General features: G+C 37.4%; 5 protein-coding genes and 1 pseudogene across 5 annotated transcripts in view; 2 read left to right on the forward strand and 4 right to left on the reverse strand.

Moving 5' to 3' along the window:
* Positions 1 to 16,460: 16,460 nt before the first annotated feature.
* On the reverse strand, positions 16,461 to 17,254 carry LOC143577390 (E3 ubiquitin-protein ligase ATL31-like). Its single transcript, XM_077061235.1, has one exon. It carries the CDS (start codon positions 17,247 to 17,249, stop codon positions 16,461 to 16,463), a length of 789 nt encoding a protein of 262 aa, XP_076917350.1. The 5' UTR covers positions 17,250 to 17,254.
* Positions 17,255 to 19,188: 1,934 nt separating this feature from the next.
* LOC143578000 (DEAD-box ATP-dependent RNA helicase 38-like) lies at positions 19,189 to 22,489 on the reverse strand. Its single transcript, XM_077061689.1, has 7 exons — positions 22,251 to 22,489; positions 21,558 to 21,851; positions 21,251 to 21,478; positions 21,095 to 21,160; positions 20,234 to 20,762; positions 20,067 to 20,152; positions 19,189 to 19,330 (listed from the first exon to the last, which is right to left on the reverse strand). Exons 1-7 carry the CDS (start codon positions 22,449 to 22,451, stop codon positions 19,268 to 19,270), a joined length of 1,467 nt encoding a protein of 488 aa, XP_076917804.1. The 5' UTR covers positions 22,452 to 22,489; the 3' UTR covers positions 19,189 to 19,267.
* A 6,479-nt stretch (positions 22,490 to 28,968) lies between these two features.
* Positions 28,969 to 40,100, forward strand: LOC143577399 (threonine dehydratase 1 biosynthetic, chloroplastic-like; annotated as a pseudogene).
* Positions 40,101 to 40,764: 664 nt separating this feature from the next.
* LOC143577410 (uncharacterized protein ycf20-like) lies at positions 40,765 to 41,319 on the reverse strand. The gene has a single exon (XM_077061249.1). It carries the CDS (start codon positions 41,286 to 41,288, stop codon positions 40,824 to 40,826), a length of 465 nt encoding a protein of 154 aa, XP_076917364.1. The 5' UTR covers positions 41,289 to 41,319; the 3' UTR covers positions 40,765 to 40,823.
* Positions 41,320 to 51,874: 10,555 nt separating this feature from the next.
* LOC143578007 (putative glycosyltransferase At5g03795) lies at positions 51,875 to 54,885 on the forward strand. The gene is made up of 4 exons (XM_077061697.1): positions 51,875 to 52,242; positions 53,169 to 53,416; positions 53,518 to 53,869; positions 53,945 to 54,885. The coding sequence occupies exons 1-4, from the start codon at positions 51,913 to 51,915 to the stop codon at positions 54,617 to 54,619; spliced, it is 1,605 nt and encodes a 534-aa protein (XP_076917812.1). The 5' UTR covers positions 51,875 to 51,912; the 3' UTR covers positions 54,620 to 54,885.
* Positions 54,886 to 70,056: 15,171 nt separating this feature from the next.
* Positions 70,057 to 72,089, reverse strand: part of LOC143578017 (coatomer subunit delta-1-like) — a 5,328-nt gene continuing 3,295 nt past the window's right edge. The window contains exons 6-11 of the mRNA XM_077061702.1: positions 72,019 to 72,089; positions 71,325 to 71,517; positions 71,082 to 71,235; positions 70,907 to 70,969; positions 70,410 to 70,506; positions 70,057 to 70,334 (exon numbers count right to left, since the gene is read on the reverse strand). The exon at positions 72,019 to 72,089 is cut by the window's right edge and continues 234 nt beyond it. Of these exons, the coding sequence (XP_076917817.1) occupies positions 70,245 to 70,334; positions 70,410 to 70,506; positions 70,907 to 70,969; positions 71,082 to 71,235; positions 71,325 to 71,517; positions 72,019 to 72,089 (668 nt within the window). The 3' untranslated portion in view covers positions 70,057 to 70,244. The remainder of the gene's footprint in view (positions 70,335 to 70,409; positions 70,507 to 70,906; positions 70,970 to 71,081; positions 71,236 to 71,324; positions 71,518 to 72,018) is intronic.

A 72,089-nucleotide genomic window follows, 5' to 3' on the forward strand; every position in this document is an offset into this window, starting at 1 on the left:
TTGTTCAATGTCTAATACTTAAAACCGAACTTGGCTCAGATTCTCATTTTCCCAGCTGGGCCAAGTTGTTCGTTTACGCGTTCAGAAAACAGTTATGGGAAAATAAGCTTGGGTAAATGTATTGGTTAATAAAATGATTAAGTTATAAAGAAGGATCACATACTGGGGTCCCGGATTAGCCACGGGGCCCGTTTCCGTTTATTCAGTTTGATTTAAGAAGAAACGCGCACAATCCATCCGGATTGTCCAGGTTTTTCATAGAAAAGTTCGTTTTCACTTAATTAGTCCAAAAATATGATTTTTGATCATTCTTGGTGTTTTGATATTCCCGCAGATTCGTTAGTTGCGAACTTGCCGGATTTTATAAAAACTGAATTTATTTAATATTCAAATTAGCATAATTAATTAACCGTTAATCATTAAATTATGAAAATTTAGTCACTTATCAATTAAAATATGTAGATTTTTATAAAAATATTTCTGGAATTTATTTACTTATTTATTAATTTATAAAAATTCATTTTATCAGCTATATTTCGCCTGAAAATCGTCCGTTTACTCCAAACAATTTCCAAAAATTCCACAAAAATTTCTGAATGCTCAAATCATGTCCCAAATCAACCTGTATCAATTTCAGAATGTAAAAAGCTCGCGCGATATTCTTTTCGGCCCAAATTCGGCTATAAAAATTCACACGAACGCAAATAAACAAAACACCTTTAAACTTCTCCAAATGATCCCAAAATACATCAAATCTGAGTTCCCAGAAAAATTTCATAATTTTTAAAGTATTTTAGCAATTTTTCCCAAATAAACGTCCCAATTTGGTAATAAATTCGCCAAATATTCTCGGATGGTCGAAAAATTACCAAATTTGAACAGGGACTCATTGACATGATCCCTGATGTCCCTGCAAAATTTCAAGGCCTAACAATATGCACATCACAACCTTAACCTAGATATAGCCCGTAAGCGAGTGTTTCGGCATTATCTTAGCGGGTTTGGCTCGTTTTCGACTTTTTAATCAAGTTTTCAGGTTCTTGTGCTTCTAAGCAAGCTAGGTACAAGTCCTATATCACAAACCAAGCAATATTTCATCAACATAACATCTCTTAACTTAGGGTTTCGGCTAGTGCACAAAAACGAACTTTTGAACCGTAAAAACGCCGTTTCAACCCTTTAATCCGTGTTTATGGTCAAAAAAACTATCAAAACAGGTTCGTTACCTTGTGTATGATCAAAACATGTTTATGGACCATTTTTAAGATTTTTACACGGTTAGGAATGATTTTTAGTAACCAAGACTTGTTTTTATGGTATTAAACAAGTTTAAACAAGTTCAAAAGCAACTTATTTTAAGTTCTTTACCTTAGGGTTTGAAGGTTTTCTGGAATCTCAGCTTGCAGCTGCTTGGACCTCAGTTTTTATAAACCAAAATGAATAAACAAGCCTGTGAAATAAGTTTTATAAAAAAATGGGGGGTGGGATGTAGCTGGCCGATCGGAAGAAAGATTGGGCTCCATTGGGCCTAATTTGGCCCATTAATCTGATTTTAAAGGCCCAAATGCGAAAGCCCAGATCCAAATTTAGTTCAGGTTTGGTTTTTGGCGCGAAAAACTTATCGGGTGCGTTAAACAACGCGAAAACGAGTGTTTTTCGGCTAGTTTTGTGTAAAATTATAAAAACATACTATATGTTTGTAAAAATCAAAATATTTTCACGGATTGCTTAAAACATTTCAAATAAGTGTTTGGTATGTCTTTTTCGGCTTAACGGATGATACAATGCTTGGTTTGTAACTATCTTTCGCGTTTAAATCTATAGCGGGTAGTTAAACGAGCATATTTTCGTTTAACTTGTTTGCTATCAAACTAAGGCCATATTTCTAATATTTTAGCTTGTATTAAACGTATATAACTTATAGATGGCCCCCCGAGATATCTGGGTCATAACCCGACCCGTTCGGTTAATCGTTCGTTTGTTACGCAAAAGGCGTTTATTTGCTTAATCGGTAAATACGTACTGAGATGTACCTTGTTTTGGCTCAAATGTCACAAAAAGTATAAATAAAAATAAAAATAAAATTAAAAAATAAAAATAAAACTTAAAATATTTAAATGTACAAGTACTTAAAAATTTTAGAAAACATAATCAAAAATAAAATAAACAAAAACTTTTAGATGAAGATAATATTAAATTAATTTACATAGTTCTTTTCTTTATTTAATTTACAAAGAACGATCTTGACATGGAATCATATTGATTTGCAAAGCCCTAGATCACGTCTCCATTTTGAAGCTATTGTGACACAAATTCATCATTGACTGTAGATATTGTCCACCTTTTTTTAACTTGACAAGTGTTTTGATGTCAAAGTGATACATTTGAAGTTCAATTTGGCACGGTGCTTATGTGGTCCCCACTTAATCAGACATGTTACTGATTCCATCATATCTCGGGTTTACTTTGTATTAACATATCACCTCAACTTGACTTAAACCTTTCTTAGTTGATCACAGTACTCTTATTAACATACTAGACTTATTGTACACTGTACACATGACACTTTGTGCTTTGCACACTTGACTCGATTTAGAAAGATTAAAATAAAGCAGAAGTTCAGGCTTAACAATCAGGTAATATAATACCATATTATCGTGCAGAGAAAGTCCAAGTCTTGAACAAAAGAAAGAAAATAAAACAAAGCAGAAGACTCAGGGCCTTAACAATCAGATCTTGTATGTCTACAAACGTAGAAAGTCCAAGGCTTGAGTCGAAAATAAATGAAAAGGCAGAAGTTAAAATTCCTAAGACTGACTTCTTTTCTCACTCTTTTTCTTTTGTTTTTCTTGCTTTTCTTGACATTCTACCTGACTCTTTTCTTGACTCAATTAAAATTAAAATTAACAATAACTTTCATAAGACCACTGTGATCAGGTAAAGAGAGGCTTGGGTATGACATGTGTAATTACATTTTATCCTTCATTGATATGATTTAAATGGAATCATGCAACCGCTTCTTAAACATGTAGCCACTAGCAACGGCAGTAGTTTAAGTTTATATCGCCCTACACTTACTTGTTTGTCAAGCCTATCTACACATCAATAAATGACTTTGTAGCCTTTTGTTCTATTCTTTTGACTTGCTAGGATCAATACATACCAATGTACTATCACTTTCCACATGGTCGGATCAAATTAATAAATTTTTTAAAATAGCCGACTCCCTCTACGAAGGAGCTCCCTCTAAACAGGACAACACTTTTAGAGTTTTCTTAAGATTTTCTTAAATAGGAGTAAAGATAAAATAAATATTATATATAAAAATTAAAATCTTTTTGTCAAGTGACTTGATTTTTGTTTTTCTAAACGCAGATTTAAAATCTTTTTGGTGAGTTAAAGTTAACACATTTTCTCCCTCTAAAATTGTGACATATTTGAATAATATTTACTATTTAAAAAAAAACTAAAAGATAAAATTTACTCAAAGGAAATCATGCCCAATGACTCAACGAGAAACAAAAATCGGGCACGACTAAAAGCTTTAGTAAAGAGATCTGCAAAGTTATAGTTAGTATGGACCCTTTTTATGTTGACAAGCTTACGATCATAACAATCAAGAATAAAGTGTATTCGGATGTCAATGTGCTTAGTCTTTGAGTGTTGGACCGGGTTTTTAACAATTGCAACGGCCGCCTCATTATCACATTTGATCGTGGATCCACAGAAATTCAACCGTAGTCCAGTAGCTGATGCTGGATCCATATCACTTGAGAGCAGCAGCTGGATGCGGCGATGTAATCGGCTTCTGCTCTGGAGGTGGACACGGTGACTTGTTTCTTGCACTGCCACGAGATCAACCGGTCTCCCAGGAATTAACATCCACCCGATGTAGATTTTCTGTCTAAGTTGCATCCCCCATAATCACTGTCAGTATAAGCATGAAGTTCCAAGGAAGAATCCTTTGGATACCAAAGACCCAAACGTGGTCTACCCTTCAAGTATCTGAAAATACGCTTGACAGCCGTCATGTGGGATTCTTTCGTGTCAGACTGATATCTGGCACACTGACAAACAGGGAACATGATGTCCGGTCTGCTGGCAGTGAAATACACCAGGGAACCAATCATTGACCTGTAAAGGTGTTGATCGACTGGTTTCCTGATGGATCAGGAGCGAGAACGGGTCGCGTAGCGATTGGTGTCATGAAAGATGCTGAGTCCTTGAATCCAAATTTCTGAACAATGTCGTGAACGTACTTCTCATGGTGTATTAAAGTCCCGTCCTTCTTTTGCTCAACTTGTAAGCCCAGGAAGAAAGTCATCTCTCATAAGGAACTCATTTCAAATCATTGTTGCATAAACTCAGAGAACTCCTTGCACAGATCCTCATTCGTGGACCCGAAGATGATGTCATCAACATAAACTTGTACCTGAATCAGATCACCCTTGACCTTCTTGACAAAGAGAGTTTGATCGACGATTCCTCTCGTGTATCCATTCTTCACTAAATGATCGGCCAGTGTGGCATACCATGCACGAGGTGCTTGGTGAAGACCAAAAGTGCTTTGTCGACGATTCCTCTCTTGTATCCATTCTTCACTAAATGATCGGCCAGTGTGGCATACCATGCACGAGGTGCTTGGTGAAGACCATAAAGTGCTTTGTCAAGGCAGTAAACGTGATTAGGATGACTTGGATCTTCAAAACCTGGAGGTTGACTGACGTAGATCTCTTCTTTTACTTTCCCGTAAAAGAAAGCAGTCTTCACATCCATTTGATACACTTTGAAGTTCATGTACGAGGCGTATGCCAGAAAGATGCAAATTGCTTCTCAGTCGGATGTCGACGATGAATATGTAATTGAGGAATTTGCTCGATATGTTCGACTGGTGTTGCTTCAAGCTGAATGGTCAAGCTCTCTATGGGATGAAAGATAGCATTCACATTGACATGAGCATTTGGTTGAGAACTAAAGGGATCTTCATCTTGATCAACCATATGTTCCTGTGCAATGGGAACCTCCCATAGGTTGTCAAAGAAAGAGACAACTACTGCTGGAACAGAGGTTGTGTTGGTGTTATCAGAAGCTTCATTCTGACCGTGAACAACTTGCACCGTTGATGCATCGACCTCCACTGCAAGATCTTGAGTATCTTCATCTGAGGGAGGTGTGGGGACAGATTCCACCACACTTGGTTCTGCGGGAGGTGGCTCTGCCTGTTTAATTTGAACATTTTCATTGTTGTCGACTCACACATATGAATCAGAATCTGAATCAGTCATGTCATCAACAACCGGCATCTGAATCAGTCATGTCATCAACAACCGGCATCTGAATCAGTCATGTCATCAACAACCGGCATTTCAGTGGTGTCAGCAGAAGGCAGCTCATCATTAACCGGGGCTGGTGGATTAGCCACGGGTTGTATATTAAGTACGGGTGCAGGAGTATTTATATTGACATCACCAAGATTTCTCAATACAGCATGCATCAAAACAGATTGATCATCAGCAGGTTGAACCGGTTGAGCAATAATAGGGGAAACCGTTGGTATAGCGGGTGTCATATACATTCCACGAAATTGCTTGAACAAACTTTCATAATCAAACATCCATTCCGGACCATTGTGTGCATCGGTAGGGTTCAATTCTTGTCAATCTATGTTGAAAGACTCCAAGATCACTCTAGTTTTCTTGTTGTAGACCCGATAAGCACATTTGTCGGCAGCATAACCAACAAAATAGCACTCATCTGCCTTTTCAGCAAACTTGGAGGTTGTTCCAACATTTGTTTGGAGTATGGTACAGGGACATCCAAACTTTCTGAAGAAATTTACCCTTGGCTTTGTTCCATATAAGACTTCATACGGAGTGTTGTTCAATCTTTTGTTCAGAAGCACACGATTCTGAGTAAAGCAAACAGCATTGATGGCTTCACCCCAGAAAATCAATGGTAGTTTGGAATATGAGAGCATTGTTCTAGCGGCTTCAACCAACGTACGGTTCCTTCTTTCAGCCACCCCATTTTGTTCGGGAGTGTAAGGTGCGCTGAGTTGATGAACAATACCCTTGTTGTGACAGAATTCATTCACCACCTTGTTGCAGAACTCTGTGCCGTTGTCACTTCTGATACATTTCACCTTCTTGTCAGTTTGATTCTCAACCAACACGATAAACCTGAGCAGAAACTGTGATGTCTCGTCCTAGTGCCCTAACAGAAATGTCCAACTGAAACGCGAAAAGTCATCAGTAATAACCAGACAATAGGCTTTTCGACCTATTTCCATTGGTTGAATTGGACCGAACAGATCCATGTGCAACAACTGAAGAGTGGTATTTACAGAATTGACGGTTTTGGGTCTGTGTGGGTGTGCTGTTTGCATTTAGAGCAAGATAAACATTTTTCAGCACAGTGAAAAGATTTTACAGGTAAACCCCTCACATGGTCACCTTTAACTAACTTATTCAAGTTCTTAAAGTTGACGTGACCCAAACGTCGATGCCATAAAGATGAATCATTTTTCGAGGCCTTGGACATCAAGCAAGAAGCAGATCACATGGAATAATTGCTTCTCATGTCCAGAATGTATGCATCGTTGTGCCCCGGAGTACGCAACATAAGCCACTCTTCAGGGACTTTAAAACCTGGTTTCAATATAAGACATTCATTTTTTTTAAATAGGGTTGAGAATTTCTTATCGTAGATTTGAGAAACGCTGAAATGGTTGTGGTTGAGCTGTTCCACCAGATTGACCTCATCGAATGTCAAAGTACCATTTGAGACCTTCCCTTGTTTGGTTATTTCTCCTCCAATGTCACCGGCAAAGGAAACATGTCCACCGTCGAATGGTTTGATGTTGAACAACAGGGACTCGTCTCCTGTCATGTGTCGGGTGCAGCCACTGTCCAAGTACCAAATACTGTTGACAGACGTACTTGTCTCGGGAAAATTAAACACAAGATCACCAAGTTTAATTTTATGATTTCTGAAAATGTAATCTTTTGGTGAGTCATAATCTGAAGAGCAATCCCTCGAGGAACTTGAATTATGATTTCATCGGTTTTGAAGTGGTTTTCTTGATTGCCTTCGTTTTGGTTTAGGCTTAACCACAAAATCTTCTTGATAAGCCTTCAAGAAAACCTCTGAAGAGTTCTTGGGCTTTTTAGCTTCAGATCCCTTAGCTAACCTTTTCCGTTCCCTTTGAGTTAGCCAGAAAGGTTTCTTGGGTTTGTCGGTTCTTTTAGGTCAGAAATCCATCTCACTGGTTGAAGTGTAGGTTTGGTGAAGCATTTTCTTATTCTGAGCAGGAAACTTAGAAAATGTCTGACCAAACTTACTGTTTAGATCTCTTTGTTGCTTATGCCAATTTTTGCAATGTCTTGCAAGATGAGACCGATTGCCACAAACAAAACAACATTTTCGTTGGTTGCATTTATAGATATCTTGGTCACTGAGATATGTGTGATAGAGTGATGTTGGGTTAACATTTCTATAACTTGTATGTGTCTTATAACGATGAACATTTGAAAATTTTGAAGCAAAATAGTTTGAATGTATAGGTTTCTGTTGAGAATAATAATAGTCACTATCAATCTGATCATAATATTGAGCATTATTGTTTAAATTTGTATATTGGGAATATGAGGTTTTCTTCGGTGGCACGTATTTACAGGAAGTGCTTGGTTTTTCATTTCCAAATCTGGATTTCTCTTTTACTAAGTTCTCAACATTATGATGAGTTGATGAGCAACTCTGACTAGTCTGTTCATTAACCTTGACTTCAATGATTTCATCAAAAACAGTTTCACATTCTGAATCAGAATAAGAACATTCATTTTCATTACAAATATTTGTACAACAGTCATCACTAGATGTTTCACAAAACACAGCTTTTGATCCTGACATTAAGCTTCCTAACATTGATTCACACACTTTATTACAGATAGAATTGTTAATCGTTTTTGTTAGACCCACACAAGATTCAAAACAAGGTTCTAACTCTCCTTTAGGTTTACAACCCTGGTTAACCTTTCCACAATCACCACTTACATCACCTGCTACACAAGACACGTTGACGTTAGACTTATCAGATAATGGAATTTGAGCTTTTGATGGAGAGGCAGCAGGGTTTTGGTACCTTACCAATCCCATAAGCCATCTCTTCATCAGGAGAAGTATTATAGCTAAAGTGGGGTAGGCATGTATAATTATCATTCATTGGTGGAGGCACCACTGAATAATTATATCCTAGCCCGATTTAACTTTAGTACTTCTCTAGGCTCCAATAAGATCATCTAATTGCTCATATGATGCTTCAAATCTTTCAACTTGTTTTTCTTTTTCCCTTTTATTAGTAACTTCAAGTTTTAACTTTTCAATTTCATCTTTTAAATCATTAATTATTTTCTTATAATAAATAACATTATGTTCTTTTTGAAAAATTTTAAGTTTAAGATTTGCAACATCATCGTGATGAGTTTTATTCTTTTCAACATAGATCTTGTCAGCCTTAACATATTCAACATTCAATTGACGAAGTTTTGCATTTTATTTCAAAACTTCGTCTTGAAGATATCTATAATATGTAACCTTATTTACGCAAGTTTCAGTGAAAAGATTTTGGTTTACCTTGTCGAGGGGTGATGCATCAGAACTAGCAGCTGAAGATGAAGAAGCTTCATTTGTGAAAACCATGCATGCTTGATTGAGTGGGTTGTTCAGCTCCTGGAATTGATCATCCCAATCCACAGTCTGGACCTCCGATTGGGAGACAAGGGCTCTTGAGGTTGAACTTTGATTGCCCTTGTGTGGATGACCTCCTATTCTTGCAGCAGAGCTGTTTGGCTTGTGCACTTCATGCTTCTTTCCTGCTGACTTGCTGTTTTCCTCATCGGTCACCTCATTTACTCGAATATCGTTTGCTTGTTTAGGAGGATTTGTGCACTCCCTAGCAAAGTGACCCATTTCAGCACAGTTGTAGCATCGAAGCTTGTCCTTGTCAAAACCAATTCTCTTCCGATCAGAATCTTTGAAGCTGTCTTTCCCATACGTCTTCATGAAGTTGGTGGCTCTTTGCATAGCCATGGCCATCTAGTACTTGATGTCCATCTTCTCAAGATCCTTTTGATTAATGTCTTTTAAATCACCTATCTCAAACTGTGCCGGCAACAGATTTCCTTGCATCAACTCTTCATGACATGATAAGAAAGCTTGAACCAATGTGACGTTTGAGTCATTTAACATTGGAATAGCTTCACAGTAGCTTGAGCTTTTGCTTGGTTCAGGCTTTGATGAAGAGATTCCATGAGCCTTCAAAGCTTGTGCAACCACACTGTCGACTTCCTTTTGAAATGAACTTGTACCGGATGGAACTGATTGGTTGCTAATTGAGATGAATGCTGTTGATTGTGGAGGCACACTCGGGGAGTACTTAGGAGTGGTCACAGGATACACATTCTGTTGAGTTTTGCTTATGAAGGCAGTTGGCATTGACGATGCAGTACTCACCCCAGCTTGATTCAGAGAACTCGGATGATTATTCATTCTCATTTGTTCATCCATTTCAAATGATTTGATAGTAGAAATCAAATCACTGTTTGTCATGGCATTAAGATTGGTTGTTCTCTTGATTGTGATGGTGTTTGTACTCCAACTGTAGGGCAACGAATTCATCAACTTGTGATTGACCTCAGAGTTGGTTATGTTGACACTGGCAGCTCTGACTCTAGCCATCAGCTTCTCAAATCTCTTTACCAAATCCAACACAGCTTCACCTTAACGATGGTTGAACATATTGAACTCTTCCTTCAATAGGGCCTTCTTGTTTTCCCTAATTTTAGCATTGCCCTCAATCTTCTCAACAAGTGCTTCCCACAAACCCTTGGCACTTGTGTGTTCACGAAGAGTCTTAGTGATCTCATTTGAAAGACAGACGGTTAAAATGAGATAGGCTTTCTTGTCTTGTGCTAATAAGTCTCTGTCTGCTTGATCATAGTTGTCAACAGTCTTAACTTGTTCCCCAGCATCAATGCGAGTCACAGGAATATGAGGACCTTGTTTAAAACATCTCATTAGGTCAGTTTCAGTCAATGAGATGTAGTTCATGAACCTCCATTTGAAGTCGGCAAAGTTGTCATCTAAGGTCATGAACTTAGGAGGCTTCTGAGGGGTTCCCACTTGGTTTTCTAACAACAAATATCCCTTTAACAGCTCAGAATTAGTGATCTTCATGATTTCAGTAGTCTCAAACACTTAATAAACCTTAAAAAAAACTTAAATTTTAAGACAGTCAACTTTTTCGAGAGAAACAGCTTTCAAGCGAAGCGAAAAAGATGTTTCAAGCGAAGCGAAAAAGTTAAGCAAGCGAAGCGAAAAAGTTAGGCAAGCGAAGCGAAAAAGTGAATAGTAACGCGAAGCGAAAAAGTTCCAAGCGAAGGGAAAAATGAAGCGAAGCGAAACTCCACGCAAAGCGAAAAAGTAGGCGATGCGAAAAAGTAGCCGAAGCGAAACCCCAAGCGATGCAAAGAACTATGCGAAGCGAAAAACTTTCTTGAGCGAAAAAGTTCAGTTTTCTAGAAGAAATCTTTCTTGGGATCTGTTCCACCAAACTTATCAGTACAAGGTCAAAGGTTGTGTAACATCCCGAAATTTCTAAAGTAATATATAATACATTATTTTGTCAGGTGAAATAAACGAGTTAGTGGAACGATAATAATAATAGCAAAATATGAAGACTTAGTAGGATAATTAGATGGGATTAGATAGGGACCAAAAAGGAAATATGGGCCTTCGGTCCATGGGCTTAAGGGAGTATAAATACCCCCTTAAACCCCAATCCTTTCCATTCCATCCATTTATCCATCCTAATTAGAGATGGTCAAAAAAACCGGTCCGGGAACCGGTTTGCCGGTTTAAACCGGAAACCGGTTTTTACGAAAACCGGTTTTTTAAAAACCGGTTTGACCGGTTTACAAACCGCCGGTTCGTATTTCGGTTACAAGTTTTAGAGCCAAAACCGGTTAACAAACCGGTTAATGGAAAAACCGGTTTTTTTAAAACCGGTTATTATGAAAAAAACCGGTTATTAACCGGTTATTTTAAAAAAAAACCGGTTAACCGGTTATTAACCGGTTCTAACCGGTTAGACCGGTTAGGGTTTTGACATACAAAAACCGGTTATTAACCGGTCCGCTTATTAACCGAACCGGTTTTTTTTCGGGCCAAAAAAACCGGTCTGGTTAATAACCGAACCGGTTTTTTTAAAAAAACCGATTTGTGCACCTCTAATCCTAATCTCTACACACCCCAAAACACACACAACCCGAACCAAGATCCAAAGGCGAGGACCCGAGCTCGTTGGTGCTAGATCGTCGTGACGAACCAAAGCAACAAGACCAGCTCGTGTTCGTAGTTCGACTCATTTACGGTACGTTTATATCGAGAACTTGTTCGTTTAGGTTTGGATTAGTATAGAAATGATAGATCTGTGTTTGTATGGTAAAAACGAATCCAACAAAGCTAAACTTACTGAAAATGGTTATGATTTGATGGGTTAATCGATTGATAAAAGAACCCGTAACCTATATGCCTAAATCGCACCCTTTAAACATCGATGTTAGGTCGATTTGATGGTTGGGGTTTGTAGGCGCTGGTCAGACGATTCCGTGGATACCTAAATCGAGTTATTTGGTTAAGAAACGAAGATGATTAAGGGATTTAAGCACGAACAGTAGCTGCAGCCGACAACTTCGCCTGCAAGCTAAGTTCGCCTGATGAACTTCGCCTGCAAAGCTAAGTTCGCCTGATAACAACTTCGTCTGCAAAGCTAAGTTCGCTTGATGACAACTTCGCCTAAAGCTAAGTTCGCCTAAGGTTCAACTTCGCCTAAAGCTAAGTTCGCCTAAGGTTTAACTTCGTCTAAAGCTAAGTTCGCCTAAGGTTTAACTTCGCCTAAAGCTAAGTTCGCCTAAGGTTTAACTTCGCCTAAAGCTAAGTTCGCCTAAGGTTTAACTTCGCCTAAAGCTAAGTTCGCCTAAGGTTTAACTTCGCCTAAAGTCAAGTTCGATTAGAAAATAAATTAAAAACCTAATGAAAAATGTGTTAAGACAGTTAATGGAAATAAAATTTTTCCAAGCTGACCTGGCAGCTCGACCCCAGCCAGGGGCTCTGCCCCTTGGACCCTGCTAGGGGCTGCCGCCCCTAGACCCTGCTGCTAGGGGCGCTGCCCTCGGACCCCGTTCGTTGTGGGTCATATAAAGATAGAATTACAACATGAGTAGTAGTAGTTTATTGATACGTGTAACTTATACAGTCAGCCGAGCTCAGTTAAAGAAGGGATTTACAACTATCGGAGGAAGAAGCAGAGTTCAGGTGAGTTTCTAGCCCCATTTCCTTGTTATGTTTTCGGGGCTGTGTGCATACTCGATGTGAAGTGTGAATACACTTACCTTAAGTGGTAAGTGTATGCTATAGATGTTATACGAGGTAGCTATTATATAATACTTGTTGGTGCGTGAACGATCTTCGGATATTGCACGCATCGCCAAGGATAGTGATTGCCAAGTGGTTATTAGTGTGTATGAATGCTATGATGTGACTTGCTTATTATGTAAATGATATGAAGCATGTTGTAGACAAGTAGAGGTAGAGCGTGTTAGAAGTGGCAGGAGTGTAGTAAGAGTGTTAGTGGCATGACGATAGTACGTGGTAGGGTAAGCCTATACGTGACTACGTCATTAAAGTGGTAAATGGCAAAGTGGCATAACATTATACGTTATTAAAGCGGCAAAGTGGCAAAGTGGCATAACGTTATACGTTATTAAAGTGGCAAAGTGGCAAGGTGGTAGGTGTAAATAAGAGGCTAAGTGGTAAGGTAAGCAGGTTAGGTAGTGGACTACGTGTCTTCGGATACGTATATGATGCATGTAGTGGTTGTATGATAAGTTGCTTGATTAACTAGAACTCACTCAGCGTAGCTGACTTTTAGTATGCACGCAAGTGATCAGACCAAAGAACTAGCATGAGGATGGCACATGGCATGGATTGAACGGCTGGCATCTTAAGATGGAAGAAAAGATGTTTTAAATATAATGATTTGTTTTATAATATCAAAGAAGAGATTGAATGTTTTGTAACGAATGCTTCAAGTAAACGTTTCCGCTAAAGTTTTAATGAACTCTGATTTGTAAGAACTGTGTTTATGAGTAAATCCGACGCTAAAGTAAGGCTACCGGGTTCGGGGCCTTACAGGTTGGTACACTGATTTTCATGCCATGAGAAGCGAAATTTTTGACTTGTTAAATTCAACACTTTTCAAACCCGTAAACACCAACTTTAACACTTTTAAACCCAAAACCTTGGATCTAAGGCTAGTACTCTTGTTGTTCTTCACCAAGAACACATTCTGAGACATTTTATGAAGCTTTTGACCAAATCTTTTTGTATTTTTGTGAATTTTCTTTACAAGAACACTTGTTTTCTTCTTCTCAAGATCAAAACCTAAGGTTGTGATCCAAAACCCTCAACTAGTGAGCCGAAGCTCTGATACAAATTATAGGTCCCAACACGGGTGGATCTAACAATAATCTTGGATCAACCGAGCTTAGTGCTAGCGGAAATCACACTAAGCCACCTAAGCGGTCTAGGATCTTGAGAGGTTATTTTCGGGTGGTTTGAGAGAAAGCCAAAAAAGAATGAGAGTTTGGCATAAAGGTTTCTTTTTATTAAAAAATGAACAACCCATCTCTCATGGCATGCTTCCTATATATAGGGAAGCATGCATGAGAAGTAAGTCACATCAAATGCCCAATGGGTTTTTCAACATTATTTTCCTTAGGTTCATACATTCAAAACTAACAACTAAAGCCCAAAACATATAATTACAATACAAAAGACTAAAACAAAATGGGACTAACACCTTTAATTTGATATGGTTCGATTACAAGTAAGAATAGAAGGCTCAATTACGAGCAAGGACGTACGGGACTAGTTATTGACGAGTGTTACGTCGCGTATAAATAAAGAATGTGATTTAATTATAATTCATAATTTAATTAAAAGAAAGAAATGTTATAACTCACTCAGCGTGTAACTGACTTTTAGTATGCATGCAGGTATTATTGGTGACATGGCAAGCTTGAGGCGCATACGAAGCTATCCATATTGAAGAATAGTTAGGGAATAAGATTGTTATTATAAAAAGTTTAAATTTCCGCTGCGATTTGTATAGACTTCCGCCGTAACAAACTAAGTTTATGAGTAAATCCAACACCGAATGTAAGGCTACCGGGACCGGGGCCTTACAAGGGATTATTAAAATCCAATAAATCTATTTTATATCTAAATCCACTTAACCTGTCTAGTATGGCTTTAGAAGACTATTATTTGTATTTGAGTTTATGATATGAATTTCAATAGTTATTTGAATTTTAGTTTCAAGATTGAGTATACAGGGTTGTATTGTCCTATATACTTCATAAACAAATAATGAAATAAATATATTCTACAGTATTATAGTAAGTTACATCAAAACTCACTATCTATAATTTAAATTGTGAAAAAGAAGAAAGCCAAATATGCATATACACATTAAACATTTTATTGACAATTGTGTAACGAAATGGAGAATGATGTCGAATTAGATTTGCATTTTGGTTGGAAATCGTATGTTGTAATTAGGTGGAAAAAGCTTAACCAAAATTGTATTTTTATTTTCAGTTTAAGGTATTTTTATGATTACATAAAAAAAAGTCGTTTGTTTAACTTTATTACGTATATGCAATTTGGAATTTTAAGATCAATATTAAAACTCGGAGAATCATCTTAGGCTAAAAAATATGATAAAAGGATTTAGAGTTTATAGGCTGGCAAATAATATAGTGCATGGCTATGCAATGATACTCGAGTTAGTCGTGTTACTTCCAGTCAAAAATTGAGGATGTGCGTTTAATTAATATATAGGAAATGATTGAGAGTACTAAAACATTCACGTGACTTATTAGTTTCTGGAACTTATTTGAATAGCATGATATGAATTTGTGAGGTTGCTCACCATATGTGTGTTATTTCTAGTGGAAAAGCCATATACTCGTGTGAATGACTAATTCTCAAAGGATTTGTTGACCGGAAATGTTATTTATATGCAATTTAAGTTTGAAGATACAATGATGGTCTAAGTTTTAGGTTTTAGTGGTTTAAATGTCGTTGATAAACTTTTTTTAATGAGGATTAATGGCATGTGTGAAATGTATTGTATTTGACTATTCGTGTAGCAAATCTTACCGTGTGTGATGTGATTGTAGATTATCTTACCATGTAAACAAATATGTTCTTTATCAAAATGTTTTGTGGAATTATCAAGTTCTTTCTATTGTTAGGTTGTTAAGATCACCGTGTGTATGTTAATACATATATTAGAAAAAGATTGGGTGTTAAATGGAATTTGTTAATGGAACTAAATGTAAATAGTGATAAATAAATGAATTGCCATTCAGGAGTTTACGATGGTATGTCAATAAAATAAAACAGAAACAAAAGTTTAGGGGGGAATATGACAAGCAAGGAAAGGGCATGTTTAGTCTAACCCTTATTAACCTTTTTAGGCTACTCCATCGAATTCTTGCACATCAATAACTACATGTTTAAATATATATGTATCGGATTCAAAACATTTGTATTTAACATTAATGCATTTCAACTTTAACAATAAGCATCTAAAAAGGAATCACAATGCAACATTAAATAACAACTATTTGGCATGAATAAACACCTTAGTAGATACCGTACTATACAAAAGAAAAGAGAATTGAAGGGAGGGGTGGTTTGTGATTTGTCATGGCAATTAAGGTAAAGATGGGGTTTCATCATGAAGCATAAATGGATCATTGGTCCTGTCGATCATATCATTTGTTGATCCGATCCAACTCTTAACTTGTTTAGGCCGATCATGATCCACTTTATTACGTCAAGAGCTAGGTCAAATCATCAATATATCATGATCCAAGTTTGACCTCCTGTAGATCAAAACAATCAGACACTACTAAACAAGTAAGTATCTGAATCACCGACAACTTCCAATGAAGCTGTTAAATTCTTTATAAAATGTTTGGCCACAGTTCAAATTTTGTCGGTTTTGATTGGAACTTACCGTCAACAGAATATACGCCCCCAATTGAGCATAAGAGTCCTGATAAGACTACCATCTGGGATGCGCATATTTCTAATAAGAATACCAAGTTACCTTCAACCATATCTTTGATGAAAACCTAGTTAGTGATACTCGTTTGTTTAGCCATCGCAGCCTTGATAATGTATAATCCAAGTCTATATCGTCACGCATGGATGCAAACCAAAGATCTTTATAGGTCAATGAAAAGAACAATCTCCCTTGAAAGATTTCTTTAACCCTAATCAATAACTACCTAGATTAGATCGTCTAGATCCCCCCCAAAAAAAACATCTTAATATGGAAGAATCCCACTTTCTTGTCCTTGTCCTACACACATCCGAGAAAACGACTGCTTAACCTTTGACGACACACGTTGAATCTGCCTAACAGACTCATCCTTAAACGACATATAATAAACACAATCTTTATCAACAATATTGTCCGTAATATTAATATCCACAACAACACAATTACTTTGTCCCATTGACAAAGACCTCTTCAACTCCATACCCGTAAACCTTTTCTTTTTCTCTCCCGGCAAAACCAACGAATGACAATGCCGAAGCACCCTTCGCCGCCCGTCGTCCACCTCCACCAAACCACCATGTCGGTCGCCCGAACACGAGCCAACATCATCCGTGGCAGCTCCCACGGGAACCCGACACACGGGACAACTTGTGTGACCAACAAACCACTCATCAATACATTTCACGTGAAACAAATGCTTGCAATTCGGTAACAACCGAACCGTGTCTCCGTCCTCCATGTCCGCTAAACAAACCGTGCATTCGGACTGATCCGTTTGTTCAGACTCGGGTTTTTTGTAGGTGATTATGGGGATGGTTTTTAAGGTTTTCTCATCGACTCCTATCGCGATATCTTCTCCTGCGAACGTTCGTAAGGCTGCCATTCTTTCGGCATGTCTTCTAATGCAATATCTAACAAGTAACATATGGTAAAAAAGAATGGCTAGAGCAGTGACACCAATGCCCATAATGGATACAAGTAATGGAGTGAGGAATGAAGAGGTTGATAGAGTTTGTGAATTGGATGATGATTCAATAGGGTCCTCCATTGCCATATTCATTTGAAGTTTTGAGCAAATTGTTGCATGCAGTTTTAGTAGTTTTGTTAGGTTTGTTTAAGGTGTATATATATATATTGGTGCTGTTTTTAAGGTTAAAAGGTGTAGGTGGTTGGGACAATATCAAAGTAGGTGAACACGTGTAGGAAGAGTCACTAAGGTTGGTGGAATGTGGTGACAAATTGGCCAGGTGGATTAATGGTGATTAAATATGGATAGAGACTGCTGGTTTGTAGTTTGACATGTATGTATAATGTATCCACGTTTACTTGTGTATTGGATTAAAATAATTGAAAGTTAGTTATATCTAGAACCTACTTTATATACATACTATCTGTTGAAGAATGATTATATGTTTGATATTTGCATTGATATAAAAATGGTAAAATTGACTTTCAAATTCACAAAAAGGCAAACACTTAAAAAAGCAAACCATTTGGGCACCATCACTTGTATGCGTTAGAGGGTGTTTGAGATTTGCTTATTTTAAACAACTTATAACTTATTAACTTTAAAAAAAAAGTTAAAAATTGTTTGCTATTGTGTGTCATTATAAAGGGATAAGTTAATAATTAAGTTACAAAGTTGTAACTTATTATTAACTTATGGGAAAAATTATAAGGAGGTAAAATAAGAAATCTCAAACAGTACTTCCTAAGTGGCTAAGCCACATAACGTTCTTGGGCTTTACTAGGCATCAAGTGAGACCTTCGGGTCTTGTGATCAATAGACATGATACATAAGGTGAATAATAAGGCTAAAAGGATACATTGTCTGCTATGGCTCCAAATGTGCTCAAGAGGCTCCGTTGGGCACCGACGAAGCCCTGGAAAGCCAAAGATTAAGTCAACTTTCCAAGCCAGCTACAGATAAGGCGGCTAGGCTACGGTGGTGCATGAACAAAACTGGTAAGGCTATGCAGTTGCCTCATCAGTTGGGCTTCATTAATGCATGACCGTAAGTGCCTAGGTTAAGATGGTGCTCAGTTGGTTTCAATATATATGCTATTTAAACATGTAAAAAACAATGGGCATTTGATTCATAAAATTCAGGAACGTAATTCGAATGCAATAATAAATCTTTTAACGCTTTCAAATCACCGAGGTAGAATGGACAGAAGCCCAACGAGAGGTTACAATCATCAACGAGGCGCAATGAAGAATGTTGTTGGCATAACGATGAAGAAAGTTGCAATTTGAAGCCAACACATTTTTAAAAGAGTGATTCAAAAAATCAGCATGTTTAAAAATAAATAAATAAAGGAGATTTTCTGATTTTATTTTGCCACCCAACACATTCGCAATAAGCTAACCCAAAACACTGCTTAGTTACACTTGTGTTTTTTATATAACTGCAAGTTCCAAGGCTTACACTTGTGTTTTTTATATAACTGCAAGTTCCAAGGCAACTGTTCTCATAAGTGTTACTTGAACATTCTAGCCACCATAAACAAAACTGACTTCTGCTGTAACATCATCAAATAGACACATAAGAACTGATATTTTAAAAAATAAAAATTAAAAATAGAAATTAAAACAGAAATTCAAATATCCAGTAAAAAAGAACAATCACACAACAATTGAAGATCAACTCAACAAACTAGCTTCTGCACTAGTCTTTAAGATGAGAGAGATGGAACTCTACATCAGACCAGCTTTCTTCAGGCATTTGGAACCAGAAAACGACTGAAACCCGATACCTTCTCCTTACAAACCAGGTTGGAACCCAATCGGTTTCACCAATAACCAGGTTCGACTTGTTCTCTTTTCATCATTGTAGTGTTTTTGGAGGTTGGCTGTCTCAGTGAGGAAGAAAGTTGAAGGCTGTGGCGAGGAAGAACCGACAAGGAGAAAAGGGCTTAGGATTCAATTTACTAGTTCACATTGTACAAGTTAATTTAATAAGTTTACAAACCAAAAATGACACATCATTTTTTTTATCATTTTTTTCATCATAAGCTCATCCAAACAAACTTAACTGCTGCACTTGTGTTTTAAAATAATGAGACGGAAATTCTACATCAAACCAGCTTTCTTCAAGGCATCCTTAAAGTCTTCATCACTTTTCCATGAGGGCACCTGCAAGATTTGTTCATTTAATGCAAAATATATGTTATTACATTAACCCTACACTGTAACACTTGGTTGTTCAGTTGCAAGATTCCTACCTATGGTTTGCAATTTACTAATTTACTAGAAATGAATCGTAATCAATTGTGCCATTGGTGTCGGATTGAATCGTCGAACCCGGGTACAACCCATATACTTGCTCGGATCATAGGCATCAACCCAAACAACAATCTTAAAACCACCTAAACCAAACACAACCCATTTAACCCATTTATATAAATGATTCAACAGGTTGTAATCAAGTTGTAAACGTGTAGACAGGTTGTAAACGTATATAGAGGGTTATGTTAAATAAGCCAAAAGGACTCGTAAACGGATTGACAGGTCGACCTGTTTGCAAAAAGAGTTGACGGGTCATCTGCTTAAAAAATAATTAAACAGGTTGACAGGTCATCTGCTTAAACCGGTTGACGGATCGACCTGTTTAACTAGACAGATTGACAGGTCGACCTGTTTAATCAAATGAGTTGACAAATGGACAGACAGGTCGACCTGTTTAATTAAATGAGTTGACGATCGATCTGTTTAACTAAATGGGTTGATGAGTCGACCTGTTTAACAAAATGGATTGACAGGTCAACCTGATCACAGCCCTTTTATTAAACGGATTGTGTATATGACAACAAAAAACCTTAGTACTTTCGTTTATTAAACGGGTTGTATATTGACTGTAAGAAATATTTACCTCCGCAACATAATGATTAAAGTGCCTCTCGATCTTTTCCATAATCATCCTGTCCCTATCCCCACACAGTAAGTTAAATACAGCTCCTGTTACATGATAATTCAAATTTACTCTTTTGCCCCTTGATAACCAAAAACATCAAAACTAAAAGAGGAAAAAAAATATACCCTTGCGACCAAACCGTCCCGCTCTACCAATACGATGCAAGTAAACTTCATTGTCGGGTTCGGTAGGATTATCATATACAACTGGAAGATCATAGTTGACCACCAAATTAACCTGAGATTGGTCAAACCCTCGAGCAAGAACATCGGTTGATATCAAAACATGAGTCAGCCCGTCTTTAAACTCTTTGACTATCTTATCTCTATCTTCTTGTGTAAGTGCACCTTGAATTGTTGTCACCTCGTAACCGTACTTAACGAGTGCCTCGTGTAACATACCTGCACTTCTTCTCGTTTTGACAAATATGATTGTTTGTCCGACTTTCTCACCTAAATCCATTATTTTATCCTTGATGACCATAATCTTTGAAAGCTCATCGGGTAAGTTGACTTTATATTGTTTAACTGAATCTAAAGATAGTTCTTCTTTCTTAACGAACAGTTGGTTGTAATCTTGAACAAAAAGATCTTTCACGATTTTTGATACGAAAGCCTTCACAGTTTCATTGAATGTAGCAGAAAACAAGAGCACCTAAAAAATAATATGGTTTATAATAAAGAACAATGCCATGCAGGTCTGTAAACAGACGAAATGTTCAGTGAACTGTTCGTTTCATCAAAAACCTTCACAGTTTCTTTTCTAAATAAAATGAACAATTTATGTTTATCGAATGAACATAAATGAAACAGTCAGGTTCATTTTCTAAATTAAACGAATGCAAACATGTTCATTTTCAAAATAAACGAACATGTATAAGATCTGTTCACTTAACTATTCGTTATGTTCAAATAAAGTTAAACGAACGGGCACAAACAAAGAGTATAACTCAATTAACATAATTATTAATCATTGCAACAACAAACCTGGCATTTGGGACTGAACTTCACAATCTCCTTCATTATCCTCACAGAATCTTCTTTAAAACCACTCTGAACCAAAATAAACCAAGACACATTAAACAAAATGACAGAACTCAATAAATAATAACAAGTTTCACCAAACATATATCAATAAATCACCTCTGCCAGCATATGATCAGCCTCATCAAACACAAGAATCTTCAAATTAGATGTACCAAGCTTCCTAGCTGCTATCCATTTATTAATCGTACCGGGCGTCCCAATAATAACTTGCGCAGTCACTGGTGCTCTCTTTGAAACTGGAATATAATTAGCTTTATCAGTTGGAAGACCTAATTCTGATGTTATTCCAGTAAACTTTCCCATCTTCAATAGCACTTCCATATTCTGTACCATCATAACATTACAAAATTGTTACAAACTGCATAAACACACAACAAATTCAAAGTTTGAAACTTTGAATTACCTGAATAGCCAATTCTCTTGTTGGACAAATACAAAGAGCTTGAGGAGCAGCTAGCTTCGGATCAACGCGACTCAACATACCAAGAACGAAACAAGTCGTCTTCCCAGATCCGTTGTGAGCCTGAGCGATCAAGTTCTTGTGAGGCGGAGTCAGTATCATCGGCAAGCTTATAGATTGGATCTTACTTGGCCTCTCAAACTTCATCTCAACGTACAATCCTTTCAGTAACTCATCAGAAAGATTCAAATCCTCAAATCTTACAGCGGAAGTATACGGTGTGTCTCCAGATGTAACCTAAAAACCAATTCAAAAACCCTAAATTCAGAAACTGTCCCCATATGTAACTTAAAATTCAATTCAAAAACCCCAAATTTGCAAAATGTCTACATTTTTAGAATTATTAAGTACATATAAAACAGACTTAGGGGTGAACAATAACCGAACTGCTAACCGAGCTGAACCGACAACCGACGTAACCGAACCAAAATTACCAATAACTTATTTCGGTTATCGGCTATTGTTTGTACCCTTGGTTAACCGAAATTAACCGAACCGAACCATTCATATTTTCATATATTTCCAGTTTTTATACCTCCATTCCATGTATTTCAACTAAAACTGGATATAAAAACCCTAGATTGATAAAGTGAAGTCAATTAATATCGAAAGTAAGGTAAAAGTGATGGAAATTACAGCTTGGATGTTTGAATCGTCAGGATCGTCAAGGAAGTCGTTAGCTATTTTGGATCCATCGATGGCGAGTGAAGCTAGGTTATCGGCTGCAGCGTTAGAGTTGGAGTTTGAGTCTTCTGGTTCATCGTCTGGTTCGTCGGCCCATCGTGCGGCTACTACAGGCTTTGTGTTGCTGCTGGATTCAGTTTTGTCGTCGGCCATGGTGAGCTGTTGATCGAGTCGACTGTGATGAGGCGGCTGATAATGGAATGAGATTTATCGAATGAAAGTGTGTGCACCTGTGATGATTTAAGTTCTATTGTTACGTTAGTGTAAAAAGTAACTTGGTTTATAAGTATTATTACTGGTGAATAAATCATTTTAACAGTTTATAAAATATTAAAGTAAGCATTGTTAGTAGGGGTGTGCAGATTTCGGTCCCACCCGAAATTACTCATATAACCGGACCGAAAAAGGACTAAACCGACCGAACGATTTTATCTCACCGTACTGTCGTGCCTTCGGCCAAGTGTTCACAGGTGTTGGCCTTAGGTGCGAGTTTTGCCCAGATCGAGAGACGAGCGTATCCCAATGTAATGAATTTAACCAGTAGCCTCACTTGAAGATTTGTTGGTCTTTTCGAAAAAAAAAACATTGGCATAACGGTGTGTTGATTTGTTGTTTAATAATAATACACTTTTAGTATATTTTGAGGTTAGATAGTTATAATAGATAGGTTTTGGTACTTGAGTGGTTAGATTCGAAGTGTTTCTTGGAATAACTGGGTACTCCTAAAAGTTAATTATTCTATTTGGAGGGTAGAGCTTGGCAAGATCCTAACTTAAGTGGCGTTAATGTATTGTGGCATAGTGCTATGAAATTGGAGTTGTGATAGCTGTGACAATGCCTTGGATCGGCCAACCATATATTTGGTTTCGTGTTCATTGTCAAAACCTATTTGGAACCAAGTGTGTATTTGGATAAAATTTCTCTGACATTGAGGATTGATTCGGTAAGTAAGACGTATTTTACATATACTTAATTCTATGTCAAGTAATGGGAAACAAAAGGCGGTGTAGGCGGTTTTTCATATCGCTTTATGGAACATCTGGAGAAGTAGGACCGAGTGGATATTTAACAACAAGCGTATCCAAGAAATTATAATTATCGAGATGATTAAGTAAGATACTTCTCTTTGGTAAGATCTAATGTACCGGCAAACCTATAATTAATTTTTGCATTTCCTTGTGTATTTTGTTGGGCTCGTGTTCTAGTTCTGTTATGGGTCGGACTCTGGGTCTTGTTTATTATATAATATATTGTTTTCGGTGGATGTAACCACTTTTGAAACAATTACCACCGTTCGATCACTATGAGATGCAATCCTGAGCGTTTAAAGTCAAAAAATTGTTTCTAGAAGCAGAAGTTATTTTCAGTATTGATTCTTCCCCCTTTTTCTCCCCCACGTCGCCTGTACGCAATCTTCCTTCTTTCTTTATAGACTCTAAATTAAAATAAAATGATTTTACGCAATTTAAAATCCAGTTTTGGATTTCGCAACCAAAGTTTTAGGTCATGATTCGTGTTCTTTGAGGTTAGGCCGGATGAATTCGAAAATTCAATTGCGGGTAATTTCAAGTCCTCCTCATCAAAACACAATAATTCTAATTGATTTCTGCGTCAACAGGTATTATCTTGGGAAAATATAATTCCCTATATCTGTTATCAGCACATTTGATTTGGATTTGATAAAACCGTGGCAAGCTATCACATATTACATGATCAGTCATACTAAACTAAAATATTAGGGTTATAGCTTTGCTTATATCTTATGTTCATCATGAAATTGATATTGTGAACAGTGATGGGATTTGGAGCAGCATTATCACAGAAAGCTAAGCCGTGAAATCAGGTTGATTAGTACTTACATCCTCATCTCAATTTACCACTCTCAGTCGGGTTTTGACTTGTGAATTTGTGATTATCAAAACATGTGATTCATAAATATATTATTTATGCACGTGCCACATGGAGAAGCAGATGCAGTGACCGTGTATCATATAGTAGTTTGCGTGCAGGTGATGCTACCACCATCCTCCAAATAAGATTGTTCAATTCTTCTGATTGAAATGAAATTTATTTAGTGAATGTAATGGAACATAGTTTTGTGAATTTGATATTTCAAATCATTGAACCTAAGCCAATCAAAACTACTACTAAGTTAAGATTTGTTCTACAATATAAAAGATCCAATTTGATGGTAACTAACTTTGTAGGAGAAGGATCTTTTGGCATAGTGTTCACTGTTCAGAGACAAGTACACTCCTGACTCTAATAGGTGGGACGGGCCAGTTGGTTGATCAAAACGGGTTCAAGTCAAATTGGGTACTTTTCTTTCATGTGAAAACGAGTTAGACTCGAAAACCTTTTGTCAGTTTTTATTATATTTTTGTATAAAATAGTAGCGCTTCAAATACTATTAACAAAGTTGTATGCTTTGGGTGAAGTAAATTAAAAGGGTTGAAAGTGACCCATTATGATGGCAATTAATGTCCTTTTTTTGGGTGTTCAAGGTGTTTGTTGTGATATGCATCTCATATTATCGGGCCTTCATCTAAAGATTGCTCTTGGAATAGCTCGAGCTTTGAAGTAAGCATCTCATCTTTAGCAAAAACACTAATTAATATGTGTTTCTTATAACAGATACTTTATAATCCGCATACTATACAAATAAGGGCAAAAACATTAATTAGATACTAGCTTGCTGCTGATTGTGGAGCTCTTCTTGTAACCATATCACGGTTGATGTTTCCTTTTATTTTTGTAAGGTCAAACTGTTTATATCTCATAACATGAAACATACAAGTTTTCACTAATTTAGTTGCGGATGAGATTCTAATTGTATTTGGTTTTGATTTGTGTGAACATATGTATTTCAACCGTGAGAAATTTGGGTTGGGTTTCGGGTTAAGATTTAAAACTTCGAAACCCGAAGAACCCGACACGAAAAACCAGAAACCCGAAAAACGAACCCGAAGAACACCCCTAATTCTACCAACCCGAAAAACCAGAAACCTGAAAAACGAACCCGAATATGGGCTTATGAAGAAATGTTTAAAATGTGAATGGTACTAGGGAAGGTAATAACAGGTTTACTAGATCATCATATTTACATATAATAGATGATATTAATTGAAAAGGGTCAACTTCGACTTTGAAATGACTTTTTGACATTCATTTTCACAAACGAGAAGCTTTACATGCTTTTAATCGACGTTTTGAAGTTTATAACCGAGCCACCGCAACTCATGATAATTAGTATTTTGGTTAATAATAAGTTTAAGTTTGGATAAAACCCGACTTTCAAGCATTTTTAGATGCTGTTCATGAGTTTTTGATAATGTCATTTTGACCCGTATGCTGACTATTTACTTATTATGAAGACAAACTTAAAAGATGGATAGAGGAAGATGTTGACTTGCTAGCCGAGGAGGTGATACTTAATCCACTGCTAAGTGCTAACATGCCAACTTTTCAGAAGGGTACACTGGAATGTTTTTTTCAAAAGGTGCTGCAAAAAATTGTCCAAAGCATGAAGGATCCCTCACCAACGCAAAGAAAAAAATACTTGTCATTATACCATTAAAATCCCCGTCCACCGGACAGGTATAAAACTAGTTATACATGGTTCGTCCAAATTTTTTTTTGAAAAATTAACCAATTATTATATCTCACTAGTTAGCCTATTGAAAATAAAGAATTAACTTCTTGAAATATTTCAATATGAAGGTGGTTCACTGGTTGCGCGATTTAAAAATGTATTTTTCTTTTTTCCTTTTTTTTCCTCATTTAAAGCGATTCTCTATTCACTTAAAATTTTACACATCCTACTTCATAATTCATAGTTTCATATAATGGAACCCAACAATGATGATTTAGGCAATTGGTACATACCCAACCCAACACTCGAATGGGTTCCAGAAACAAATCCACACCCACACCAAAAAAATAACAAATAAATAAAAATAGAATTAAATGTTTTCTAAAACATTTTTTGTATTTATTATGTAACTTATTTGCATTTTTAATTGCAGTTATATTATTAAATAAATATAATAATAAGTGACTATTGTCAAATGATTAAAACCATCTCACAACTCACACCACGCATAACAGATTTTAGTGGGTGCGAGTGCGAAATGTGAAAGCCCCTTTAACTTATGTAGCGCTTATGCTTTGTCTATGTTTTCATCACTCACATCTTTCATAGCACATAGCTTTTTTTTGTTTCTCGAAAGGCTTTCATAACATATAGCCTAATGAAGTAATGGCAGTTTCTAGCTCTTTTTGGAATTTTTGATTAATGTATATTCTTCACAAAGTTGCATTTGTTTGTGCTAATTCGTGGGATCAACCGATCAAGTGATCAACTAGTAAAATGGGCCAGGACGAGTTGGGCTTTGCCCATATAACTTTTATATTTGGATTTATTAAAATGTGAAAAAGTGGACAATCCGTTTTGGTTCTCTCTTTTAAAACTTCATTCTATAAACCAAGTTGTTGAGTGATATGTACGTTGATTGGTTTCTAAGGGTGGCAAATGGGTTGGGTTGGGTCAAAATGGGTCATGGGTCGGAACGATTTAGGGTCGAAATGGGTTAGGTCGGAATGGGTCAAAACGGGTTTCGGATCGTTTTTTTTTTGTTTTTTTTATTTTTATTTAAGAACGAGGGTAAAGGCGGAAACGTTTTGGTCTTTTTATATTTTTCGTTTTTGATTTATATTTTGAGTTATGATTTTTTTATTAACAATAAAAACTCCTCCAAAAAATATTCAAAAAAAATAATAAAAAAAAATCATAATTCAAAATATAAATCAAAAACGAAAAATGTAAAAAGACCAACATATTTCCGCCGTTTCCCTCGTTCTTAAAAAAAAAACTCTAGAAATGAACTGAAACCAAAGTCGACGAAAACGAAACATAAACCAAAACTGAACCGAATTGATCGAAACCGAAAAATTGATCAAAACGAAACTAAAAGACTGAAACTGAACATAAATGAAACTGAAAAAACAGACCACAACGAAACAAAAGGCCGAAAACGAATATGAAACCGACCAAAAGTAAAACAAAAGAAATCGAAACTCAACCCGTCCAGAGCTCCGAAACTGACCAAAAAGAAACAAAGGAAACCGAAACCCAACCCGTCCAGTGTGAAAATTCGTGTCGGCTCGAAACCTAAACCGAACTCGTTCAAATCCAAAACCCGTTTCAACCCGAGCTTGCCACTTTTCCTTGTAATTCAAGCTATGCCAACGACACCATATTATTATTACACATACCTCATCACGATACTGTCAAATCCTTGTAGTGGCATCGATGTTAAACTCATGTAGTACCAATGGTGAGATGAGGTATAGATGAAAATTGTAATAAATGAAGCCTAATTAGCATACCCATCAGCTTTCTCTCTTGAATGGATGTTTTGTTGGCATGTGATGACAATGTTGCTGGTTTAGCTAGATAGTTGTCTTCAATCATTTCCATTAATACAAAACTTGTAATATTGATGATGTTTCGTATTAGATAAAGTTTCTCATATATGTTCGTTGTTTTATACAAAATTAAACCTTAATTTCATATATAAGTTACACTAAGGTGTGATTATCTAATGATTAAACTAAACTACTATATGAGGTAGTCATGACTCATAAATTAGTTGAATTAGGTAACTTTTTTTCGTTGTTGCTGTTAATTAAAATGGTTGATTTAGGTTTATTTAATTAACTTAAATAATGTGTCAAAACGAGTTACATTATAATTAAATTTCCTAAAGTTGGGTCAAAAGGTTTAAGCATTTAATAAATCAGGATGAATGATATTATAAGACGGGCCGCTACGGCTTGAACACCGCCAGGGGAACTCAGCAAGGGGGCGGCCTCACGAAGACCGCACTCGGGGGGGGGGGGGGGGGGGCACTTTCTCACACACACGTGCACACACACACATATATATGTGTGTGTGTAATAGGGTGGTAAAGAGGCTTTAAAACACAGCGGGGTATTATGGAGAAGCGATTCGAAATCTCGTTTCTTATGTGACGATGACGTGAAGGTGCTTTAAAGCCCCTCCATAATGAATAGCCTAATGGAACTTTTTTTTAAATCATAAACAATTCATTCTTTATTAAATCCAAGGAGTTTTTGGCACTCACTTAATGTGTAAAATAATGTTAAGAGATCGACTTGGGGACAAATAGGAAATATTATGCTGATTTGTTATTTTTTATATATAAAAATATTAAAATAACTTTTACGATTAAAAAAAACCCAAAAAGTATGCAATTATGCACTTAATGATCCCATTAATGTTCGTATCTACTTTAACATACTTTTTTTAGGAATATTTTGTTAAAACATTATTAAATTTAACCAAGTTTTTCGTATATATTTAAGTTTGCTTTATGGTGGTGTTAAACGTATCCTCTTTTATTTTTAGTAAACGTACCTATCCTTCAAATTTTACATTAACACAATTCAAAATTTTATTTTTGTCATTCTTGTTATTTTTTTTACTATCATTGTTTCCAAAAACGTTAATTTTTTAAATCACATGCAAGTTTTGTCATTTTATTCATAACTAATATATAATATTATAAAATACAATAAAGTAGCTAGGTGTAAGTGTGTAACTCATGTTTTTTTAATCACACATGATTCGGGCTTATACATATAAGCCAGACCAAGTAGATCAATGTTCACCAAACAAGCTTCAACTTCACCTTAATTCACAACCAAAAGTAGATCAAATGGCAGCAGCCTCATGTCCATGCAACCTACCCTCACCACCTCTCCACCGGAAAATAACATTCACTAGTAACACAAGAATAATATTATCCACTGTCTCCATGTCAAGGTCGGGTACAAAAGCGGTCACTGCTAATGTCACCGACGTTGTTGCGGCTCCACCCGAGACATTGCTACAGTTTTCACCTGACACATTGCAGTATGAGCAAGGGAAGTTAGGAGCGGTGCCGGACGGGGTGGTATCAGAGTCGTCGGTTGGTGCAATGGAGTACTTGACAAGCATATTGACGTCTAAGGTTTACGACGTGGCGGTGGAGTCCCCATTGCAACACGCGGTGAAGCTGTCGGCGAGGTTGGGAGTTGATGTATGGTTGAAGAGGGAGGATGTTCAACCGGTAAGCCCTAGCTAGTATATATATTACACTGGTTCCTTTTATTGGTTGAATTGACATAAAATGAAAATGGAAAAGAAAATATGTACTTCGTCGATAAAGAAAATTTGTTCAGAAGTGGTCGATACATAAAACAAATAAGAAAAAGAAAGATTTTACACTAAAAACGTATTTCGTCAAAAAAGTTAACCGGGGCAGCGCAAGCTACCCACAACCTATTCTAGATCTGCTCCTGATATTATATTGTAGTGTATATTAACTTTTGTTTAGTTTTAGGACTAATTTTGTTTTTATAGTATTCTTTTGGTTATTTGATTAACATCGATTCTTATTCTTTAGTTGGGTGGCGTACCTAGCAATTTAAACCGAAGTGTTATTTTGATTAAGTCCTTTTAATAAAACCAGAAAGATGAAAGCTAAATAGTAAATATCATTGTTTCGTATACTTGTTTGAAATAATTTAAAATGTATACATGTCTTGTATTAAGTATAAATCGGAATTCAGAGTATAACCCCTCCTAACTAATCATAATATGTTGATGCATCTAGTACAACAAATGTAAAACTAATTCTATTTTATATTTAATTAAGAGGTGTTTAACAAAGACAAAGTCAAAACCAAATTTTCTAGGTTTTATATTAAAGTAAGTCACCCTTGAACAGATTCGAGATAAACGTACTCGGGTCTACAAATAAACTTGTTTAGAAAATGAGTCCAAGCTTAAAATGTTATATGCCCAAGCTCAGCTTGTTTCAAAGCTCTCAATGACACCTTTTACTTAAATTCGTAATGGTAATTTTTAATTAACCTTTGGGAGTTTTATTGTTTTTTCAACTTTTTTCTTGGGGATTTAAAAAAACACTATAAACCATAGACAAAACCGTTAACTATGTAGTAAAAACCTTTAGTTTTATTTCTAAAATTGATCACTAAATAGTAACCATAATTCATGTATATTCTATTTAGAATATCATTTACATTAAGAAAATACAGTAGAAACTCGATAAATTAATACTCGATTATTTAATAAACTCTCTAAGAAAATATTTTTTGCCGATCCCGACTCGGGGATAGGGTGCTAAATTAATAATTCGCTAAAATTATAAGATAACATATTTTTGATAATTTCTTTAGACCCCATATAAAATATAAATTAATAATTCCTTATATATAGCATATTACATGAATGATTTATGAAGGTTTCTTGAAAAATGATTCAATTGTCTTTTGTTTTTTGTTGAAATCAATTTCCCGTTGAATCTCGTCTATAATTTTCCTTAGCATGGTAAGAACTTCTGGTGTTGTTTTCTCATAGCTCAACAAGAAATTGTTCAATGTGATTGCTGTTTTAATAGCTTCGTTTCGCGAAGGGGGCTCCATTGTAGAACTTTCATCATCTTCTTTATCGATATCATCTTTATTAATTCCAATAACGCTTTCAATAATTTCTTCATCAGTCAACAACTGTGCAACTACATTTTCTTCTGGGTGAGTCAGAACATTCTACTATAAATTAATAAAATATTAATTAATATATAAATTAATAATTATTAATTTATCGATTAATTAATAACTCTTTTAATTAATAAATTTTGATGATCCCAAGTGTATTATTTTATAGAGTTTCTACTCTATATATATCATTTAAAAACATATTATAACATTGAAGCATACATTTTTTTTAACAATAATGCAACCCTTTGACTCAAGACTCCCGATAAATTTTCACCACTCAAGACTCCAACCCTTGACCCACCACAAGAAGTTGCTTTTAGGAAAAGCTCTTGGCCATCGACCACCCCACCAAGAGTGGTCTTGCAACCTCTTAATTGAGCACAAAGTTTTTATTTCTCTTTAATTATGTGTTCTTATTCATGAGTACCTAATAGTCTAATTAAATTTTTTTTGATCGACCAACAAATTCATTCATTATGAAAAAATTAGTTACAAGCAAGATGCTAGTAAAAAGAGCAACCCGAAAAATACCACCCAAATCCACCCTTATAACAAATTTAGATTAAAGCTACATCACCTATCCCATGTTAGACACGGCCATTTTGATCTACTTTGCACCCATAAAAAGCTTAAAGCTTTTATCTCACCAATCATCTTATGTAAATGCACTGGTTTTCTTTCAAATCCTAACGAATTCATCGCCTTCCAAATACACCATATTGCAGTAAGGCAAACTACGTGAAACACCTTCACTCCGTGTAGGCAAACAACAAAACCTATATAGCTCCAACAAGTCTCGGATTGAAAAAGCAAATATAGGAGGTACCTTGCACCACCCAGCTATGATACACCAAAACCGACTGAGCAAATGAACACAACACCAACAAGTGTTCAACCAACTCAATCTCGCCCTCACAGATTGGACAAACAACCGATGCCGATGTCACGTTTCGTTTCACCTAGGAAAACAACGTCGGTATCCTAATTAAATTGATTTGTCATTTTGATGGCATAAGTTAAATGATTCCAACAAATTTTAAATAGGCATACCGTCAAACACATGTATTAACTCATGGATAATTTGAATAATTGCTATGATATTGATAATTACTTTAGTTGGTTCACACGAAAGCCGATGGTATATGTACAATTTACGTGGTTAAAGTTAACTAGTTTCTTTATCCAACATTGAAACGTTAGTGACCACTAAAACCAACACAGCAACATCCAAAACTGGGATTTATTTAAACACAAACACACAATAAAATTTAGCTGTACTTTAAATTCATTAGACCAAAGCAAAATAAAAATCATTTTCTAGTTATGAAAATACTTTGTAAGAAAAAAAAAACGCAAGATAATAACATCAATAATAATAATAATAATAATAATAATAATAATAATAATAATAATAATAATTTAATTAATAAAAGAGTAAATTGCGGTTTTCGTCCCTGTGGTTTGTTCAAATCCGTGGTTTTAGTCCAATAGTTTCAAATTTGCGATTTTCGTCTCTGTGGTTTCATTTCACTTGCAATTAAATCCAATCACACTAACCCCGTTAAGTCTGGTAGTTAACGGGAGGGGCCATTTTGGCCTTTTTCTCCCCAAATAAACACCAGTTCTAATTCGCAAGCCCCCTCACATGAGAGGCTGGGGTGTATTTGGGAAAAAAAGACATAAATGCCCCTCTCGTGAGAGGCACGCTGATGGGTTTAACGGCCAGACTTAACGGGATTAGTGAGATCGGGTTTAATTGCAAGTGAAATGAAACCACAGGGACGAAAATCACAAATTTGAAACTTTTGGACTAAAGTCGCAGATTTAGATAAACCACAGGGATGAAAACCACAGTTTACTCTTAATAAAAAATGATTATATTTATAAAACTAATAATAATAATAATAATAATAATAAATAATTAAGCTCCCACCTGTATGTAACCATATCATTGGTAAACATAATGATCTAATTAAGTATATTGAAATTTGATGTCAAACAGTTTAATTACTTCCAAAAGCTTAGACAGAAAAACAGTTTTTATAAAAATTATCCGGGAGCAAACATAAATTGTAACTTATTATTTTAAAACCACTATTTTTTTTAAAGGCCAATTTTATAAAATAAAATAAAAGGATCATTTACAAGAAGCAAGGAACCCCAAGTACAAAGAAAACAAAAGAGACAACACCAAACAACTAACTCATACTAGAAAACTACAAAGGAAAGTTTATGAAATTGAATTGACACCAAAGGAATGACATGGCCTTAATGTCATTTATTAATTTCGCCCTGAAAAAGCCTTATTATTGAATAAAATATCGTTTCTCGTTAACCATATCAACCAACAAGTTACTAATACAATCGCTTGAATTGTCTCGCATTCCATCTTATTCTCCTTGTATATGGTTAGATATTTTATTATTTCCCTTACAGAAGCAAGGTAATTATTCCCTGGCAACTTCACCCATTCAAAAATAATAGACCAGATCCAACGTACGTGTTATCTCACACCGAACCATGATCAACCATCAAATGCAAAGACGATTCCATCGCTAAACCACACAACACACATTTATTGTTTCTCATAACCACGCCTCTTGCCATAAGCGCTTCTTTTGTAGTCACCCGATTCATTAACAGTCTTCAAACAAAACAATTAACTTTTATTAGAATGCTTTTCAACCAGTAATTTCCTTCAATTACCTGATGTTATGCATTATCCAGCTCCCACCTTAATGTTTTTACCAAAAATTCACAAGCCGAACCACCAACGTCCTTCCAAAACGAACAATCAGGCTGGTTTGACACAACCACACAACATACATTTATTGTTACTCATCACCTACCTTCATGTTTTTAAAACCACTATTGTCTTGGGTCTTTGGACAACATCCATTGTTAATCCCTTGGCAATCAAATCAACCAAGAATACATTACCGACAGAGTTTCACCAACGGATCATTAACTGTAAATTTCACTTACGGATTTTTAACATGTGCGCCAGCCAGTGAGTCTCGTTTGATTTTTCGTTATAGATTTATTTTATTTTCAAAAGCCATGTGAAATGGGTCGTAAAGTTTAATATTATAAACTTATAACAAAGTAAGTCATGGTTTCCTTCATCTCCTTTTTTAATCACACATGCTTCATGGATTATAAAATATTAATCCAAACACACAAGCAACCAAGTCCAATGGCAGCAGCCTCATGTCTCAGCAACCTAATTCCACCACCTCTCCACCACAAAAACATCATTGGTAACACAAGGATGGCGGTTTCATTCTCGGTGGCCGCCACGTCCAGACCGGCTGAAAAGCAGTCTCTACTAAAACTACTGGCAATGTTGCTACTGCTCCACCTCAGACATTGCTACAATTTTCTCCGGACGCGTTGCAATATGAACAAGGCAAGGTAGGAGCGGTGCCAGACGGTTTGGTATCAGAGTCATCGGTTGGTGCAATGGAGTACTTGGCAAGCATATTGACCTCTAAGGTTTATGACGTGGCGATAGAGTCTCCACTACAACGCTCGAAGAAGGTGTCAGGAGAGGTTGGGCGTAGATGTATGGTTGAAGAGGGAAGATGTTCAACCGGTAATTGCATTAGTAGAATCATTTTACTGGTTGAAGTATTAAAATAAGTAAATAACAATTTATTATGTCTAAACAATATATATGTATATAATCAATTTGATTAACTATATAAGCACAACTAGGTGATGTTCAGTGGACTATTTTTCAACTAAATCAAACACCCTTTTTGCTCGATCTACAAACATCTATACACGTACTTTCTCTCTTGCATATCTCTCTCTCTAAACACATATACATAGCTCTCTTCTTTTAGTGTAACTATATATCATGACCAACTTGAAAATAATTCTTATTCTAAACTCTAAAGTCTTCATAGAATATGCAAAACATAATTTTTTGTTTTTATTATTTAGGCATTCTCTTTCTCTTGTCTTAATCACAACTTAATTGTTTATGCTTGATACTCTTCATATGCTATTACCATATAGTTTAAGCAAACTAGCTTATTTTATTAGCGAGTCAGATATAAATTCCTTTTAAATTCTAGAACAGACAACATGCATGAAGTCTTTAGGTAAGCTTGTTTGTAACAATTTTTAAATACACATATGCACATGTCTTATATGAATATAAAGAAAATAGCACCTTAACTTAAGGATAACTTATTGGTACATACATAATATTCATACAAAGACATCGTATGTCTATTTAAAAAAAATGTTACAAACAAGTTTACCCAAAGAATCATTGCCTTCATCTTGCCTGCTTCTAGAATTAATAATAAAGAGTATTATGTAAGATTGCGAATATAATCAGATTTCACCTACTAAACAGTATATTTATTAGGGGAAATGACCAATATTTAACCACACAAATTCTTTGACTAATGCTATAAACTAAATAATGCCCAAAATGACCCTTTTTCTAAACAGAATGATCCATCACAATAGAACTGACATCCGACAGGTGTACCCGACACCCTTCCGTTTATGAACTAATCGCATCCTCTTAACACGTATACACTTAAACGGCCTGCGCCAAAACTAAACGGTCGGTTTTTTGAAAAATGGTCGGCACAATCGTTTAAGTGTATACGTCTTAATATGTGGTTGGTTCAAAACGGAAGAGTGTCAGATAGATCTATCGGATGCCAGTTTTATTATGATGAATCCTTTTGTTTAGAAAAGAGCCGTTTTTATACTATTTAGTTTGAATGGTTAATCAAGGGATTTGTGGTGTCTAATGGGGGATTTGTGGTGTCTAATGGGCCATTTTAATCATTTTCCATATTTATTATGAGAATACGTGTGAACAGGATATTTTCAAACATTACTTTTGTACCTTTGCACAAAGGCCAATATTGAAATGCAAATGCCACATGGTTAAGTTGATTAATGTTATTATTATAATTATTAATATTGTTTATATTATTTCTAGTATTATGTTAATTTCATTACTATATATTTGTTATTTGTAACTTTTCTTTATATTTTAAACTATGTACTTTTTATTTTTTATTTTAAGGTTATGTAGTTTTTAATTTGTAATTTCAGAATATTTTCTAAGTTTAAAATATACATTTTAAATATATTCTATTATTTTAAATAATACAAAATAAAAAAGATAGTTTATTACAAAAAGACAATTTGATGGTAAACGATATATATATGAAAGGTAGCAACGGTGAGTCAGTGACACATTTATGATACGTTAATGATGTTTTTAACATTGGAGATGCTTTTTTTATTATCTGCAGTCATATGTCTTTTTAAATATGATTTTTTTTTATTAAAAATTATATGAGTGTTAATGTTATTAGGAGCGTTTACTAATTTATTATTTGGGTTTATTGTTGTTGCTGTTACGAACCTAGTAGATATCTACTGTTGTGATATCTACTGTTGTGGCTTTGCAACGTGTCAAGTTTTGTTACCTAGCTAGTTCTAAATTCATATCTTACTTACACATGCTTGATCAAGATTTTATCTTTGACTAAATGTGAAATGCATTAGGATGAATTCAAACCACAATCCTGAGTATAATGTACCATGCTTATATATTGATTGGAAATATATAGAATATAGTTATCTTACTCAAGGATGCTCTAGGTTTTCTCTTTCAAACTTCGCGGTGCGTATAACATGATGGCAAAGCTCACAAAGGAACAACTTGCACAAGGTGTCATATGCTCTTCTGCTGGAAATCATGCTCAAGGGGTAGCATTAGCAGCTAAGACATTAGGATGTGATGCAGTGATTGTTATGCCGGTTACTACGCCTCGTATCAAGGTAGAATTTTGTTTAGCATTATGTTGTATGCCATTGAAATTTCATTTGCACTTGTTATATATCCGCCTATTTTTTCTTTTTGAGCGTCTAAATGTTGTACTCTACCGGGATTGAACCCTTGACATCATTTTTTTTTTTTGCACTTGCTATCCGCCCTTGTGTGATCACTTTTTTTTTTCATAACGATGTGTTTAGTGGGAGTCGGTTAAGAGACTGGGTGCAACCGTTGTTCTTGAGGGAGATTCGTATGATAAAGCACAAGTATATGCCAAGAAAAGGGGTGCAAAGGAGAATCGTACTTTCATTCCCCCTTTCGATCATCCTGATGTAATATCGGGTCAAGGAACTATCGGAATGGAGATTATGCGCCAATCCCAAGGTCCAATTCATGCCATATTTGTGCCAGTTGGTGGTGGTGGCTTAATAGCTGGTATTGCAACCTATGTCAAGAGGGTGTCTCCAGAGGTATGTTTTATGTTTGCAATATATATTTATAGGCACAGGATGCTATATAAGATGCTGACCAACCAATCTTTTTTTCGTGATTTTATAAGAAACATATATATACTAAGTAATGGATAATATTTAGAAAAAAAAATTATAGAAATATATAAATATGCTACAAGCTTTGAGTTCAGTAGATTCAAAATCTTTAGCACATACTCTCACATTTCTTTTCTCGACTTTTCTGTAAATAGAAATGGCAAACCGACTTAACAGTGAAATCACTCGAAATCTTTAGCAAACCATTGGTAATCTCTAACAATCGATTTGTGGCTTCGAACAGGTTGATAAGGATACTGTATCTTTAACAAGAATTCTTGATGTAAGAAATTAAAGAAGAAAAATTAGTAGGTACTAAAATTTTAACTTCTTTTTCTTGGACTATGTCCTAGTTACTAAATTTTTTATCTTTTTTATAAAGATTAAAATATAAATGTTTAAAACTTAAAAAAAACTAAAAGATTTTTGGCGTAAGATCGATGATCTGATTATGATGATATTGATGTGATGTTGTCTATAAGATTGCTATTTTTCTTGGTTAAAATGGCGTTTTTGCTAGCGTTTTGGTGAACTTGTGTACACAACGTTGCAATGAGGCGTTTTTTTTTTGTGTGTGTGTGTGTGTGTGAGAGAGAGAGAGAGAGAAGGTGGGGGGGGGGGGTAATTAATGGTTTCAGGAGACTTGTGGCCATTTACCACTACGCCTGTTTTTTTGCAAAACTTTGAAATGCTGGTTGGGCGCACGCCACATGGCGTAAAACACCTGGGGGTGTAGAGTTTTGACTACTCATGGTCGTAAATAAAGTTATAAACCTCTTTGAATGCTAGCTAGCTTACCAAAATGTGCATTCACAGGTAAGAATCATCGGAGTAGAACCCGCTGATGCGAATGCAATGGCTTTATCGTTGCATCTTGGCCAACGATTTATGCTTGATCAAGTAGGAGGCTTTGCAGATGGTGTTTCTGTGAAGGAGGTTGGTGTCGAAACTTATCGCTTATGCAGGGAATTAATTGATGGCGTAGTTCTTGTCAATCGCGATGCTATTTGCGCGTCCATTAAAGTAACTAACTCAATCTCCTTAATTTCTCTCATTTTCTTGGAATGTCGTATTCTTAATTTTAGTAAGCGACTAACCGTTAATAATATCTTTGTTTGTCTCTTAAGGACATGTTTGAGGAGAAAAGGAGCATTTTAGAACCAGCAGGTGCTCTTGCTCTTGCTGGCGCCGAAGCATACTGCAGGTTCTATAACCTTAAGGACGCAAACGTCGTAGTCATAACCAGTGGAGCCAACATGAACTTTGATAGATTAAGAGTGGTAAGTGAGCTTGCAAACGTTGGTAGGCAACAAGAGGCCGTGCTAGCTACTTTCATGCCTGAGGAGCCTGGAAGCATTAAAAAATTCTGCAATCTTGTAAGTTTGCATAAAATGGTTCCATGTGGTAATAATGAAGTGAGTGTGCTGTTGCTTTCAAAAATATGGTTCGACCGTACACGGATCAAACCATTTTAAAGGGTCATGCTGAAGCTGCACCACCTCCATTTGATTTCACACTATCAAACGGCCTCCAAAAAGCACTCAAACTGTTCTGACCAAAAAAGTAAAATTTTGAAAATTACTGGTTAGATGGTATGTTTGGACAATATCCGAGTGGTCATTCTGACCATAGTGGGGTCAAACTTTGAAAAGTATTGGTCAGAATAGCCGTTTGGCCAATATCCAAGCAGGCATTCTAACCATAGACGGTCAAACTTTGAAACTTTTGGTCAAAACGCCCGTCAACTTACCACCATCCGGACGCCGCTTGAAACAGTGGGATTAGATGTCAGACGTTGCGTGTGTAGCTAGCCCTTATTAAATACATTAAAATTAACTAAGCACGATCCAACTATATCGTCGTACGCAAGATCCCATTACTAGCCGCATTCTCCTATTTTAACAAGATGACTAACGACAATAACTTCTTTTATAGGTTGGACCAATAAGTATCACCGAGTTCAAGTATAGATTTGATTCTAACAAAAACAAAGCTCTAGTTTTGTACAGGTAAGACATGTCACAAACTTGGTCCTCTATCACCCACTCGGTCGCAAAAGTGGGTTGCAACAACGGCTTAAGCAACCAAAAAAGCGGTCATTTTCGACCAAAGGTTTAGTAGTATCTAATTTCATTAGATTAATGACCAAAGGTTTAGTACTATCTAATTTCATTAGATAGTATTACTGAAATTTTGTCTTACAGTGTTGGTGTTCATACCAAGACTGAACTAGAAGCCATGATGAAGAGGATGAAGTCGTTTCAACTAGAGTCGAATTCACAAATAACAACATGGTCAAAGATCATTTACGCCATCTGGTAATTATCATTTTTCTGTTCATGTCTAAACAGACTTTTTTTTTTCTGTACTCCTTACTGAATCATTCTGAGTCACCAGATGGGTGGACAATCACACGTTGAAAACGAACTTCTTTGTCGATTTATCTTCCCCGAGAAGCCCATGGCTTTGTTGAAGTTCTTAGATGTTATTAGCCCTCGATGGAATATTAGCTTGTTTCATTACCGTTCACAGGTTAGCAGTTTTAAACTTTGTTTTCAGAACCGCTATATTGTTAAAAAAAAAGGTTTGTTATTGAAGATTTAATTTCATGCATGGTTTCTATCTTTAAAGGGAGAATCCGGGGCTAATGTACTGATCGGGATTCAAGTTCCATCGAGCGATCTGATGGAGTTTCGCGGTCTTGCCAATAATCTTGGATACGATTATGAGATCGAAAGTGATAACGAAGGATTCCAGCTCTTAATGCGTTGATGAAGCTTAGTGATAATAAGCACGAACTTGTCATGCTTTACAACTATAGCTGTTTCAGTTGAGTTCTTGTTATAATGCCCAAAAATATATCCAATGTAATCATTGTATTTGAATTTAACAGAAGAAACTATTTGTTGGAAATTTTATATAATGTGATTTTTGTTATAATTTTATAATTAAACCCAGGATGTGATTTGTAAAGGTGCATATTTGTTGATAAAAAATGCAGTAAGCAATATTCTTAGCTCTATCTACAAGTTCTAGAGGTGCAAAATCCTAGCCGGCTAACTGAACCTGACCCAAAACCGAAACTGGTTATTAACCAGTATAGTAGAAACCGTAGTGTTAATAAGGTTAATTTCAGTAGGTTAACAAGGTTATCGGTTATTAACCAAACCTAACCAGTTACAAAAGTTAGTGTTATTTCACTCAAAAACCAGTAAGGAACCATAACCCATTATTGGCAATAACCAGCTACGGTTAGTAAACGCCTAAACGATATTTCAAAAACTGATTAACCAGTATATGTACCTGTATTGTGTTCTAGTTACAGCCCACTTGCAGATAAATACATCTAATAAAAATTTGACATATTCACATAGCATTTACAGATTCAAAATCCAATCTAATTCCTGAAATAAAACAATTTACAGCTAAAAATTAGAGTTATTAGATTACATAGGTTGGCCCAAGCCCATTTACTAATCAAAGGACATCAAAAATCAAAATTATAATCCACCTGTAAAGTGTACAAAAATACATTTGTTCAAATATATGCATACATACAAATCATTTGCACAATCAACTTGCTAGCTTAAATGCATCAATAAAAAGCCCATAAGTAAACCCCATCTTAAAATTATTAAGCAGAGCAATAGGGAATGTAACCTTAGGCCTGCTATAATAAAACCGTGTCACATACTCGGTCAGAAGAACACAAACAACCGCAGCAATAACATCGTTCACACCTAAAGCCCCAAACGACAATGATATTGTCTGCGCAACATAAAACCCGCCAAGAAGCGATATGCCTCCAAAAAGCGTCCTTCTAGAAGGGCTTTTGAAGTAGTTTCTAGAAATTTCAGGAACGAGCCGAATGATGTCTATTAATCGCCTCCGTCCTCCATCAGTGTCCTGTATAGCTTTAATTCTTGAAAACTTAAATGGCAATGACGATGATCTTGAAGATATACTTGAAAATTTTGTTATGTGATTCGAGTTGAATTTGATAAGATCTATGGAGGTAAGACTTGCACAGATTGCCATTAACGATCAAATTTGTTTTCCTGAAAGATATGATTCAAGAACAGTTAGTTTGCACAGATTGCCGGGCATCCCAGTCCCATACTCGGTTGTAAAATCGCGTCCTGTACCCGGCCCACCGGCCAATACCAGTTAGTTTGTTAAAAATGCCCGTTGTGACTTCCGGATACATTTCTTTTTAGACGGTTATAATTATTGTATATAACAACTATAACATTTCTACTTGAAAAATGATACGCTACATACATATAAGCGTCATCATAAACAAATAAATAATATCATTATAATTTCTAGTATATACTTCACAACATATAACATATAAATAATATCATCAAATACAAATCTCAAAACAAAAAATTAATTTTCCATATAATGAATCTACTAAATTAAAGTATTAATAGGCAAAGACTGAGAGAAAATAAATATAAAAATTCAAAATTTTGGGTATACAGTTCGGGTAAACATGTATGTGGTTTCGAGCATTCAGGAAGAATGTCACCAAATCCCATACCCGTCCCAGATGTTTCGAGTATACCCGCCGAGCTCGGGTTTTTTCTCATCCTAAAATGGAGGGTAAATTGGGAATGCAACCCTAATTAGAATCACAATTCACAATCAGTCTAACTGTTTAAGAAATTAACTTATTCAATTGCATGAATTAAACAAAAAGTTTCATAATTTCAAATCAGCCACTAAGATATTCAATTTGGGGACTTTTTACGCTAAATAATAAACAATTACATTATAAAAAACCATGACATTCATATGATACACAACTACTAGTAGCAGATGTTATTGTACCTTAATTATCGGAGCTGACAGATGAGAGAACTCGAGCAGCGTCAAGCGTATGCAACTGTTAAAGAGGATTTGGGCGACCCGAAAGTATTACCCGTTTAGCTTCAGTTAGCCCTCTTTTTGAGCCCATCCGGCCCGTTATTAGTTTGACCCAAAATTGGATACTTGTTTTGCTAAAAGGTTATTTTGTTTCTTTCAATATTTCTTGTTTTCCAAAGTGTAAATATTATGGCTGTAAACGGGCTCGGCTCTAACTAGGGCCGTTGAAATTGCTCGCCGCTTGCTCGGAAGCTGCTCGGAAAATGCTTGCTCGGTTTTTAGCTCGATTTTAAACGAGTCGCTCTGCTCGGTTCGGTTTGTAAACGAGCCAAGCAACGAGCAAAAGTCTGCTCGGTTTGATTCGGTATGGCTCGGCTCGAATATTTTTAATTTATTTTATATATAATTATATATGAACAAACATATAAATATATAGACAACACACATAAAATTTAAGTATACAAATTTTTAAACTCTTTTATATTTTTCCTATTTCGTCAATTTTATAGTTTTATTAAGTTGATTCAAGTTTTCAGAATACTAATTTGTTTACATTTTTATTATATCTCACTTCAAACTTCTTTCTTCTAAAAATTTACAACATATTATGCGTTTGTCTAAAAACTACTAATTTGTTTACGAAATATATTATTTACAGTATTCAAACTTGTTTCTTATTTAAAATTTTATAGTGAAAAAGAAATAAATAATGCTCGAAATCGCTCGATTTTCGATCAAAAAATGCTCGATTTGATTTTGGCTCGTTTCGTTTTTTGCTCGGTTCGAATTTCAGCCGTTCGGTTCGGTTCAGTTGTAAACGAGCAAGTCTTCGCTCGGTTCGGATCGGCTCGTGAACATCCATAGCTCTAACGCTTCTAAGTAGTGTTTAAACTTTAGTTTAGATCTGGTGTGGCTCGTTTATTATTTATTAATATTTTAGATATGTTTAACTATTTTATGTGTATATCTTAGTTATAGTTTTTATATTCAACATAGTATATACGATTTAGTCTTTTGTTATAATTACATTTCAAAAAGTAGTCATCACATAAAATATATATCTAATATTTAAACGAAAAATTTATAAAGCTCGAGTTTGATAAGTGAAGCTCGGGCTCAAGGCTTGTTAATTTAATAGCTTATTGCTAGGCTCGAGCCCGGCTCGTTTCAAGCTTATATCGAGTAGCTCACAAGCAGCTTAGCTCGTTTATACTATAAAAGTGTTGGGTGCTGATTTGATTTAATTCGATTTACATAAAATTGACCGACTGACTTAGTCCTGATCATTTGCTCATAAGCAACTGGTTACAGCAGTCGCTCCAGTTTAATAATTTGGTTTTGAAAACCAAAATAATTGTTGAACTGTAAACTTTGTGGATTCAAGTGGTTCAAAATTTGGTTGGCCCAACACATGAAAGGAGATAAACATGTCAAGATTTCTCTAATTAGATTTATTGAACTTACTTGTTTATTTTCTAAGTTTAATTGAGTCACTAGGGTTGTGGATTGAACAATGTGTAAAATTGTGCATAACCATTACATATATGATATGGCAAACAAATGTGTTGTTATTCGTTGAAATGCTTTTACAGTTAAAATTTTTTGGCTTTAATTTGAATTAGACCGATATGATTTACTTGATTTCATATTAAGGGGGTGTTTGGGATTGCTTATTTTCATCAACTTATATAACTTTTATAAAAGTAGTAAGGTGTTTGGGATTGCTTATATTGTGAGAGGAAAAGTTTCATAAGTTACAATTTTGTAACTTATTAACTTGATGAAAAATTATAAGGAGGTAAAATAAGGGGAGTGGGGGTGGTCCGTTATACACAGCCATCACGAGTGATGGCATCACGAACACCGCCGCCGGTCCTCCCATCATGCGTGATGGGGGGCCAGCCGTGATGGCCATCACGTGCTCAAATCCCCATTCAAACGTTAATATTACCGTTGAGGGGAGATAAAAAAAACTAAAACTTAATTAACCTATATAAATATAATCAAATCCATCTTCAAATCCAACTCAAATCTAATTCAAATCCTCTACTACAAACAACATTCTAACATCACACAAATGGAGGCTTCAAAGAAACGTGGCTTGGGTTCAAAGAAAACCCAATCCCGACCAAAGGTTCGACAAAATCTTGGCGAGCCGGCGAGATTCCGATTACAAGATGAACCCGACACAATCCAACCATTCCAACAACAACCTTTTCAACCACAACCGTTCCAAAACCAACCATTTCAATCTCAAACATTTAATTCACCGTTTTCATCGTCATCGTATCAAAACCAACCGTTTATTCCACCTTTTTCTAGCCAAATATTTCAAAATAATCCTTTTGAAACATTTAATTCACCGGTTTTTTTTTGTCGGTTTTTTTAATTTATTTATCTTTATAATATTTATTTAATCTTGTTTTATTTTTTATTTAATTTAACCTTGTTTTAGTATTTATTGTAAAAAAATAAAAAAATAAAAAAGTTTTCATCACACCACCACCCCCACCAAAATTCCATCACTAGTGATGGAAAGTGGTGGGGTGAGATGACACACCGTGATTGGTGGGAGCAAGTGATGGTTTTTAAACCACCCCCACCCCCCTAAGGAATCCCAAACACCCTCTAAACATGGTTGAATACTTGAATCTAAAATTGAGAACTATTATTTGAATAGACGTCGACAACTCAAATACTTTGTATTCTACTCCTAAGTTGCATCTCTTTTTACGACCACGGGATTTGAACCCCCACCTTTAGAGATGCAAGGCCTTGTCCATTAATTCAATTGTGCCTGTTCCTTAGGTCATTTTTTTCTCTCATTAAAACTATGCTAACATTTGATGGCATTTTTTTACAGTTTAATTTAAGTAACATTTAATTGTCAATTAAGAAGTATTAAATAGTAAGTGAATTCATAATTGTTATATTTATTAGGGGTCAAGTTAAAATAAGAAGTATGATATTTGTACAAATGATAAGAAGTAATCTTATAAATTGATTTTAGATTTGAATGGTTAAGATTAATTTGAGATAAAACTAAAGATAAAATAAGGAAAAGGGTAAAAAAGGAATAACATATATTGTTTACTTTCTCTCTCCACATGCAAGTCACATGTCAATTCCCCCATTAATTTAAAATGCTCATAACTTTTTTATATGACATTGTTTTTTGAAAAAAGAACTACCATAATAACGAGCGCTTTTGTATCTTTAATATGAGTATCATATTGCTATATAAAAATAAAAAAAAATTAATGGGTTTTTTTATGTATTGTGTTATAGGTGTTGAACATTGTGTTTTTTCTTCATTGTGTTTTAACTTTGTTTTTTAATTGTGTTTTTTTTTTCATTACCAAAAATGTGTTTATTCATTGTGTTTTATTATAGTGTTGTTTTTTTTAAATTATGTCTTAGCATTGTGTTTTTTTTTAATTGTGTTTTACCATGATATTTTTTTTATTGTGTTTTAGCATTGTGTTTTTTAATATTGTGTTTTAATATAATATTTTTTTAAATTGTGTCTTAGCTAATTTTTTTTTTTCATAATAAATAACACAGTGTCTCGTAAAACACAATTTATAGACTTGTGGGTTTAGAAATACAATGGCTGGTCAAGATCTTTGCTGTCATCACCTTTCTGCCATTCCCTTCACCCCAAAAACAAAAACCATAATTGTGATTAAAACACAATGGCGTCAGCCAAGGGTTCTCATCGTGAAAACAAGGAATGACACGACTTTCTCGTTTGCGGTGGATTCAGATCTGGTCGTTTGGGAGCGGTGATGGAGGTTGGAGGTTGCTATCTGACCACCATATCCGGTATCAACATGTTTCTGGTGGTGGAGTAGAGCCGACGCCGATGCCGGCCATGATGTTGGCGGCAGTGGAGCGGTGACGGTGGATGATGGACGGACGGTTGGGTTATTTTAGCCGTAGGAGATGTGTAAAAGTTATAGGATAATGGTAACATAGGATTAATTGGAATTGACTAAAATACCCCCTTCTTATCCTTTCTAGAAAAAATATACTTTTTATTTGAACTCTAACTCTATTTATTGTTATTAAGTGCTAGTTAATTATAAGTACCAATTTGGTGACACACAATTGCACTAAGTACCAATTTGGTTCCAACTGTGTCACTTGCAAAGCAGCAATTCTTCTTTGATACTATACCAATTGAGTGTAATTGTTCTTTTCTAGTCCAGCTTCTTACTTACGCTCGTTTATTTCCATTCATTTTGTCGTGATTCTAAGAAGAAAAAGCCAAATAGAGAATGTATTAGACAATGTGTAGTGGATGGGGCGTTATGTGTCGTGGCGTCACGTCGTCATAGAAACTTTATGGCTAAAATTGATGTAGTGGATTGAGTCCTCTAAAATAATTACCTTATTATTATTATTATTATTAGATAATGTGTAGTGGATGGAAGCGTTATGTGTCATGTGGCGTCACGTCATTATAGGAGCTTTATGGCTAAAATGGATGTAGTGAATGGAGTCCTCTAAAATAATTCCTTATTATTATTATCAAAAAAAATCTAACAAACCCACCAATCACCTTCCATTCCTCCCCCCTACCGGCACCATGTGGAAAGCCCCCCCCCCCCCCCCCCAGTATAGGCCATAGCATCTCAGGGTACGGTGTTCCCGATGCTATGAGGGCTCCATGAGGTAGCGGCCCACTACGCATAGTCTTATATTGATACCTCTTTTTTCAACTTACTTAATAATCAATAATCAAAACTTATTTAATGTATTACGTTGATACAGTACCAAAAAAGTTTTAGTTGTTGAGTTATTGGGACTTTCGGAGGCAATATTTTAAAAACCGATATTTTATTCGTATCGGATTTGGTTCAAAAATGATGCAACCAGTTGAACCGGAATGTACCGAAAGTTTCAACCGAGTTGAATAGTTTACCCTATAGTTCCATATAAATACAACTCCAACTCAAAAAACTAACCCTAAAATACATTAATAGACATCACACATGAACCAACATCACACATAATATTCGAGTCAAATATGAAGTTTGTATTTGTATATGAAATTAATCAATTATAAAAAAATGTAAAGAAGCCAACCTTGGATTTGTAAGATACAAAATTAGTTGATTAACGAATCATTGTTTAGTATGTTTACTTGTTTTAACTTTTATCTAATAGGTTTGGTTTTAAGATGAGTTTGTCGGTTTAAACCGGTATTTTTGAAAACACCGACGGTACGATGTTCTAGCAAACCGTCTAAAAAACCAGGCTCTAAATACCGGTTGCCTTACTGAAATCCGATATAACCGGTTTAACGACCAGTACGTACCGGTTTTTACTGATGGGAGGTAAACCTAGTGGCGAGGAGCCAGAAGTATAAAGGTCAACTGAGAAGAGAGTCAACAAGCATTAACTCAACATTAATATTCTCGAAAAATAAAAATATATTGTTGAAATAAACGTTGATAACAACAAAACTCTTTACAACTATGACGTCGTGTGGAACACGTAGGTTGGGGCTTTGCTTTTCACCAAGGTTTGGTCGGGCTTTGCATCTTAATAATGAAATAGTTTAAATTAAATTGATCTCAACTTTTTGTAATTTCAACTCCGACTCGTTTAACTAATATTTTCTAAGGACCATGCGTACAATGACAGTATTAACCTTCACTTTATTTGTGTAGAGCAATTTCGTCGCATTGACGAAAAAATAATTCTGGTTGTCTAACTTTAATGTAATTTCAAAACAACTTACGATACAAATCCCTCAGTTGTTCGTTATAGGCTAACATAATTACTTTTTCGTTTTGACTGCCCTTGACAATAAAAGTGAAAGTCAGAGTGTCATTGGTTATATTACCGGTATGATTTATCATCTATCGATAGTTTATAGTTTAAAACATATAATTTGTCTTAGAAGTAATGTTAGTCTATAAGATTAAAACGTTCAATCATTTGAATATAGTGTACATAAGATGATTTAACTTTAAATAATAGTAATCGTTACTATGGATCTTCTAGTTTAGTGGTACCATGATTGCTTCTCTTAGAAAAAGTCGACGGTTCGAGTCTCAGTTGTTGAGGTTCCACCCACAGGGCGTTTTCGAGTCGAATCTGAAGCATCAAATAATTAGAGACGGTTTGAATCCCGTCACAGATATACTTGGAAAAAATATTGTTTAAAAAAATAATAACTTATGTGTAAATTAGTGATCTTAAATCCGCCATTTACTGTCATCAACCATTGTTTTTAGTTTAGAGTAAGGAAATAATATTCATTTAATAGTCGATAACAATTTCAACTTGCACCCAAATAGTTTTCATGCGGACTTTAAAGGTGTATCAACTATCAACCTAAGTGTTCAATTCCTTTTATGGAGTTTAATAAAATAAACTAAAATAAAATAAAAATTCATAAATGTATATTTTTAGCAAAGTGCCAAACTTTCTGGCCTTTCAATAAAATCTTTTGGAAGCCCAAGTCGTTTGACATGAGACTTGAGAGGTGGCATGCAATCAGGAGCATATCACCATGACTCATGGTTGATCTATTTTTATTCCAATTTTTGAAATTACCATAATATCCACATCTATGAACAAACTATTATACGTTAAAAGGTCATTTTAAAATAGGTTTTCAGCTAATAGCCATTAAATTATTAGTATAAAAAATTATTGATTCGATATAATATTGTTTTGAATTAATAAATAGCATGTTTATTAATATTATTAAATTTATGACATTAAAAAAAACATATTGTTATTATTATTACTACTACAACGACAGGACAAGAAAGATGCAAAGGTTTATGTATGAATATTGGCATGATTAAAAATGGTTGACGGGTTGCATGTGTGGAAAAAATAGAAAAGGAAAGAAAAAAAACGAGAGTCTAAGAACGTGAAAGATGTAGGGTGTTAATTGTTGCCCGCTTGCCTTCTGTTTCGATGTAATCCAATAAACAATCAAATTTATATTTTGAAAATCTGAATTTATATATAGTAAATAAGGAATAGAGGTGTGACCGTGATCATGCGGTGACAACTCATGGACTCTACATATTAAAAGTTTTTTGTTTGTTTTTCAAGAAGACAGAAGAGGTTAATACACCACAACATTACATTTTTTCTAAGTGAAAAATATACAAAACACGATATATAAGACATTTAGTGAAGATTTGACAAAAAAGCAAATAATTTTTATAAACCTTTCGGCATTTTATTTCAAATGCAGCTAATCGGTAAATTAAAGATCATTTGCTCAAGATAGTTAAGTTCTTAATAGGTGTTCATCAATTTGGTTCTTGATTTATTTGATTCGATTATAAACGATTTCACTTTGATTTAGTTAAAATTTTTGGTTTATTTTTATAAACCGAAAAATAAGAGCACCATTAATGCCCAAATAGGTTGTATTAGTAATCTCCCACGTGGTGCGGAAAATGCTATAATACCCAAATCGGTTATGTATAAAAAGTATCAAATATGATGTGAGAAAATAGTATAATATATTCTGTATTAAATTATCAAAACTTGCATGATTTAAACCCCCAATCTCAAAGATAGGGATGACGCAACTTATCACTAGGATGTCTCTTAAGAACAAAAAAGAAAAATACTATAATACCAATATTAACAACACAATCCAAAATACCTATGCATCAACAACATCGAGCATAAGGTTGATTTTTAGTGTTATCTTATAGAGGCCAATATGTGTAAATTTATTTTCAATTATATAACTGATGTATGAAAATTTTCCACCCATATTTGCCTTCGTCGCCCCAAGTGGCACTTATGGTAACATGAAATTTGGAAATAACAAGTTTATCAATAATTTGACATGATATTAAAATACAACGATCACTAGTATGAAACCTTATATTAAAACATACACTAATAATTGTCATTACATTTTTACTAGTCGACAAGTAGAAAGTAGTTGTCGAGTATGTAGAAGATAGAATGTAGATACCCGGTTGTTTTGTTCTTGTAGGTGAGAAATAAATAAATAATCAAATTGTTATCTCCTTGTTATAATAGCATGTTATATATTTTATAAACTAGTGGGATTTTCTCGCGCTACATCGCCTGAATTAGGTCGGTATCGATTTGGTTACTGTTGGCATATATAACAACTTGAAGAAAAACCCAAAAACTAAAGTTGTGATAGGCCTAAAAGAATATTGGCACCTGTACTACATCGATCAAAAGCCATAAAATGAATATCAATATCGGTTGCGATAATCTCAATACCGGTACTAAGTTGTTTGGACGGTATCAATTCAGTTCGTCATATCATCAACTCGGCTCTCAACTATATCACATATAAAGTTTGAAATAAAAAAAAAACTGTATTTGTGATGTATGAATGCTGAATAATTGCATAAAAATATTATTATTTTTATTATAATGCAAATAGCAAATTATATATATTTTTTGTTTAAACATAAAAGTAAACAATGAAAAATTACAAAAGAAATGTGCTTATGATTGTGATTTTGAATCTAACTAATACGACTCTTATGACGAACGACTACTAGTTCGAGACATACACCTCACATGTATAACAAAGACCTATTTTCTACAAGCATGCTCATATTAAAACAAAAATAAAAATTGTTTTTAAAACCTTATATTACTATTAACTATCAATAACAAAAAACATATCCACTAGAAAATAAATACATTCATGAACCATGCACTACACATGATATTCAAACACACGTGAACAATCATCAAATATGTAAACATGCAACGGTCTGTTATAAAAGCCAACTTAATTAAAACTTTAGTCGAAGTTTAAGTTTCATATTTTTTTATTTTTTATTTTTTACGGCACATCAACTATTTTTACCAAATACTTCCAGATAAAAGCTGCTTTAAAAGCTGTTTCAGGCAAGGTGATTACATATCAGAAGGCGTGTCTTGACAACCAATATGTATTTATTCCTTTTACTTTTGACACTTTTGTTTTCCTCGCGCCTCCAGCTATGAAGTTACTTACCCAAGTTCAACGGGTTATAAATAATAATGTTATGACTTCAAGATTAACGAATGTGGTCTTGAAAAATTGGGTTTTGTAATTTAAAAAGGGTATTGACACAGCTTGATGTTCGCTTACCTTTTGTTTCGATATAATCACTACCTTGCTGATTTTAATTAATTGATAAGATTTTTCTAAAAAGTGATAATCATCATAAGATATAAAGACCGATCAAGGGTATTTATGTAAACAAAATCAAACACTTCAAAGCACTGAAAATAGCCGGTAAATCAGATCAACTTATGTTTTGAAGCGGCAATGTCTTTATTACCACATCTCCTCACCCACTTCACTCACTCGCGCGTGCACACCATCATGCTCAATACCCAAAGCGCGTGCAAATAACCACGCGCGTGTGCCAACAGCTGATACTAAAAACCAAGAAATTTATGAGATCATCGGTTAAAGCAGCAAGTGGCAAAATCGTAAATAAATGTTAAAAGAATAAAGTATTAATATTTAATAAAATATTAATTTCTTATATTCTGCATGAACACGAAAACAGAGAACAAAATAATAAGACGCTTGGCGTGGTGGCGCAACCAGCTTTCACCAATTGTAGAGAGAGAAACCATGCAATTCTAGAGAGAGAAACACACAAGCTTGTTATAGCTTTTTGGCAAGGTATCATATTCCATAAGTCTCATGATAATATTATTATTAGTAACATATCAAATGAAATGATAGTAATATTGAGTTCGGCTTCTTTCTATAGAGAGAGTGATAATAATAATAATATTATTATTATTAATGGGTTCATGGAGGAATTCAAGATCAACATCAACAAGGCTTCTGTGGCTAATTCTGCCGTTGATGGCGGTGGCGGTGATCATCGGAGTCAAAAAGTCAAACTGGGTTGACCGGTCAAAGTATTATAATCCATGGGTGTGGAGCTCAGTGAGTAGTTATTCATCTTCTGTGGATAAAGATGACGTGGCGGCGGTGGCCGGTCGGCGGCCGGCGGCGATGGACGGTGGCGGTGAGGTGGCGGAGGCGCCGTTAGCTGGTGGTGTTGGTTTTGTGTTGAATTCTTCTTATCCACCGTTGGCTATGGAGGATGAAATGGATGTTGAATTGCCTGTAAGCTTTTTTTTTTTTTGGTTGAATTATTTTGATTAATTATTTTTATTTTTTAGATTTTGGAAACAAGAGAAACGGACAATAATGAGTGTTTTATGGTTAATTTATCACTAATTAAAATTAATCATAATATGTTAATTATATGGTGTAAACTCAATCTGTTTCTTTAATATTTAATAATTAATTATTTTGACATATATAACTAGCTAGTGTATATTTTGTATTTATATTGTTCATTATGGTTTATTATGGTATTATAGTATATTTCTTAATTAGCCTTTTATCATAACTACACCATTAGGAAACTTTATGTATGTTGATCGGTGAATATTATTCTGTGGTCGGTTAGTCAAATGTCATTCGGTGATCCGTCGATGAAGTCTTAACGTTTAACCGATGTCTCACGGAGTTCACGAATCGAGTAGCACGGTCGTATCTTCACGTACAGATTAAATGTTAATCTTATTTGTAATGTAATTAATGATATATACAATCATAACACTGTGTGAAAGTACATTATATTGATATGAAAAATTTATAAGCTTTTTTGTTTATTAATGATATCTTTTGAATTTGATGAAGTAATTGGAGATAAGGATGTTCTAGGACCAGCCTCGAAAATATTCTTTCTACGCCATCGTTAGTTTGGTGTCAACTTTTTTCTGTTAATTGGAAATTGGAATCTCTTGCTTCAATTTTTCAAATTTAATTTTACTATTAATATTAAGATTATAAAGTTTTTTTATTTCCCAAAATGATATATGACTTCCTGTTTCTGATAATATTTAATTATCTATTATCATCCTAAAAATTAATAAATACAAAATATGCTTTGAAAGATCGTTTGGCTTGATTATTCAACTGTTGAAAATTGAAATAGACTTATTGTACCATAGTATGGTTAACTTATTATAGTGTTTTGACAGGTCGTTGCTAAGGAAGACGACTTGAATGTGACTTTAAGTGGGCCGGACATATTTGTGTCTGCGAATCAAACCAACGCACTTCCGATTGACGGAGGAATCAACAAGAAGTACACTAGTTTGGATAAACTTGAAGCCCGTCTTGGACGGGTTCGAGCTGCAATCAAAGAAGCTGAATCGAGTAATAGAACTCACGATCCGGATTATGTCCCAGAAGGCCCAATGTATTGGAACGCTGCCTCATTTCATAGGTACAATTGTACAAACCTTTTGATATATCGTTATGCATAAACAGATTGTAGTATGCGATGTTTCATAACTCGAAAGTTGACTCTAGTTTTGACTTTTAAAGGAGTTATTTAGAGATGGAGAAGCAATTCAAAGTGTTTGTATATGAAGAAGGAGAACCCCCCATATTTCATAATGGTCCTTGTAAAAGCATATATTCAATGGAAGGTAATTTTATATACCATATGGAAACTACTAAGTTTCGCACAAGAAACCCTGAAAAAGCTCACGTGTTTTTCCTACCAATGAGTGCAACGATGATGGTACACTTTATATTCGAGCGTGATCCTCATGTCGACCATTGGCTTCCCATGAAGCAAACAATTAAAGATTATGTTGATCTTGTGGGCTCTAAGTACCCGTTTTGGAACCGAAGCCTTGGAGCTGACCATTTCACCGTAGCGTGCCATGATTGGGTGAGTTAAGTCTTGTATGTGCTTAATTTATTTATTTGACATTCATCGTGAAATGGTGCAAATGGTGTTATGTAGGGGCCCGAGTTATCAAAAGCCGTCCCGTACCTCTTCAAGAACTCAATTCGAGCTCTATGCAACGCAAATACCTCGGAAGGGTTTAATCCCTCAAAAGACGTGTCAATCCCAGAAATCTTACTTCCAGACGGGACGACCCATGGGATACTAGACGGACCATCTCCAAGGAATCGCCCCGTGTTAGCTTTCTTTGCCGGCGGGGTCCACGGTCCTATCAGGCCAATACTTTTGGAGCACTGGCAGGACAAAGACCCCGACGTGCAAATTCACAAGTACCTACCAAAGGGCGTTTCGTACATGGGTATGTTGAGACAAAGTAAGTATTGCATTTCCCCTAGTGGGTATGAGGTGGCGAGCCCACGAATGGTTGAAGCACTCTACACCGGTTGTGTGCCCGTGCTCATTAAGGACCATTATGTGGCCCCGTTTAGCGATGTCCTAAACTGGAAATCCTTTGCGGTTATACTCACGATTGAGGATATCCCAAATCTTAAAAACATCTTAACCGGAATATCTACAAGACAATATCTAAGGATGCAAAGACGTGGTAAACAAGTTCGACGACATTTCGAGGTTAATTATCCACCAAAGAGGTATGATGTTTTTCATATGATACTGCATTCGGTTTGGCTTCGGCGTTTAAACATTCGAATTCAAGGTGTTGCTGATTCTTAACAGTCTAGACAGAAATAATCATGCGAGAGTTAGGTCTTGTTTCTTTATGGGCCAAAGTGGTTCATAGTAGGAAAATAGAGGTTGTTGTTTGTAACTTTCAGTTGTTCAAATGGGGTCGGGGTTTTGTTTATTTATTTTTGGGTTGCTAAATAAATAGTGGAGATTCACTTGTAACAAGCTTGAATCGAACTGATCTTAGAAGCCCGTATTGGCTCGTTTAATAATGAGCCCGAGCTTGAGTACATCGTGAGTTTGAACGAGATTATTATTTATATAATTTAGTTATATTAAATATATATTTACAAATAAAATAAATTCACGGAGATTGACAGGACCGGAGATTAAATTCCGAATAATTATATTAACTTACGCAGTTTTGATGAGTTCCGCATCAAAGACTAAGGCTCATATTTACTATCCCCTATTTATAATTACATAAAATTAAAATTAAATACTTAATTACCATAAAAAATATCTATTAGTAAACAAATTTGCTTTTGGTCCCAGTTCGATTTGGTCCAGACCGGTCCGAGTTTGACCCAATGCTTCCCCATCAATAGTCAATATCGATTCGATAATTGATGTGGTCATAAACATATTGCTTACGCTTACACTGAAAGTTAGTGAATGTTCGCATGAAGTGGACCGATGAAAAAAAACAAAAAAGAAAAGGTAGAATCATACATTCATACTACTACGGAAATGTTAGCTAGGACCACTTTTTATTTTTGTGTGTGAATTTTCTAGAGCAAATATATTTTCGTACCAACTTGTAAATGTTTTGTCATAAATAACAATCAAGTTTTGATATTATCTTTTTAAAATTATTCATATTTATTATTTAGGAGAAAAAAATCTTAAAATATTAATTAAGTTTTAAATTCGTTTTATTACAACAATATTTTTCATAATTGTTTAAAACTAAATAATTTAAATGGCATTTATAAACTTTGACTTCTTCTAAATAATTACCTTCCACTTAAAAAGAAATATAACTAGCAATTAATTTGAGATAAACTTCATTTAAGCCACTTAATTTTTTTAAGTTCATAAATATTTCAGAGTAGTGAACATTATTAAAACTTGAATGGTTAGTAGTTAAAAAAGAGTTCGAGGAAATACCACATTACATAGACTTTTAAAACTAGGAAATCGTAGGAAGGGTATTAAACGGACACATATGAACTCAAACTAGCGGTATTGGAATTGTCTCATCGAAGGAAGGGTATTAAACGGACACATATGAAGAGGTAGGTCCCAGCAGAGCCCAGTTGGACCCGCAAGACTCACCTTGAACAGGGACGTCTGCGCAATGACCAACTGCTCCAGCAGGACCCACCATGCTCAAAGAACCTTACGCGCAGTACGCCAGCTGTACCCGCAGGGAAAGCCTTCCAATGGTGAAGTACCCCGCCTGTTCCCGCAGCTGCGGATACAAGCCATCAGGGAAGGCTACCCGCACTAACAGCAAGGCTACACGCACAAGGCATTAGCCACTTCAGTAGTCACATGAAGGAATGAGCAAGGCGGGAATACTCCCGCCTAAATGAGCCAGTCCGTATGCTTCTGGAAGGTCTTTCGTACTATACCTACTAAGGTATGGGCAGAACAGACAATTTGACCAGAGCAGCCCATGAACCAATCACAGGGTGACAGCTCACCGACAACAATACGAGGAGGAGCACCCTCTAGTACTGTTTGTCACTATTAGCCGCTGCCTACTCACCAACCCTTACGATGGGACGTGCGCAGCCTACAGTTGGTGGAACAGTGCGTAGCCGGCAGTAAAGGAACAGTATACAGCCGACCTTTACTGTTGGCCGTAGCCTATCCACCAACCAGCATGGCCTGTGCGTAGTCCACTGTTGGTGGAACAGGAATACTATTCAGCCGGCTGTACCTTCTAGGAAACCTACCTTCGGCTATAAATACTCCAACACCTTGGAATGGTAAGGACATCATCTGACATCTCAATCTTATCTAGCAATCTCTTAATATACACTTATATTCAGAGCAATCTAGTCTGATTCTCACGCCGGAGGGTGGTCACAAGGAGGAACCCCCCCTTCTCAGTGACGAGCTTACGGTGTCTGTTTTGCAGGTCTCCAGAAGAACAACCTTCTCTGCTGGACCTCATCCTCGTGGGAAACATTACTTAACCCCCAGATTATCTATAATCTGCCCGTGGGTTCACTTAGTGTTTCTTCATTGGCGCCATCCGTGCATAAAAGCTAGAACTAATTTAGTTTTTTCAAAATTTCTGAAGAAATGGTTAACGTTACTCCGGTCCCAAGGCCAGTAACCGACCAAGAAACCCCGGTAACCACAACCCCAGCAACTGGGGGGAACACCGGCGGTTATACAAATCTTACGAACACTACCCCGACTACCCAAGCCGGGGCAAGTGCAGTAAATATTCCACTGGGGTTCACCGATGCCCAGTTGGAAAAACGAACGAGGGTCCATCGCCAAACACTAGATCAAGTGAAGGCGTGGGCCGAAGCACATCAGAGAGAGTTCCAAGCTGAATTGGATGAACGCTTGCGTTCAGTTCAACAGGCTGACGAATTCGGCAGTACTCGCCAACATCTCAATATGAACAGCGAGGGCGAGTACTCAGACGACGAGAGGGAAGAATCCGATACCGACGCAAACCCTCGCCATAAGGCGAAAGGGAAGCGTAAGGAAACGGACTTCCAGCCGAAAAGGAATTTTGGGGAAGCTTTTAAACCAACGAATGCGGAGAGAAACCCGCGTGACTTCTCCAAAACCTTTAGGCCAACTGCTACAAATGCAGGAAAGTCAAAGTTCGCAAGGGACATTGCGGAAGCAATCGCCCCGAGAAGTGCCAAACAAATGTCCAACATTGGCACTTATGATGGTCTATCCGACCCAGACGACCACTTGAACAGATTCATTGCGGGGGCAACCGTCAGTAACTGGACGGAACCCACGTGGTGTTATATGTTCCAGATGACTCTGGTTGGAGCGGCCAGGGCATGGTTCGATCGTTTACCGGTCCACCACATATATGACTGGGCGGACTTTCAGAACAAGTTCAGCCAGCACTTCAGCCAACAGAGGAAATATACTGAAGAACAGTGGACGATCCTCAACTGCGTTAGAGAGGAGGATGAATCTTTACTAGACTTCATCACCCGCTTCAACTCCAAAAAGCTAAGTCTCGGCAACATAAGTGAAGATCTGGTTCGCGCCGCTTTCATCCAAGGCGCCGAATACCCAGAGCTTATCCGCACATTGACGGGTAAGGATGGCATGCCATCAACATGGGATGCCATCATGACGGCGGCCAAGCGCTTTGCCGAGACGGAGAAGCAACTGGGAAGGGATCTTCCCCAGAGTACACACCTCTACACGCAGAGGACAAGAGAGAACAATGTTCGGATCGCCCGGCAGAACAAAAAGAGGAAGCTAGGTATCTGGCAGTCAAGGGTAAACTTTGACACCTCACCCAGCTCTCACCCTCTTGTTGGCGGAAGAAATCACACACACCCTTCAAGCCAAAAGCACCGGTGGACGCCACTCACCAAAAGCGTCACGGAGATATTTGCCACTGAAAAGCTACCATGGCCAAAACCTCCAATGATCCGACAGCGACCTAATGCGGATCAGAGCAAATCCTGTGACTTCCACGGGACAAAAGGTCATGGTACAGAAGAGTGTACATCCTTGAAGGATATTGTTGAAGCATTCGTCAAGGATGGAAGACTGGCACACCTGGTGGCATCAATCAAGAAGGGAGGAAGGAACGAAAACCGGTACCGAGGCAACGGACGAAAGCCCGTGGACATCAGCATCAACATGGTTCATGGTAACATCAGAGGAAGAAAAAGGCGAACGCCAGAACCATGTGCGTGGAAGGAAGCCGAGGTGCGCTTCCCGCGAGTGCCAGGAGGACCCAGCAAAGAAGGCCCTATCGTCATCAAAAGCCAGCTGGGGCACTACATCACTTCTCGCACTCTTGCTGACAACGGCGCCTCGTCAACGGTGATGTACAGGCAGTTCTTCGACAAGCTAGATGACGAAGACAAGGAACGCCTGGAAACGATCTGCGCCTCGATGGAAGGGTTTGATGGCAGCACAAACACCCCCCTGGGCATCCTATCTTTCCCCGTCACTCTTACGGATGGGAAACACTCCCGCACAGAAGATGTGGACTTTGTCGTGATGAGGAAGCCACACCACACATACGACATTCTCTTCGGGAGAGACGGGATGGCAAGATTCAACGCCGTGGTATCCTCAGTCCACGGCATGATGGGATGGCCAACAGCTGAGGGTGTAGCGATGATCACCGGCATTCCCCAGGTATGCATCGCATCTGTCTCATCTAAACCCAAACCAAAGATGGCTAAACCAACCATCACCGAACCAGAAAGATGGGCCTTCAACGGCAAGTACCCTGACCAGGCCGTCTCCATTGGCCCAACAATTGTTGATCCTACACGCACCTCACTCAAGCGCTTATTACAAAAAAACGCTGACATCTTCGCGTGGACACCAGCTGACATGACTGGTGTACCCCGAAGTAAGGCAGAGCATAAGCTCAAATGCGATCCGGCTGTTACGCCGATCGTACAAAAGCGCAGAGTAATGGGGCCAGAACAAACTAACGCGTGTAGAACCCAAGTCAAGGAACTCCTTAACGCAGGCATCGTACGCGTTAGTAGATATCAAACTTGGGTTGCAAATCCCGTTATGGTACCGAAGAATAACAAACAATGGCGCATGTGCATAGATTTCAAGGACTTGAACAAAGCATGCCCCAAAGATTGTTATCCGTTACCCGAAATTGATCTTAAGGTGGACTCGTTGGCACCGTTCCGCCTTAAATGCTTCCTGGACGCGTATAAGGGGTACCATCAAATACACATGGCCGTTGATGATCAGGACAAAACCGCTTTTCGGACGCCCGATGGCACATTTTGTTACCAAATGATGCCATTCGGACTTAAGAATGCCGGGTCCACATACCAACGCCTGATGGACAACCAGTTTCATGCCCAAATCGGAACTTGGAAGTCTACATGGATGACTTGGTCATCAAAAGCCCTGACCCAGAAGCGATGTTGAAAGACATCGAAGAGACTTTCAACACGCTCAGGAAGATAAACATGAAGCTCAACCCGAGCAAATGTGCCTTTGGAATGGAAGAAGGGAAGTTCTTGGGGGTCATCGTCACTAAAGATGGCTTCAGAGCGAACCCTGAAAAGGTCGAAGCCATTATCAAAATGGAATCACCTACTACCATCAAACAGGCTCAGACACTGAATGGACGACTAGTGGCACTTAATCGCTTTTTGGCAAACCACGCGGATAAGTCGTTTCCCTTCGTGTCAACGTTGAGAAACTGTTTAAAGAAAACGCACTTTCGCTGGACACCAGAAGCGGAAGCAGCTTTTCAGGAGATTCGGCCACGCTTGATCGAACTCCCAACACTCACAGCACCAGAAGCGGAAGCAGCTTTTCAGGAGATTCGGTCACGCTTGATCGAACTCCCAACACTCACAGCACCAGAAGCGGGAGAGGAGTTAATCCTATACCTTTCCGCAACAGATAGAGCAACCGGGGCAGTCCTGCTAGTAGAGCGAAAAGGCATCCAGATGCCAATCTATTATGTCAGCCGTATCCTAACAGACGTAGAAACCCGGTACTCTACCCTCGAAAAATTAGTCTTAGCACTTATACACGCTTCACGCAGGTTAAGACGATATTTCCAGGGTCACCCAATCACCATTCTCTCCAACTTCAAACTTGCAAACGTTCTAGGCAAACCTGAGTTATCGGGACGCCTAGCCAAATGGGCAATTGAGTTGGGAGAATACGCGATAAAGTATAAGCCAAGACCAGCCATAAAAGGCCAGGTTCTGGCCGACTTTATTGCAGAAGTGCCTACATCGCGGGAAAAAGAGTGCCAGGAAGAGGCTCAACCCTCTCCAGCACAAGACATCAATGATGTCTGGCGACTCTACACTGATGGGGCAGCCAATAACGAGGGTTCAGGCGCAGGGCTGAAACTAACCAACCCAGCGGGCCAAGAATACACTTACGCTATTCGACTGGATTTTCCAAGTACGAATAACGAAGCCGAGTATGAGGCAATCTTGGCTGGGCTGAGAATTGCGCGTAAGATGGGAGTGAAAAACTTGGAAGCCCACGTGGATTCCATGTTAGTAGCCAATCAAATCAACGGGACGTACACGGCCGTGAACGACACAATGGCCCTGTACCTCGCACAAGCAAAATCCCTTATGCGCGATTTCAATGACTGCAAAGTCATACACGTCAAGCGAAGTGAAAACAAATCTGCGGATGCGTTAAGCAAGCTTGCATCATTAGCCTTCACCCACTTAGGAAAGGATATCCGCATTGAACTCCTCGAGACACCTTCGGTCCCGCACAAGGAAATTTGTGTCATCCAAACCGGCACGGAAACGTGGATGACACCAATAATAAAATACCTTGTGGCAGGTACACTACCAGAATCCAAAACACAGGCAAGAAAACTACGCTGTAAAGCACTGAATTATCAACTCATCGATGACATCCTTTACAGACGTAACTTTCTTGGCCCACTCTTAAGATGTGTGGACAACCAAGATGCTGACTACCTCCTAAGGGAAGTACACGAAGGCATCTGTGGAATACACGCAGGTCCCCGCGCTGTTGTAGCTAAGCTAAACAACGCGGGATACTTTTGGCCGGGGATGCATACAGATGCACTGGCATACATCAGAAAATGCAGGTCTTGCCAGCTTTACGCACCCAACACGCACCGCCCGAAGAATGAACTTGTTCCAGTCACTTCTTCATGGCCATTTCAGAAGTGGGCCATCGATGTGACAGGCCCATTTCCTACAGCAGCAGGAAATGTTCAGTTCCTAGTGGTAGCCATCGACTACTTCACCAAGTGGATAGAAGCAAAACCCTTAGCCCAAACAACCGCAAAACATATCAAAAAATTTATTTGGGAATTTATTATTTGTCGTTTTGGACTTCCACAGAATTTGGTGAGCGATAACGGCACCAACTTTGCTGACAAGAAGCTACAACAGTGGCTGAAAGAACTTCAAATCACCCACACCTTTACCTCAGTGGCACACCCGCAAGGTAATGGTGAGGTGGAAAGAGCAAATAAGAGCATCGTCGAAGGCATCAAGAAAAGACTCTTGGAACACAGATCCGGCTGGGTGGACGAGCTTCCGCACGTCCTTTGGGCAAACAGAACGCTGAAGAAGGCCAGTACGGGAGAAACCCCGTTCAGCCTCACTTATGGCACGGAAGCCATGGTCCCGGTCGAAATTGGTTTACCCTCACCAAGGGTCTTGATTCAGCCAGAAGACAATGATGCGGAAAGACGGTTGGATCTTATGCGAACCGAGGAACGCAGAGACTTAGCCGCAGTGCGTGAAGAGAACTACAAGCGACAAATGCAAAAGTACTACAACACGCGGGTAAAACTCTGCAACTTCAATGTAGGAGACTACATACTGCGTAACAACGAGGCTTCGAACCAAGAACGCCCAGGAAAGCTGGCCCCGGTCTGGGAAGGGCCATACATTATCAAAGAAGTCCTGGGAAAGGGCGCATACCGGCTCGAAAGGCTCGATGGCACTCCCATCCCAAGAACATGGAATGGAGCTCAATTACGCAAATGTTATATGTAGATCAATTCCAAACTTGTAAAGAAAAGGCCTAGAGCCACTTCTAATGGAAATAATTGTCCTTTCACAATGTGTTGATAGCCTTACCTTTATACTTATGAACTTCCCACACTGGTGCCGGTATTCACCGCATAAATGGGGGAAGAAGTAAGTCGTTACGTGTGGAAGGCGGCAAAACCCGCATAAACACAACGCTAAAAATAAGGAAAACCTACACGCAGGTCAGATGTAAGTAAAGTTTAGCCATCCTTGTAAGTGCAAGTGACGGTCTTACCCGCACAATCACGAACAAGGAAGCAAAACTTCAACCTATCATCTACCACGTTCAAAGGTTAACTTATTCTGAACACTTAGAAAATTTCAAAGGAAAAGATGAGGAAAACTTCCACGCAGGTCAGATATAAGTAAAGTTAAGCCATCCTACTAAGTGTAAGTGACGGTCATACCCGCACAATCATGAAAGAGGAAGCGAAACAAACTTATAATTTACCACGTTAAAAAGTTAACTTATCTAAGTACTAAAGAAACTACTAAGTTAGATCAAAACATGCGTAAAATAAACAAGGCAAAGAACAAACACAATCTTTATTTCATCAAATTCAAATATTACAAAGATAGCTATACAAAAGCAAAAATCTACGCTAATGGTGGAAAGGGATCTTCAGAATCAGGCTTCAGGACCACTTCCACTTGGACCCGCTCCATCAGTAGAGCGTGGTGGTTCAAGGAAGGCTTTAAGAATAGCTAGCCCATCATCAGCAGCAGCGACTTCGTTCACCTTCTCCACCACAGGATGCGGGAAGGCGGCATACTGGTTCACTGCTTGGTCATAAACAGCTTCAGTATCAACATTGTACAAAGGGAAGTTGGAAGGCGGGATGCCTTTCTCAACGAACCCTAGACCAAGCAGGAAGCCGACCTTTTCCCCATCCTCGTGAGAAGCGTTGAGGGCTGCGCTCATAGCATCATCATAAGAGGTCTCCGCAAAGACCCGATGCACAACCTACAAAAGAAAATATACAAGTGTCAAAACCTTTTCTATTTACAAAGAAAAGCGTAAAGACAAGAAAAGCTTACCTGAGACAACGCTTCTCGAAGAAGCCATTCCTTGGCAACCAGGGCTTCTTGGAGGGCAGCTTGAGCTTCGTTACGGGCGCGATCGGCTTCACTCTTGTTGAGGTTGGCAAGCAACACTTCTTTAGCCGCAGCCTCTTCGACGCCCTTCAGCTTACGCTCAGCATGGTCAAGCACCCCCCTCTGGTCCAGGATTTCTTGGAGCTTTTTGGCGTCTTCCATCGCCAAGGCATCATGAGCCTGCTGGAGAGCCTCTAATTTGGCTTTAAGCTCCTCATTCTCCACGCGTAGAGGCTCAGCAACAGCTTCAGCCTTGGTGGCCCTCTCGGTTGCGTTCCTTGCAGTTTCCTTAGCCAGCCGAAGCTGTTCATTAACAGCTTGGGCAGCCTTGGAACGGGCCTCGAGCCGGGCCTGAACTTCAACCTCGAGGGCCTTGAAGGCCTTCTCCTTCTCCGCAGCCACTGCGGTAAGTTTTTGGTTCTCCTCCCGGACAGCCCGCGCCTGAGCTACTTCTTTAACGCGAGCTGCTTTCAACTTGTCGTTTTCACGACAAAGCAGCTCGACGCGCGGCTGCATCCGGGCCAGGAGAACCCGAAGCTCATTGCTTAGCCTACCCTCCTGGTAGCTAGCCATGGCTTCCCCCAACGCACCACTAGGAGCAGCGTGACGAGCCCACTCCACGCACTCCACAGGGGTGCGAATGGTTGTTCCTCGGCGAATGTTCCATCGTGGAACATACACTTCATTGGAATCCGACACTGCAAAAAACATAAAGCAGTTAGGAAAAGATGATATATATAAAAAAAAATAAAAAAAAAATATATATATATATAAAATAGGCCAAAAGAACCCTACGCACCTGTAGGGTCAATAACAGGCCGATAGCCGCCAAACCCATCACCTGAACCCAAGGGTAATCCATCCAAGAGGTCAGGCAGATGGGAAGGTGGCAGAGATTGGCGAGAAGCCCCATGCGTACCTGATGGATCGGCCGCCGTTGCCGATGACGGGGGCATGGTAGCAGCCGCCGCGGTCGCCGCTGCAGAATCCGCAGCAATAGTAACCGCCGGCTCGGTGAAAGATGCTGTAAAAATAGCACTCACAGCCGGCGGTGACGTCATCACAGCTGGAACAGTCGGCTCAAAGGAGTGAGCGACTGAACCAGCGGAAACAGGCGCAGGCGCCTGGGTCGTCGCCTCAGGAAGGCTGACCAAGCCTACCGTCATCGGCGGAGAGGTACTCCTCTGCGCTCCACCCTGGAATGCGTCAACAACCACGCCTGCGTAAAGAAGAAAAGTGTTAATGATATTAAGCTATGAAGTAAGAAGACAAGAAATTTGTACTTACGGGTTTTCTTGAGCCTAAAGGTACGGAGAGGCGGGGACGAACCCGATGGAGCCGGCCTCTTTGCGCCGGTCACCGTCGTCTTCTTGGGCTCTCCGGAGGTGACAGTCGCAACCTCCGGAGCGGTGGTCTTATCACCACCGGGATTCCCCGCCACCTGTTCGCTCTCGGTCTCCGAATCAGACCGAGGCGCTGGATCGGCAGTGGAGGCCACCTTCTCCTTCCCCTTCCCGCCGGCAGCCTTCTTCTTCCGCACCAACGGAGGACCATCTGCGGATTCCTCATCAGAACATACGATTAGAGGAATTCCAGCAGAGGTTTCAACATTGAGGGGTCGAGGGTCGAATAGCGCCTTACCTGGCCGACGGGCGCTAAGGATCTCGTGGCCGAGCGGATAGACCTCCACGAACCGATCCGCTGTTTGTTCTAGGATGGGCAACTCGTTCTCGTCTAGAGCGCGAGTACCCATCCGAGCGGGACCGTCAGCCTCCCGCGGGTTCAGGAGCGACTGCAAGTCGTTCCCCTCTGAAATAAACAGGAAAGAAGTTAGAAGAAATTCAAAATCAACAAAAGGAAACAAAGCATACCGTAAGGAACAGAGTTCGAACCGTATTCGAGGACGATTGGAATCTTTCGCGCATCAGCCTCCTTCCACACCCGGCTCATCCCCAGCATCACCATCCCGGACTCCGCAAACCGGTAAACCGGAGATTGGACCCGGGAAATCTTCGAAAACCATTCCGCCTCCTCGTAGTTGGAGGCGTGAAGGCTAGGAAGGGCTTGCCCGTTCTTGAATTTCATGGCAAGGGGGATGGCGCGAGCGGAGATGTAGAAGAACTCCCGCTTCCACGCTCGAAGACTGCGCTAGGTTGCGCAAATCTTCAAACCCTTTATCCGGGTTATCAACGTGTACCACCCCTGGATGCACCTCCAAGTGTAGAAGGTCATCAGGCGGTCAACATAGGGCTCAATGCCCAGAATCCGGCACACCCACTCGAAGTGCCGGATCTTGGCAATCGCCATCGGGTGCACCTCGGTCAGGTGCACACCGTGCCTCTCAAGGACACGGTAAACAAACTTTGTCAATGGGAACCTAAGATTCCCATAAACAAATAATGCAGCATAAACCCCGATCTTGCCTCTGGGGGCATCGTACACCGTCTGATGGGGTTCAGGAAACTCAGGCTCGAGAGACTCGAGCATGAACTTCCTGACGACGTACCGATACAGATCGCCAGGCAGAGCACACTGGCACTCGCCAGCAGTACTCTTGTCATCAGCTGTAGATTCGAGATCACGAGACATCTTGTAAAAGAAGAAGAAAACGATTTCAGGAGAATGCTTGCCTGAAAAGGTGAGTATTCGCCGGAAATCGCAAAGAAGATGAAGAGAAGAGTGAAAGTGTGGATTACAAAGAACCCTCTTCCCCTTTATATACTAATCGCAATTAATGCGATGAAATTAATACGGAAGAGAGAGAAAACGAAGGTGCAATGAAACTATGACACGTGGCAAAAAGCAAGCTGGCAACAGCTGTTGACAGGACGCATACCATTAATTTTGCGGCCACGCGCCCGAAAAATCGCGCCCACGCGCCTGAAAAAGCGTCTGGAATGACCATGTACTGTCACGTCACCATAACTTCCTGCACGTCCTGACACAGTCAGAAGAAACCGTCGCACGACGTTTCAGAGGTTTGGACTGTTCTTATCATTCCACCAACCCTTCGAATTTCAAAATTCAAAATTCAAAGATTCAAAAGTAAGCGGGAAAATACCCCTTACCTTGGCAACCAAGTAACCGTAAGACGAGTGCGGGTACAGTGTCAAGGCAAAACCCTTCACATACTTAGCACCCGCAGGGAATTGACGCCAGGAATACCTTGGAAGTAAAGTAACCGTAAGACGAGTGCGGGTACAGTGTCAAGGCAAAACCCTTCACATACTTAGCACTCTGCAGGGAATTCAAACCAAGAAGGATCTTCTGGGCCATGCTTGCGGAAACGGGAATAACATCCCCGCACGACGGGAACGTCGAGAACTATATTGTTTGAAACTCCAAGATGGAATTGGTGGTTTTAGCATAACTGATCACTATGTTGAAAACTACCAAGACCCCATGGAGAATCCACACAAGTGGGACTCAACGCTCCTGACGTGCGAGGAGGTTATAAACCTACCCGCTTCACACCCAAAGATCAAGCAGAAAAGTCGGGAATTTCTGCGTGACATCAGGAAAACCGCGGGAAGAATCACCACGGAAAACCTAAAAACTAAACCCTTTTCAAAACCCCTTGCTAAGTCCAAAAGTTCACCTCACTTATTAATAATTCATGAGAAGAACATTGGACTGGGGGGACTTGAAGAGGTAGGTCCCAGCAGAGCCCAGTTGGACCCGCAAGACTCACCTTGAACAGGGACGTCTGCGCAATGACCAACTGCTCCAGCAGGACCCACCATGCTCAAAGAACCTTACGCGCAGTACGCCAGCTGTACCCGCAGGGAAAGCCTCCCAATGGTGAAGTACCCCGCCTGTTCCCGCAGCTGCGGATACAAGCCATCAGGGAAGGCTACCCGCACTAACAGCAAGGCTACACGCACAAGGCATTAGCCACTTCAGTAGTCACATGAAGGAATGAGCAAGGCGGGAATACTCCCGCCTAAATGAGTCAGTCCGTATGCTTCTGGAAGGTCTTTCGTACTATACCTACTAAGGTATGGGCGGAACAGACAATTTGACCAGAGCAGCCCATGAACCAATCACAGGGTGACAGCTCACCGACAACAATACGAGGAGGAGCACCCTCTAGTACTGTTTGTCACTATTAGCCGCTGCCTACTCACCAACCCTTACGATGGGACGTGCGCAGCCTACAGTTGGTGGAACAGTGCGTAGCCGGCAGTAAAGGAACAGTATACAGCCGACCTTTACTGTTGGCCGTAGCCTATCCACCAACCAGCATGGCCTGTGCGTAGTCCACTGTTGGTGGAACAGGAATACTATTCAGCCGGCTGTACCTTCTAGGAAACCTACCTTCGGCTATAAATACTCCAACACCTTGGAATGGTAAGGACATCATCTGACATCTCAATCTTATCTAGCAATCTCTTAATATACACTTATATTCAGAGCAATCTAGTCTGATTCTCACGCCGGAGGGTGGTCACAAGGAGGAACCCCCCCTTCTCAGTGAGAGCTTACGGTGTCTGTTTTGCAGGTCTCCAGAAGAACAACCTTCTCTGCTGGACCTCATCCTCGTGGGAAACATTACTTAACCCCCAGATTATCTATAATCTGCCCGTGGGTTCACTTAGTGTTTCTTCAATAGACTTTTAAAACTAGGAAATCGTATGAAGGGTATTAAACGGACACATATGAACTCAAACTAGCGGTATTGGAATTGTCTCATCGAACTCTATAATTAGGGTGGCAAATTTGACCCATGGGTTGAATGACTTACATTAAAATGTATATAATTGGTCAAAATGGGTCAAACTAAAAAAATGATTGAAACGGGTTAACATTTCTTGAGTTTTTTTTTTATTTTACGAAAAAAACGAAGGAAACTTTTTAGTTTTTTTTACTTTTTTAGTTTTTGATTTATATTTCGAGTTATGTTTTTTTAATTATCTTTTTTGAATTTTTTTAATGAGGGGTTTTTGAAATCTTAACCCATTTCGATCCATTTCAAAACTCCCTCATTAAAAAATTCAAAAAAAAAAATCATAACTCAAAATATAAATCAAAAAGTAAAAAAACTAAAAAGTTTCCTCCGTTTTTCTCGTTCCATAAAAAAAGCTCAAGAAATGTCAACCCGTTTTGACCCGTTTCAATCATTTTCTTTTTTTAGTTTGAGATATTATGACCCATTATATATATTTTAATATAACTCATTCAACCCATGGGTCGCATTTGCCACCCCTATCTACGATATTAAATTTTAGATTTTCACTTTCCGATTTTTAGCTTGTAGATTTTCGATTTTTTGTTCAGATCATTGTTTCTTATTTATCATTGTTTTTTTTTTCATTTTCGTCATTATGTCTTATTTATCATTATGTGTTATATTTTAGGATCCATTCTGTCTTTGTACCCTTCTTAGAATTTTAAGACTATGTAGGATAACTTAACAATGTGTTTTATGTCAACCGCACATTTCTTAACAAACGAGTCAGATGTCTAAACTTCAAAAAAAATTTATGATGATATGCAAAGTAAAATAGATACATAAAATTTAATCACATATTTCATGTAACTATATAGATTGTTATGCATGTAATATAAATATATATTAGCTATATATAGCCAGGCTAAGTATAAAATGAAAACCCACTTAATTGTGAAAACTCTAGAAACTCATTCTCAACCATATGTTTTTAATTAATGTTTAAATCTTGTGATCCATAATTAAAGTGAATAAAAAATGTAAATATAAATATAACTTTTTCTCTCTCCTGAAAACATATATAAAAATTAGTAAAAAAATGTTAAAAAATAGCAAAACATTTTTTTTGATGTTTCGATGTTTTTGTATTAAATGTTACAATATATATTACATGTAACAAAAAAAAACGATGTTACATAGGGTTTTCGTGGGTTTTCACAACTCAAGTGGATTTTCATTTTAACCTTACCCTATATAGCCATATGGGGTTGATGAGACATTTCAACTTTGTTCAATTTTGTCAATCTAGGATTATTTTCATTGTTCCACTACAAAGTGGACGAACTCTTTCTTTTAATGGATAATATGATCAAAATTTTGTAGATTAAATGAGAGAATTTGTGCGTTGCAATTATCAGCCAAATTGACACTTAAATTGACAATTATGTTGAACCATCATTTAAAATGGAAAATTATGATTGACTAGGACCACATCCAACAAGTCTCCAACACCATCCAAAACTAGTCATCGTCGCAACGAAACGCCCAGCCTTGTATTAAACCCCAACCGACGCCGAACCAAATTTAATCGCCTTCAGATCCAAGATCGTAACGTGTAACTATTTTTAACATGGTGACGTATCATATCAATCATCTAACACATTAGCAACATCTCAACAAAAGTAAAAACTAGTTTTTGACCAGTCCTGATTTAAACCGGTTTCAATGGAGGAGTTCCAAACCCCAATTACAAAACCAACAATTCGTTTCGGTTTCTACGCGATTTCAATCCCGGTTAAAGTTCTACAACCCTCGCAAATAAAAAATGCAAACTCAAAACCCAAATCAGATCACAAGCAAACACAACTATAAATCTAGCTCCAACTAATAAAAGTCAAAATCAGAATCAACAGAAATTATGTAAATCCCAAAACCTAAAATCAAAATCGTTGGTTTCAATATCTCATTCAACACATACATTAACGTATAGATAAAACACTTTTCATAGTCCCAACACCAAAACATGTTTATTTGATTTAAAATCTCGGTAAGGCAGACAAAGGTCTATTTAAATTCGTTCATGTCAAGAAAACTATATAGCACACAACAAAACGATAACATGAATAAAAAACTTTAATCAAACAATTTGGTAGTTGTCTGTAACCAATTGTGTCCTCTGAGAAAACTTTGGAGCAGACCCATTTCTCAGTGGGATGATGCTCACAACCTGCAATTAATGCTCATCATATTGTTTTTACTTTTTTCTTTTATTTAACAAAAAATAAAATATATAATAAAATACCTTCATGTTGCTAAAGGTACTTGTTGCGGAGAACCGAACAGAGATGGGGAAGAAGGCTGATGTGTCAGCTGGTGGAACAACAAACTCCATCGACCCGCTACATATTATGTCAAAACATTACATCTTGTCTTGTAAGCGAACCAAATGAATACAAAAAGGGCATGTTCGTGTTCATTCTTTTAACTTCAATCGAACAAATGATCGAACATGAACAACTAAACAAAGGAGTTTTTTTTGTTAGTTTGTCAAAGAAAATGAGCATGTTTGTTTTCATTTGCATTCATTTATTAATAGCAGCGAACATAAATGAACACGGCATAACCAAAGGTTTGGTAAAGAGTCAAAACAAGTCGGTCGTGTCACGTAGGTTTCACCCAAAAACTTATTGTGTAAAAACTTTTGTCAAGATAATACATATCAATACATTTTTTTATATTTGATCTGTTTGACCTGCTAGACACAAAGAAGACCTTAAAAGAACTATCTTTTGAACTAACCTGCGGTTGGAATCATCAATAAGAAGTATAGACCACTCCAATACTGAATTTCTGGAATCGTATCTGCAAAAGGGAAAAGAAAAATATGAATTTCTTTAGCACCTAAAGAAAGAATAAAATCTATTTAAATGGATTAAAAAAGCAAAACACGTATCATAAAAAATAAAAAATTCACCTCCATTCACCATCGATCTGCCTTACACTTGGCGCCTCTCTGAGAGCAGGAAGAGGTACAGAAATAACAACATTTTGTAAATCAAACATTGATGAAGCTTCATACTCAATGCTAACATAAGTTTCATTTCCAGAAACAGAAGGCCAGCAATTAACTGATATAAATAAATATAATAAATTAATATTATAACATGCTTATAATTTGTCTTGGATAAATGATTTGATAAGTTGAGATGATTGTTACTTGTAAGAGGGACATCCGACTCGTCTTTACTTTGCAGCCTCCACTTTAGGAGACCAAGACCATCCCCAGCTTGGCCAGCAGGAAATGGACGGTTGGGATCTTTTGATCCCAGAATGTTTTCATTGGAGAACAATTCTTTGTTGATGTTTGGATGTGTTTTGAATTTGATTTCTGGATTATCCCCACTCTCAATCTGTACACATCAAAAGTAATACCAAGAATAGTCATCAATCAGTAGACAATCACTCAAATTGTGTATTATAAAACAAAAATCTTTATTTACAAATTACAACAGTTTGATTACACAAAAGTTGTCTCGTGTAACCAAGAAAATAAAATCATGATATCCCAAAAGGATATCGACATGTGTTTTGCATCGACCAAAAACAATAAAAACAAATACCGATACCGCTTCCTATATACCAACATTGGTACCAATGTTGTTCGATCAGTATTGGTTCGGTTCGTCACGGTAACGGTACCAGGTACAGTTTAGGATAATAAACAACTGCCTTATTTCAAATACAACTCCGTTTTTAATAAAATTTATATTGAAATGTTGAGAAAAAATAATCATCAAAACCGCATATTTAGTGTTTTTTTAAGATAACTGCAAGTTATTAGAGAAAAATAAAACTATTAAAAAAGTAAATGACGCCAAATGAGGGGGGATGGGTAGGGCTAGAATACAAACCTGAACTTGGATGAACCCATCATCCTGGTTAAGTACTTGGAGAGACAAGGTTCCCTGAACATCAAAGTTAC

This window comes from Bidens hawaiensis, unplaced genomic scaffold (genome assembly GCF_021521415.1).
Source record: "Bidens hawaiensis isolate Kalapana, Puna unplaced genomic scaffold, B.hawaiensis_p1.1 tig00001461_1, whole genome shotgun sequence".
Taxonomy (NCBI): domain Eukaryota; kingdom Viridiplantae; phylum Streptophyta; class Magnoliopsida; order Asterales; family Asteraceae; genus Bidens; species Bidens hawaiensis.

Bases quoted from the DNA above. Each gene is read 5' to 3' on its own strand.
- LOC143577390 (XM_077061235.1), bottom strand. From the start codon at position 17,249: ATGGCAATGGAGGACCCTATTGAATCATCATCCAATTCACAAACTCTA.
- LOC143578007 (XM_077061697.1), top strand. From the start codon at position 51,913: ATGGGTTCATGGAGGAATTCAAGATCAACATCAACAAGGCTTCTGTGG. The intron at 52,243-53,168 runs GTAAGCTTTTTT...GTGTTTTGACAG, and splicing joins AAATGGATGTTGAATTGCCT to GTCGTTGCTAAGGAAGACGA. The intron at 53,417-53,517 runs GTACAATTGTAC...TGACTTTTAAAG, and splicing joins AACGCTGCCTCATTTCATAG to GAGTTATTTAGAGATGGAGA.
- LOC143578000 (XM_077061689.1), bottom strand. From the start codon at position 22,451: ATGGCCGACGACAAAACTGAATCCAGCAGCAACACAAAGCCTGTAGTA. The intron at 21,161-21,250 runs GTGATTTATTGA...ATTTTGGTTCAG, and splicing joins CTGATCATATGCTGGCAGAG to AGTGGTTTTAAAGAAGATTC. The intron at 19,331-20,066 runs GTAAATATTTCT...CAAATCTTGCAG, and splicing joins TTAATCATTATGTTGCGGAG to GTGCCCTCATGGAAAAGTGA.
- LOC143577410 (XM_077061249.1), bottom strand. From the start codon at position 41,288: ATGGCAATCTGTGCAAGTCTTACCTCCATAGATCTTATCAAATTCAAC.